Raw genomic sequence first — 72089 nt, 5'->3', positions numbered from 1 at the left:
CCACGTACTAGAAAGCGGGATTTTCTCAATTTGGGTGCTTTTTCATTTGATCACATGTTTTATAAAAAGCCTCCTGTTCTGAAAAAAAGATGGGAATCAAACGTTTAAAGAAAAAATGATATATTAACTAAAAACTGCTGGTATCTACAGTAGTAATCTGCCAGTAGCTGTAGATAGCATTCAGGAATGGGATTATCCTCACAAGAAGTGGAATGTAAAGTATGAAGCACTGCTTACAGATCTATCATCTGCACTTTATACAGCTGTACAGCCTCTGCAGGGTCCATTTATGGGAAAAAGATGTTTGAAAATGGCATTGAATGTTGTGAAAAATCAGTCCCTATGAAACCCACTACCCTGAGGTATTTATGCCCAAAAATGCACATGAAGCAATTTTCTCATTTCGTTGAAAATTTCGGTAATGCAACCACATTTATTCAACCGAGTCTGTTTTCCTTCCATTTATTTATAAAAACAAAAAGCTCATACTGTCCACCAGAGACAAACCACACCCTTCACATGGGAGGCACTGTCCTCAATTCAGCAATCTCCCTCATGTAAGCAGTTTTATATGGCAGATTGATCAGTGGATCCTATCACTAAGCTATTGTTCTTTATGGTAAGATATCTTTAAAGAATTCCTTATATCACTTGATTAGGGATTTTATTAAAGCCCCTGCTGTTAAAGAAGTGAATGACACACCTTTAGCAATATCCACAAAAGCCATTAAGTGCTTTATTAAGAATACTCTGAGTTCACACAAAATGTACCATGTTGTTCCAACAACATCAACAACTTGCATTTATATAGCGCCTTTAACGTAGTAAAACAGGCTTTGAGACACATCACAAACATAGCAGTTGGACTCAGTTATAGAAAGCACCAACCTAAAGGAACAACAGCATGCATATTTAATATGCCACATTCATTTTTCTGGATAGGCTGACCAAGTATTTTGTACTAATCTGAGGTTACCATCATTAGGACAATAAGTGTGGCATTAGTTACTCCCTACCCATGTTGGTTAAAATATTTTAATTATTGCTCACAATTTTATTTCATGCAACTTGTCCTGTTATCTCAGCACACTGGAGGTCAGCATTTCATTTTAACATGGATGACAACACACAACAAAGTAGTTTTGCCACATTTATGTAACTTGCAGAGCTTTCCAAAGTAATTCCATACATGTGATGGCAAGTCTCCACCTCCACCTTTCTCCTCCTTTAAGACGTTGTCACTTGTCCTAATATCTCCTTATGTGGTTCAGTGTCAAATTTTGTTTGATAATCGTTCCTGTGAAGCACCTTGGGCCGTTTTATATAGAGTCTACAGCACAGAAACAGGCCATTCGGCCGAGCTAATCTATGCTGGAGTTTATGCTCCACACAAGCCTGTTTTACTACGTTAAAGGCGCTATATAAATGCAAGTTGTTGATGTTGTTGGAACAACATGGTACATTTTATGTGAACTCAGAGTATTCTTAATAAAGCACTTATTGGCTTTTGTGGATATTGCTAAAGGTGTGTCATTCACTTCTTTAACAGCAGGGGCTTTAATAAAATCCCTAATCAAGTGATATAAGGAACTCTTTAAAGATATCTTACCATAAAGAACAATAGCTTAGTGATAGGATCCACTGATCAATCTGCCATATAAAACTGCTTACATGAGGAAGATTGCTGAATTGAGGACAGTGCCTCCCATGTGAAGGGTGTGGTTTGTCTCACTACCCCAATCCCTACACTGAAAGGAAAATGTCTCTTCATGAATGTTCACACCAATTCACTGCCTCAGACCAGCTGATTTTAATTTTATATATAATTGTATTATTAATGTAATAGGATATTATTTAAGTCAACAAACAATCTAGCAAGCTGGAAAACTTTTTTTTAGCAAAACCATCAGAAAAAGAATAGTAAGAGGTTTTTAATTATTTTTCATTCAGCTCTAAATATTTGTAAATAAGGAACATTTTTACAAGGACCAAATTGAAAAATGAAGTGTATAGTCACTTGCAAAGACTGCCCATTTTTATCTTGTACAATTGGTCTATGTAGTCTTATTTGGTGATTTTATCAATATGTTAAATGTGTTTTCCTGAGTAAATTCTACAGCCTAGATGAAACCTGTGAATTACTGATGAGGCCAGTTATAAACCATTGAGAATGGGTGATTGTACTGTTAAAATTGTTTAATAATTTAGTTGAAATGTTTCATTAGTCTTAACCTTAATAAGAGTACTGCCGGTCTGATGGTTAATTGCGGTTAGCTCACCAGCTTAATAGATAGTAGCAGTAGAGGGCAACTGTTACCATGTTTTAACTATTGATGTCTCCACATCTTAACTATTGATGTGTGATATTCGTCTATTATTAAATTAGATTGAAGGACTTCCTTTTCAATTTGTAGGTACCTTGCTTTGCTCATATTTGTCTCCATGCTGTTATTACTCATCGAAGCCTGTAGTGCCATTGGAGGTATGTGACCTGATGTTGGGTTGGGATAGTCTTCTTGCTTGTGTCCTGCCGAAAATGTGGGGACCAATTTATTTTTTCTGGTATTCGATTGGTGATTGCAGTGCTGCAACAAAGATCAACATATTATGGGAGGACTGTGATATTTTAAGAACTGGACATAAAGCTGGTTGGCATTAATACCATAGAAAAAAACAAAATACATTGTTTGATCGTTGATTCTTACTGTCCTGTTCATACAGTGCTATCAAGCGGCACTTACTCACCAATAACCTGCTCACCGATGCTCAGTTTGGGTTCCGCCAGGACCACTCGGCTCCAGACCTCATTACAGCCTTGGTCCAAACATGGACAAAAGAGCTGAATTCCAGAGGTGAGGTGAGACTGACTGCCCTTGACATCAAGGCAGCATTTGACCGAGTGTGGCACCAAGGAGCCCAAGTAAAATTGAAGTCAATGGGAATCAGGGGGAAAACTCTCCAGTGGCTGGAGTCATACCTAGCACAAAGGAAGGTAGTAGTGGTTGTTGGAGGCCAATCATCTCAGCCCCAGGGCATTGCTGCAGGAGTTCCTCAGGGCAGTGTCCAAGGCCCAACCACCTTCAGCTGCTTCATCAATGACCATCTCTCCATCATAAGGTCAGAAATGGGGATGTTCGCTGATGATTGCACAGTGTTCAGTTCCATTCGCAACCCCTCAAATAATAAAGCAGTCCGAGCCCGCATGCAGCAAGACCTGGACAACATCCAGGCTTCGGCTGATAAGGCAAGTAACATTTGCGCCAGATAAGTGCCAGGCAATGACCATCTCCAACAAGAGAGAGTCTAACCACCTTCCCTTGACATTCAACGGCATTACATCGCCGAATCCCCCACCATCAACATCCTGGGGATCACCATTGACCAGAGACTTATATTATTGCTCTCTTTGCAAGAAGGCCACAATGTTCTTGGTCTATCATAAGAACGATATGCTGCAACTCAAAATACTCCTTTTGTCATTTGTTTTATAGGGTGCCACTGTTACTAATAATTATGCTTCTTCTAACTATATAGAATCTTAGCTTACAGTCAGCCCTATAACAAGCATTATATATTTCATAAGACTTAGTTTCCAAGTCAAATTATGTCAGCTGCAGCACACGATTAGGATTACATCACAAGCACATTGCTGCTAAACTTTAGGTGGTTAGAAACAGGAAGACAATAGTGTAAAGGGAGCTTAATGAGGGTATAGGGTAATAATGGTGTATGGTGTACTTAATGTCCAAGTAAGTTAAAGCCGTTCTGTTAATGTTCCAAGCGCACAACCTAACCGACTGTGCTGCTTATCCCGCTGAAATGCAGAATGTACTAACTTGTGACTGCTTGTCCGAGAGGTGAGCGCAGTGTAAAAGGAGAGTCCGAGAGCGGGAGGAGAGTCCAAGAGGTGAGCGCAGTGTAAAAAGAGAGACCGAGAGCAGGAGGAGAGTCCGAGAGGTGAGCGCGGTGTAAAAGGAGAGTCCAAGAGCGAGAGGAGAGTCTGAGAGCGGGAGGAGAGTCCGAGAGGTGAGCGCAGTGTAAAGGAGAGTCCGAGAGCGGGAGGAGAGTCCGAGAGCAGGAGGAGAGTCCGAGAGCGGGAGGAGAGTCCGAGAGGCGAGCGCAGTGTAAAAGGAGAGTCCGAGAGCGGGAGGAGAGTCCGAGAGGCGAGCGCAGTGTAAAAGGAGAGTCCAAGAGCGAGAGGAGAGTCTGAGAGCGGGAGGAGAGTCCGAGAGGTGAGCGCAGTGTAAAAGGAGAGTCCGAGAGCGGGAGGGGAGTCCGAGAGCGGGAGGGGAGTCCGAGAGCGGGAGGAGAGTCCGAGAGCGGGAGGAGAGTCCGAGAGGCGAGCGCAGTGTAAAAGGAGAGTCCGAGAGCAGGAGGAGAGTCCGAGAGGTGAGCACAGTGTAAAAGGAGAGTCCGAGAGCGGGAGGAGAGTCCGAGAGCGGGAGGAGAGCCCGAATGTGAGAGGAGAGTCCGAGAGGTGAGCGCAGTGTAAAAGGAGAGTCCGAGAGCGGGAGGAGAGTCCGAGAGGTGAGCGCGGTGTAAAAGGAGAGTCCCAAAAGCGGGAGGAAAGCCCCAGAGGTGAGTGAAGTGCAAAAGGAGAGTCCGAGAGCGGGAGGAGAGTCCGAGAGGTGAGCACGGTGTAAAAGGAGAGTCCGAGAGCGGGAGGAGAGTCCGAGAGGTGAGCGCAGTGTAAAAGGAGAGTCCGAGAGCGGGAGGAGAGTCTGAGAGCGGGAGGAGAGTCCGAGAGGTGAGCGCAGTGTAAAAGGAGAGTCTGAGAGCGGGAGGAGAGTCTGAGAGCGGGAGGAGAGTCCAAGAGGTGAGCGTAGTGTAAAAGGAAAGTCCAAGAGGTGAGCGCTGTGTAAAAGGAGAGTCCAGAGAGCGGGAAGGGAGTCCGAGAGGTGAACGCAGTGTAAATCTAAGGCAAGTCATGGCAGCAGAGCTCACACCCGTGATATGCTCTTCTGCACAATGTGGGAAGTCATGGACACTACAGGTATCCCTGGCGACCATGTGTGCAGGAAGTGTGTCCAGCTGCAGCTACTGGCTAACCGCATTTCGGAGCTGGAGCTGTGGGTGGATTCACCGTGGAGCATCCGCGATGCTGAGATTATCGTGGATGGCACATTGAGTGAGGTGGTCACACCGCAGGTAAAGATTACGCAGGCAGAAAGGAAATGGGTGACCGCCAAGCAGAGTAAAAGGACTAGGCAGGTAGAGCAGGAGACCCCTGGGGTCATCACCCTCTCAAACAGATATACCGCTTTGGATACTGTTGGGGGAAGATGGCTCATCAGGGGAAAGCAGTGAGAGCCAAGTTCATGGCACCACAGGTGGCTCTGTTGCACAGGAGTGGAGGAATAAGAGTGGCAGGGCTATATTGATAGGGGATTAAATTGTAAGGGGAACAGATAGACGTTTCTACGGCCACAAACAGGATGGTATGTTGCCTCCCTGGTGCTCGGGTCAAGGATGTCACGGAGCGGCTGCAGGGCATTCTGGAAGGGGAGGGTGAACAGCCAGTAGTTGTGGTCCATATCGGTACCAACGACATAGGTAAAAAAAGGGATGAGGTCCTGCAAGGTGACTTTAAGGAGTTAGGAGATAAATTAAAAAGCAGGACCTCAAAGGTAGTGATCTCAGGATTACTACCAGTGGCATGTGCTAGTGAGTACAGGAACAGAAGAATATACCAGATGAATGCGTGGCTGCAGGGATGGTGTAGGAGGGAGGGATTTAGATTCCTGGGACATTGGGACTGATTCTGGGGAAGGTGGGTCCTGTACAAGCGGGACGGGTTACACCCGAGTGGGACCGGGACTGATGTCCTCGCGGGGGTGTTTGCTCATGCTGTTGGGGAAGGTTTAAACTAGAAAGGCAGGGGGATGGGAACCTGAGCAGGGAGACAGAGGAGGGGGAAACAAGGATAGAAAAAAAAAAGGGAAGAAGCAATAGTGGAAGGCAGAGAAAACAAGGGCGAGAAACAAATAGGGCCATAGTGCAAAATAAAACTAAGATGACTAGCAATCTTAAAAAGACAAGTCTAAGACATTGTGTCTTAATGCGCGGAGCATTCGCAATAAGCTAGATGAATTAACAGCACAGATAGATATTAATGGTTATGATATAGTTGCGATTACGGAGACATGGCTGCAGGGTGACCACGGATGGGAATTGAACATCCAGGGGTATTCAATATTTAGGAAGGACAGGCAAAAAGGGAAAGGAGGTGGGGTAGCATTGTTAGTAAAGGAGGAAATCAATGCTTTAGTGAGGAAGGATATTGGCTCGGAAAATCACAATGTGGAATCTGGAGCTAAGAAACACCAAGGGGCAGAAAACGTTGGTGGGGGTTGTCTATAGGCCCCCAAACAGTAGTGGAGATGTAGGGGAGGGCATTAAACAGGAGATTAGAGATGCATGCCGGAAGGGTACAACTATAATCATGGGTGACTTTAATCTATGTATAGATTGGTCAAACCAAATTAGCAATAATACTGTGGGGAGGAATTCCTGGAGTGTGTACGTGATGCTGCATTAGTTTTCTAGACCAATACGTTGAGGAACCAACTAGAGAACAGGCGATCCTAGACTGGGTATTGTGCAATGAGAAGGGATTAATTAACAATCTTGTTGTGTGGGGTCCCTTTGGGAAGAGCGACCATAACATGATAGAATTCCTCATTAAGATGGAGAGTGAAGTCGTTGAATTCGAAACTAGGGTCCTGAATCTAAATAAAGGAAATTACGAAAGTATGAGGTGCGAGTTAGCTATGATAGATTGGGGAACTTTACTAAAAGGGATGATGGTGGATAGGCAACGGCTAATATTTAAAGAAAGTGTGCAGGAATTACAACAATTATTCATTCCTGCCTGGCGCAAAAATAAAACAGGAAAGGTGGCTCAACTGTGGCTGACAAAAGAAATTAGGGATAGTATTAGATCCAAAGAGAAGACATTTAAAATTGCCAGAAAAAGCAGCAAGCCTGAGGATTGGGAACAGTTTAGAATTCAGCAAAGGAGGACAAAGAGATTGATTAAGAGGGGAAAAATAGAGTATGAGAGTAAACTAGCAGGGAACATAAAAACTGACTGTAAAAGCTTCTATAAATATGTCAAGAGAAAAAGATTAGTGAAGACAAATGTAGGTCCCTTACAGTCAGAAATGGGGGAAATTATAATGGGGAACAAAGAAATGGCAGAACAATTAAACACATACTTTGGTTCTGTCTTCACAAAGGAGGACACAAATAACCTGCCAGAAATGTTAGGGAACCAAGGATCTAGTGAGAAGGAGGAACTGAAGGAAACCAGTATTAGTAAAAAAATAGTGCTAGGGAAATTAAAGGGGCTAAAGGCTGACAAATCCCCAGGGCCTGATAATCTACATCCCAGAGTACTAAAGGAAGTGGCCCTGGAAATAGTGGATGCATTGGTGGTCAACTTCCAAAATTCTATCGACTCTGGAACAGCTCCTACAGATTGGAGGGTGGCAAATGTAACCTCACTATTTAAAAAAGAAGGGAGAGAAAAAACAGGGAATTACAGACCAGTTAGCCTAACATCAGTAGTGGGGGAAATGCTAGAGTCTATTATAAAGGATGTGATAACAGAACACTTGGAGGGCATTAACGGGATTGGACAAAGTCAGCATGGGTTTATGCTTAACAAATCTACTGGAGTTTTTTGAGGATGTAACGAGTAGAATAGATAGGGGAGAACCAGTGGATGTGGCGTATTTGGATTTTCAGAAGGCTTTTGATAAGGTCCCACACAAGAGGTTAGTGTGCAAAATTAAAGCACATGGGATTGGGGGGAATATACTGGCATGGATTGAGAATTGGTTGACAGACAGGAAACAGAGAGTAGGAATAAACGGGTCTTTTTCCGGGTGGCAGGCAGTGACTAGTGGGGTACCGCAGAGATCAGTGCTTGGGCCCCAGCTATTCACAATATATATCAATGATTTGGATGAGGGAACTAAATGTAACATTTCCAAGTTTGCAGACGACACAAAGCTGGGGTGGAATGTGAGCTGTGAGGAGGATGCAAAGAGGCTCCAATATGATTTAGACAAGTTGGGTGAGTGGGCAAGAACATGGCAGATGCAGTATAACGTGGATAAATGTGAGGTTATCCACTTTGGTTGTAAAAACAGAAAGGCAGATTATTATCTGAATGGTGATAGATTGGGAAAAGGGGAGGTGCAACGAGACCTGGGTGTCCTTATACACCAGTCGCTGAAAGCGAGCATTCTGGTGCAGCAAGCAGTTAGGAAGGCGAATGGTATGTTGGCCTTCATTGCAAGAGAATTTGAGTACAGGAGCAGGGATGTCTCACTGCAGTTAGAGGGGCCTTGGTGAGACCACATTTGGAGTATTGTGTGCAGTTTTGGTCTCCTTATCTGAGGAAGAATATCCTTGCCATGGATGGAGTGCAACGAAGGTTTACCAGACTGATTCCTGGGATGGCAGGACTGACATATGAGGAGAGATTGGGTCAACTAGGCCTATATTCACTTGTAAATATGACCTTCGGGTAAGCGTACTCCAAGGCGGCCTTCGAGACACACGACAACGCAAAATCGTCGAGCAGAAATTGATAGCTAAGTTCCGCACCCATGAGGACGGCCTCAACCGGGATCTTGGGTTCATGTCACGCTACACGTTACCCCACCAGCGAACAAATATTATCTGTTTTTAATATAACGGGTCAGTTGCTGTCTTTTCTATGTTTCTACCTCTCTATCTCTGTTTTTTTTTGTTTGTTGTTTTTTTTGGTGATTTGTATATTCTGAGACCTGGCAGGTAACACCTGTCTGTCTGCACACTGATTGCCTTGGCAACAGGCAGTTGAAAAAACTGTCTGTTATCACCAAGCATTGTTCTGTGAATTATAAATGCGACTTCATTTCGAGGATTTCATTTCCACATCGTTCACCTGAGGAAGGAGGTAGCCTCCGAAAGCTTGTGAATTTAAAATAAAATTGCTGGACTATAACTTGGTGTTGTAAAATTGTTTACAATTGTCAACCCCAGTCCATCACCGGCATCTCCACATCATATATTCACTTGAGTTTAGAAGACTGAGAGGTGATCTCATTGAAACATATAAAATTCTAACAGGACTAGACAGGTAGGATGTTCCCGATGGCTGGGGAGTCCAGAACCAGGGGTCACAGTCTCAGGATACGGGTTATGCCATTTAGAACTGAGATGAGGAGAAATTTCTTCACTCAGAGGGTGGTGAACCTGTGGAATTCTCTACCACAGAAGGCAATGGAGGCCAAGTCATTCAATGTATTCAAGAAGGAGATAGATATATTTCTTAATGCTAAAGAGATCAAGGGATATGGGGAAAAAGCAGGAACAGGGTACTGAGTTAGACGATCGGCCATGATCATTTTGAATGGCGGAGCAGGCCCAAAGGGCTGAATGGCCTACTCTTGCTTCTATTTTCTATGTTTCTATGCTTGCTGGACCTTGTTGCCACATTGTGAAACGAGATTGCCTTGTGATGGAACAATGGGCCTAAGACAGTGATAGGAGCGGAGGAATGGCGAGACAGCTATATGATTAACTATATGATTGATGTTAAACAAGCTGGCCATCTGGGGTTCTGTGAAGAACGACCTCATTTCTGGGGGTCTTGTGAACAACAACTCCTATCACACTGCAATAAATCAATCAGGGTGTTTACTAAGACAAAAGCGGTATACATGACTAAGGATGTATATAGGAGGGACACTGTGCAGTAACAAGTGGTAGAGCGACCAGACAGCGAAGTATGAAGACTGTATAGACTATACACTTTTATCCAGAGGAGGAATGGAGTAATATCATTTTGCTTCTGTGTAAATTACTGCTTAAGTACTGAAATGTATTAGAACTCGCTTGTGTTTAAAATAAAGAACCATTTCACCAGTTTTGGTGTCACTTCTGAATTCTTATAATCGGTACTTATAGTCTGAGTTTAACTGTGCACTGACATGTATGGGTACATGGAGCTGTACCCAAACCATGCTTGCTGTGTTACCTCAAGGATTGTACTTTGGATAAAGCATAGATTATTAATGGGATGCTTAGTTCATAAAATATGCTGGTCAAGTACAGGATTGAACAACAACAACTTGCATTTATATTGCACCTTTAACGTAGTAAAACATCCCAAGACACTTCACAGGAGTGTTATCAGACAAAATTTGACACCAAGCCACATAAGGAGGTATTAGGACAGGTGACCAACAGCTTGGTCAAAGAGGTAGGTTTTAAGGAGAGTGTTAAAGGAGGAGAGAGGTAGAGAGGCAGAGAGGTTTAGGGAAGGAATTCCAGAGCTTAGAGCCTAGGCAGCTGAAGGCACGGCCGCCAATGGTGGAGCGATTAAAATCGGGGATGCGCAAGAGGCAAGAATTGGAGGAGCGTAGAGATCTCGGAGGGTTGTCGGGTTTGAGGAGGTTACAGAGATAGGGAGGGGCGAGTCCATGGAGGGATTTGAAAACAAGGATGAGAATTTTAAAATCGAGGCGTTCCTGGACTGGGAGCCAATGTAGGTCAGCGAGCACAGGGGTGATGGGAGAACGGGACTTGGTGCCAGTTAGGATATGGGTAGCAGAGTTTTGGAGTTTTGAGCATGTACAATATATTGTTTTTACAAAAATATATTGCATATGTTTAGAAATGTGTGGTCAATAAAAGATGGAATTAAACTACTTATCTCATGTATGTGAAGTATAGAATTCATATACTGCTATCATGGATTACATCTTCAGCTAGCTCTTTACCAGCATTGAAGAATTTAATTCACAGGTCATATTAGCCCCAATTCGGTCTTTCAACAGGAAATTGGAGAGCTAGAATTCAGTTTTAACTCCATGCCTTAATCTAAAAAAAAAATGTTTTTCGGACACAGTATAGAATGGAAGCAGTGGTAAAAAGCCTACAAACTCCAGTTTTAGTGAATTGGCATTTTCTTGTCTTTATTTTTTGAGTCCAGATGTAGCTTTGTAACTCAACACATTCTACTGTGGTTTGTATGGCAGAAAGACTTCTACCTTGCTGAGATTGAACACCAACTCTCTTGTAACTCCTCCTATCTTTCCCTGGACCACAACTCCACTATTGAACATCAAGCCATAATTTCCCAGACTGACCTCAACTCCACTGGAGATCTTCCCTCCACTGCCTCCAACCTAATTGTTCTCCAACCCTACTTCTATGTCCTCCCCAAGTTACACTAATAGGACTGGACTATATCATTTCTGTTTGTTCCTATCACACTAACTAATTTCTCTAATTTTAACTCTTATTTTCCCCCCTTGTCCAATACCTAACCACCTAGATCCGTATCTCTTCCCCCTCTGCCACTTGAATGAATTCTGGTTTTCTGGTCCCATGTCCTTTTCACTGTGGATGTACAGTACTTCTTTACCTACATCCTCATCAGACAGCCGGTGGACCTTCCGCTTCTTCCTTGTACAGCAGTTGAAACAGTCCCCATCCACCACCACCCTCCTCTGTCTGGCTGAACTTGTTCTCATATTGAACAACTTCTTCAACTCCACTCACTTCCTCCATATGAAAGGTGTCACTATGGGAATCCACATGGGTCCCAGCTATGCCTCTCTTTTGTAGGATAAGTTGAACACTCTTTGTTCCAGTCCTATTCAGGCCCCCTCCCTGGAGTCTTGCAGGTGCACATGAACATAGGAACAGGAGTAGGCCATTTGAGCCCGTTCCGCCATTCAATGAGATCAAATGTGACCTAACTCCATATACCCACCTTAGCCCCATATCCCTTAATACCTTTGGTTAACAAAAATCTATCAATCTCAGATTTAAAATTAACAATTGAGCTAGCATCAACTGCCGTTTGCGGAAGAGACTTCCAAACTTCTACCACCCTTTGCGTGTAGAAGTGTTTCCTAACTTCACTCCTGAAAGTCCTGGCTCTAATTTTCAGGCTATGTCCCCTAGTCCTAGAATCCCCAACCAGCAGAAATAGTTTCTCTCTATCTAACCTATCAGTTCCCCTTAAAATCTTGAAAACTTCAATCAAATCACCCCTTAATCTTCTAAATTCTAAGGAATGTAACCCTAGTTTGTGTAATCTCTCCTTGTAATTTAACACTTGGAATCTAGTTATCATTCTAGTAAATCTATGCTGCAATCCCTCCAAGGCCATTATATCCTTCCTAAGGTGCGGTGCCCAGATCTGAACACAATACTCAGGTGTGGTCTAACCGGGGCTTTGTACAGCTGAAGCATAACTTCTACCCCCTTGTATTCTAGTCCTCTAGATATAAAGGCCAGCATTCCATTAGCCGTTTTGATTATTTTCTGTACCTGTCCATGACATTTTAATGATCTATGTACATGGAGCCCTAAGTCTCTTTGGACCTCCACTGTTGCGAACTTTTCACCATTTAGAAAGTACTCTTCCTAAAGACTTAAAAGACTTTTTAGGTCCAAAGTGGATGACCTCACACTTGCCTACATTGAAATGCATTTGCTAGAGTTTTGCCCATTCACTTAATCTATTAATATCTCTCTGTAGTTTTATGCTTCCATCGACACTGCTTACAATGCTGCCCATCTTTGTGTCATCGGCAAACTTGGATATGTGGCTCTCTATCCCGTCATCTAGGTCGTTAATAAATACCGTGAATAGTTAAGACCCCAACACAGATCCCTGTGGGACACCACTAGTCACATCCTACCAATTTGAGTGCCTTCCCTACTCTCTGTCTCCTGCCGCTCAGCCAATTTCCTAACCAGGTCAATAATTTGCCTTCAATTCCATGAGCTTCAGCTTTAGCTAACAGTCTGTTGTGAGGGACTTTATCGAATGCCTTCTGGATGTCCATATAAACAACATCCATCGACATTCCCCTGTCCACTACTTTAGTTACCGCTTCAAAAAATTCTATCAGGTACGTCAAGCATGACCTACCCTTTACAAATCGATGCTGGCTCTTTCTGATCAGCTGAAAATTTTCAAGGGGTTCAGTCACTCTATCCTTAATTATAGCGCAGCATTTTAGCACCCGCTATCGGGTGCGTTCCTGGCGGGGGGGCCCACGAAAATCGGGAAATCCCGGAGCGGGACCGGAGCCCGCCTCGAACCCGCGCACTTCCGGGTTCCCCGCTGACGCGCCGGCGTGTGCGCGCAGCCCCCGCTGGTGGGAATCCCGCAGGCAATTAAAGCCAGCGGGATGCCACTTGGAGGTATTTATTTGGCTTGTGCAGGTCATTAACTGACCTGATTAAGGGATTATGTGAGGAGGGGTGGGATTTTAGAGCAAACTGGGACTGTTTTCCACACTGGGGGAAACACTCCCAGTTCAAATGGACCTGTTGCAGCCATCAGCCTGTGGCAGCTGCAAAGGTCCATTTGACAGGTGTGGGGGGAGACCCTCACTCATTGCAGGAGGCCACTCTGTCACTTGGGACAAAGTTTGGCCTCCACCACCCTCCTCCTGACAATCAAAGTCACCAACTTGCACACTTACCCCGGTGTCCAGACACATGTACCTACCTTGCGGACCCCCTCAGATGTACATCTTCTGGATGGGGGCCGCCGTAGCTGCAGTCATGTCCTCCTCGGAGGGCGAACAGCATCACCAGCCTCACCAGCCTCGCCATCCACCTCTGACACGTGGAGCTCCACAACAGAGTGCTGTGACACATCCACCTGCACAGCAGGAGGGAGGGCTACCGCAGAGAGAGATGCGTCGCAGAGGGCACTACCCTCGCCACAGGGTCCACAGACCGAGGCTCAGCTTCCTGGACCTCTCTGAACAGCAGTGCACACGGAGGCTCAGAGTCACTCGACATGTAGTCGTGGACATCTGCAGCCTCCTTCATGCCAAGCTACTCCTGGCTGGCCCGAGCACCATCTTCTTACCTGTCCCTGTCAAAGTCACCACTGCCCTCAACAACCTCTCCTCCGCATCCTTCCAGGGTGCAACCGGGGACATCACCAACGTCTCTCAGCCGTCTGCACAAAAGAGCCCTGCAAATACACCTACACCCACTCTGCAGCGACACAATGGGTGGCATCAGTTGTGGGTCTTCATAGTGATCCTCAGGAAAGGGCATTGTTGCACAGACCAGGCAAGATTCGCGAAGGCATGGCAGTAGTGGTGCCAATATAATATGTGATGTGAGTTGGTCAGAAATGCAATATAAGTAACAACCATGACGAACCCTCAAACACCCTTGTGCATCCCCTTCATGCTCACGACACGTTTGCCTTACGCTGCCTAATGCACATATCTGATGCATGCCCTGTGGCTACAGCACAGGTAGTGGCAGGTTGAGTGAGGCTGGCCGTGAAAGAGATGCATGAGAAGGTGAGTACGAGATAGAGCCATGAGATTGTATGAGGATTGGGTTGAGTGGTAGTGGCGGGATGAGTACTGGCGAGGTGAGTAGGTGCAGGTACGATGAGGATGAGGTTTGAGTGGGTATGAGGGGTGATGTAATAGAGTAGTGTTGGCAGTGCAGAAGGAGGTGTGGGGTGGGGGCGGTGATGTGGCGGACGGAGTGTAGGGGAAAGAGTAAGTGTACTCACTTTGGCTGACATACTGAGGTCATTGGAGCGCCTCCTGCACTGTATGCAGGTGGGCGATATGTTGGTAGTGCTGGTGACCTCCTCTGCAACCTCGAGCCAGGCCTTCCTGGTGGCAGAGGCAGGCCTCTTCCTCCCGCCCGCTGGGGGGGATGATCTCTGTCCTACCCCTCCTCCTCACCCCATGTATTGATACCTGGAGTGAGGCAACATTAAACTGGGAGCAGCCTTCCCCCGGGCTGCTCCATGCTCTAATTTTTTTCTGTTTGTTGCAGCATCTGTCAGTGGAGGACTGCCCCTTTAAATAGAGCTCCTCCAGCGGACAGATCTTACTGCGCATGCGCAGCCCGCGCAACGCGCAGATCAGCAGTGGGGAACCCGGAGAAGCAGGTAAGTGGATCCAATTATGCTACGATCGCACAGGGAGCTGACTGATTTTGCCGGGCGCATTACCCACGCGCCCGATAGCCCCCCTGCCGAGAACCCGCAGCCCCGGTAACATCGGGCCCATAGACTCTAGTAATTTCCCGACAACAGGTGTTAGGCTAACTGGTCTATAATTCCCTGGTTTCCCTCTCACCTTTATTAAATAGCAAAGTGGCATGTGCAATTTTCCAATCTAAAGGAACGGTTCCTGAATCGAAAATTATATAGTTAGGGCTGCTGCAATGTTCTCACCTACTTCCTTTAAAATCCTGGGATGGAAACCATCTGGTTCTGGGGATTTGTCACTCTTTAGTGCCATTATTTTCATCATTTTGCATTTTTGTCTGCTTTTTCTTTTAGTTTTATGTTGTCCCTTACTTCTTTTGTCGTCCATGGCTGTTTTTTTTTGGCAAGCAGAGCCCTTGCCACTTAGGGGTATAAACTGGTTCTGTATCATGTTAAATTCCAAATGATTTGGACTTGTGCATGGGGAGCACAATCTTGGAATTTTCTGCTCACTCCCTCTTCGTCACTTACCTGAGGGCCACTGCTAGCATCGCAGCAGCCCGATCTTCAGCGACACTTCACCAGCTGAGCTGCCTCTCCCTTTCAAATACAACGTTGAATGAATTCGATGATATTATGATCACTATTAGATTAATGTTCATGCACCATTCGGCTGTTAACTAAATCTGGTTCATTACTCATTATTAAATCTAATATGGCCTGCCCCCTTGTTAGTTCTAGGGCATATTGTTGCAGAAAGCTGTCCTGAACACTCAAGAAATTCACTAACTTTCTGACGTGAGCTCGTCTGCTTATCCCAAACAATTTAAAGTTAAAATCCCCCATTAAAACCACTCTGCCTTTGCTACATTCTTGTCTCATCTCTGCATTTATACATTCTGCCTCTTCACAGCTGCCACCAGGGGGCTTGTATTAATGCATTGAATGGCACCCTATTGTTTGAATCTCAGCCCATGCTATTCAGACCTGAGACACTCCCAATCAGCGGGTTGCTAATCCAGGGGCGGCGTTAGGGCCTTGCAACCCATGCAATTGCACAGGACCCCGAGCTAGTCAGGCACCCTGAGCGGATCCAGTCAAAGGACACCTACGCCCCATGGAACAAGCATAGCACCAAGCATGATCAAGAGGGTTATTTAATTTTTCTGCTGGTTTGTTATATTAAATGGGTAGCTCGTCTTTATATTGTTAAAGAAAAACTATTTTCCTCTGGTAAAGGAAAGAATATCACAGGCACTTTTTCCCAGTGGCAGAAGTTAATGGAAGTCTATCCCTAGCGGGAGCCCCTGTCTTCGGATCCTGGCCGAACTTCACATGCTGATTCCAGGAACAGACTTTTACTTTAGAGCTGCTGATACTGTAATGCTAGTGAATGTTGCGGTCTGTCCCTGGGATCTGATAGAACAAAAGGGCAAGAAGAGAGTGGAATCAAGTCAGTGAAAGAGGTCAGAACAGAGAGAAAATGAATAGGCATACAATCTCCTCACACTTTGAGGCCAGGGTACAAAACTTTCTCGCCCTGAGGTCAAGGTACAGTTCCTTTTCCTCAAGTAAAGGGATTGAGTTTCAGAGTTAAAGAGAGTGTGATTGAGTGAGAGAGTTTAAGAGAATGAGAGAGTGAGTGAGTAAGTATAAGAAAATTAATGAGTGTAAGACTGAGTAAGTGTGAGACCGATTGAGAGTGAGACTGTTTGAGTGAATTAGTGTGAGAAAGTAAGTAAATATGAGAGTGAAAGGGGTGAGATTGAGTGAGCGAGATGGAGTGAGTAAGAACACGAATGAGTGAGAGTGAGTGAGGGAACGTGTGATTGCGTGAGAGAGTGAGAGATTGAGACAGTGAATTTGAGAGAGTGAGTGTATATGAGAGTAAAGGGGCAAATGTTAGATGGTGAGTTACTGGGTGAGAGTGAATAAATATGAGAGTGACTGAGTGAATGAGAGAGCTTAAGTGAGTGAGTTTCAATCAGTGAAAGTGTGTGTCAGTGAGTGAGCGTGGAAGAATGAGGGCGAGTTAGTGAGTGAGTGTAAATAAGAGTCGTAATCCTGCTACGGGCTCCAAACTCAGTGCTTGCCTTCTCACCTGCCCCACTCACCCTCCTCCAGGTATGGCTTAGGTGGGAAAAAGAGAAACCAAAATTCAGTTCTTTTTTCTTTATTCATTCATGGGATGTGGGCGTCGCTGGCAAGGCCAGCATTTATTACCTATTCCTAACTGCCCTTGAGAAGGTGGTGGTGAGCTGCCTTCTTGAACCGCTGCAGTATGTCTGGTGACGGTACTCCCACAGCGCAGTTTAGGTAGGGAGTTCCAGGATTTTGACCCAGCAACGATGAAGGAACGGCGATATATTTCCAAGTCGGGATGGTGTGTGACTTGGAGGGGAACGTGCAGGTGGCGTTGTTTCCATGTACCTGCTGCTTTTGTCCTTCTAGGTGGTAGGGGTCATGGGTTTGGGAGGTGCTGTCGAAGAAGCCTTGGCGAGTTGCTGCAGTGCATCCTGTAGATGGTACACACTGCAGCCACAGTGCGCCGGTGGTGAAGGGAGTGAATGTTTAAGGTGGTGGATGGAGTGCCAATCAAGTGGGCTGCTTTGTCCTGGATGGTGTCAAGGTTCTTGAGTATTGTTGGAGCTGCACTCATCCAGGCAAGTGGAGAGTATTCCATCACACTCCTGACTTGTGCCTTGTAGATGGTGGAACGGCTTTGGGGAGTCAGGAGGTGAGTCACTCACCGCAGAATACCTAGCCTCTGACCTGCTCTTGTAGCCATAGTATTTATATGGCTGGTCCAGTTTAGTTTCTGGTTAATGTTGACCCTCAGGATGTTGATGGTGGGGGATTCGGTGATGGTAATGCAATTGAATGTCAAGGGGAGGTGGTTAGCCTCTCTCTTGATGGAGATGGTCATTGCCTGGCACTTGTCTGGTGCGAATGTTACTTGCCACTTATCAGCCCAAGCCCGGGTGTTGTCCAGGTCTTGCTGCTTGTGGGCATAGACTCCTTCATTATCTGAGGAGTTGCGAGTGGAACTGAACACTGTGCAGTCATCAGCGAACATCCCCAATTCTGACCTTATGATGGAGGGAAGGTCATTGATGAAGCAGCTGAGGATGGTTGGGCCTAGGACACTGCCCTGAGGAACTCCTGCAGCGGTGTAAAGGGGCTGAGATGATTGGCCTCCAACAACCACTACCATCTTCCTTTGTGTTAGGTATGACTCCAGCCACCTGGGAGTTTTCCCCCTGATTCCCATTGACTTTATTTTTGCTAGGGCTCCTTGGTGCCACACTCGGTCAAATGCTGCCTTGATGTCAAGGGCAGTCACTCTCACCTCACCTCTTACGAACTGCAAGTACCAGTCGACTACTCAGCTATCATACAAGAATTCACTGCAGCTAAAGCACGATAAATTAGTTTAAGTTGTCATATGGCTCATGTACTAAAATAGCATCGCTGTTTCAAGACCTTTATAATCGTTCATTGTCACTTGCCCTTGTATTATTTATCACTTATCATTTTGACAGCTATTTTTATATTATCTATTGCAAACATGCCTCTTCACAATTGTACGTGTGTAGATTATACACCAGATTAAGTTGATAGTATTTAGTATTATTGTCTGGTAAAACAAAGAGGCTCCAAACCAAACCTATGCATGGGGCCCTGCAAAGCACATGCCGCCCTTGGTTGGCTAATATTGGTTGAAATGTCACACATAAGCCCAAGGGGCATAAAACAGGGATAATTAAAGAGTGAGCCACAGGCTTATTTTTGTGAGAGTGGGGAGGGTGGGGTGGGGGGGGGGTGAAGCTAAGGAAATGATTTTAAATTAAAAACTAGTAAGTATAATGTGGAGTAGGACACAAGGTCTACATACCATTCAAGAATGTCTGTTGAGTGTCGAGCACTTTATTGATGTCCTGAACCCAAGCTTGCCAGATTTCAGTGTTTGGCGCCTGTAAGATGAACCGCTCAGAGGTTCCACGGGATATCAGAGCAAACTTGCAAAGTTCATTGTCAATGTTATCCTCAATGTGTAGGTTATTCATCTGAAAAGGATCAGACAAAAGAACTGCTGAAAAGGTGTACGAGTTCAAAGTTTTTTTTCACTTTAGCAGCAGATTATAGCAGGCTTCCTCAATGAAACATTTAAACCTTGTAGGAGCACTGCATATATCCTTATGAGTAAAGGCACTGCTCGGTGTAACACACACCAGGCCACAGATTGAATCTCCAATCTGTGCTGAGTGAGCTGATCTCAACTTGGGCAGCATTTGGAATGCTACAATTGGCCACTGTACCCCAAGCCTAGAGAACAGCTAAATCATGTGTTTCTGGATAGGATTGTGCATGGTTGTGATCTATACTACAATTGTCTAGTCTGCTGATACCCATTATCTGGACTTGGACATGAAGATGGCTGCTTGGGCTGAGTATCAGAAGGTTGCCTGTTCTTGTAGAATTGTATCCTAGCCAAATTAGCACCTTCAGGAGAAGAGGGGAGGAAAATTACTAAAAAATAACCCTTTCTAATTCTGTTCACATTTGAAGTAGTAATGCAACAGCCCATGCACAACCTGCTTAACCCAAATTAAATTGCTGCTGTTCTGATAAACCAAATCATTAAGCTGAAACTGCCCTACAATAGGACAATGTCTCCCTCAAGTGCAAATTTAATATCACTGTAATGCAATCGAAGTTTTACATTTTGGTTATGTGACAAGCTGATTAAGAAGCATTCATCCAAGAGAATGTTTTTATGTTAAATGAGTGGCTGGTTATAAAACTGTAGGCTCCTTACTCCAAATTGGTAATAATATGTTTTGTGTAGACAACACTGAAGCTTTTTATGATGAACGTATTCTTTTAGTTACATGACAGGGCTGAATATCTCCTCCTGTTAATGGAGTGGAAATACTGCCTACCCACGTGAATCTGCTACAGTTTCCTCCTGCGGCCCTCATTTGCTATGCAGGCAGGTTTTGAGTGGAAATGCCGCTTGTAAGAATATGGTTATTGTTGAAGGATTAACAACCTTTTTGTTGCAACAGTAATGGGAAAAATCAGCTAACACTGCTCTTAATAGGTTTACTGCTATTGGGAGGGAGGGAAATTCAGTTCTGGTGCAGCCTTTAAAAGGCTGCAGGCAGTTAAAGGGCAGCATCACTTTTCTGCAAGAATGTCTGAAGCAGCAGCAGCCTTGGGTGTGTCACCAGCATGATGGGCTCCTAGATTCGGACACACCCATGGAGGTCCTCTTCGCAGAAGTGAGGGCCAGAAGAGATAGACTGTTGGACACTGATGGTAAGATGCACTATAAGATCTTGGTTCAGGCTGTATGAAGGGAGGTTGACAGAGGCAATCAGTGCAACGTCCACCACCACAAGAAGTGGCACATAGTGCCAGAAGAGATTCAATGACCTCACAGTGACAGCTAAGGTAAGTCTAGACACTGGTGCCATTAAACATCTTCTACCTCTCATACTGCCCTCACTCATTTCCTTACCTATCTCGCTCTCAACACCTGGGCTTTGGGGAAGCTCATTAATGCAATGGGCAATATCTCAAAATACTCATGCACTATCTTAACTAACAACCATTCTGTCAACTCACATAACCTGTCACAAGGCTGCCTGCTGGTCTTCAAGGATACGTCATTTAAAGGGACAGTGCACCTTCACCTCTCATCATCATGGCATGCTTGCATTCATATGGAGCAAAAGACCTTGTTACTCACATGCCTTTAACATTCTTTTCTCTCCTTACAAAGGAATAGCTTGCCCATAACCATCATATGAGACATGCAACCAAGGGAGGAGCGCTATCCCTCAAAACTCTGAGTCGGCAGGAAAAGGAATTTTAAACAGGCAGTCAGAGCTGAGAGGCTATGGGAGATGGCAAGGCTGTAGCAGGTGGTTAGTAAAGGCTGGCCAAGGCTTATCATATATAGTCACAGTTTCACATACTTTCTCTAAGTATTGCGATGCTTTGCACTCAGCAACTATTTCTTCAAGGACAATTATTGCTGTGTGCACAGTTAAACCAATTCTTCTATGTTTCACATTGCAGGGATTGCCTGACAGGAAGAAGCCAGCTGTTCAGATGACCACCTCCAGATCCACAACTTCATCACCCACACTGTCAAGGCATCCTATTTGTACTAGCACCAGCTTAGAGACACCCACTCAGGAGGAAGTAGTTGATGAGTCAGAAAGGCAGCCATTCACTGAAACACTGAGCACGAGTGATAATAAGCACCTGGGAGTGGAAGAGAGGGAGTGCGCCAAGCCTCCATGGAGGGCGGAGAAACAACTCCAGTGGTTTAGCGGGTTGTACATCACTTGAGCCACACCAGGAAAGTCCCAGCTTTAGTACCTGTCTGTGTTGAATTGATCTTTGTGCCCTAAGACTAAGCCAACAAAGGGACCTAAAAAACATCAGACATGGTAACTGCATTTGATTGCTATCTAGTGACCCCTGCTAGAAAGTACATGTCATAGATGGCAGAACAATACTCTGATGTGATGCTTCCCATTATTGAACAGGTCGCCAAACAATCATTGTCCAGGTTTACACATTAAGAGTGGCCATTTGGGTTAGATAAGAGAAAGCTGTCAGTACCCATGGACTAAGCAATGTTTGAAATTACATAACTTTTTGATCACCATATTCAAAAGGAAAATCTATCTGTTATATTATTCTGATCTCTCAGCTCTGTGGGCTTATTGTGAAGAATTGAGTGTCACCATAATGCAGTCTTCAGTACTCCTTTGGATATTTACCTTAATGCTCTTCTTGAACTGATACCTTGGTGTTGAGGAACCCTTGTTCAATAGTTCACTAAAGATTAAAATCTGTTCAAAGAAGAAGACTCGTCGTTCCTTACTTCGGGACAGAACTCCAGAATCCTGCTCTATCACGTGGAATGTATCCTGTTGTAACAGTTTCCCCTGTGTTGTGAGTTTGCCCTGGAAGTAACAAATATTTCAGAGTTGATTTACTTCTGTTGGAGATCATTTAATCATTTCACATTCAAAAAATAAAATATTTCTGCTCCCAGTTCTAAAATAGATTAATCTTTTTCCTTTCCTCTTTGGGATTCCACTCCTTAACCTTCATTCATTGATAGGGGTGCAGCAGGCAAGTCATCTGATCTCAGATCTCCACCAGTGCTTCTCTGTAAAAAGAGACGTGAAAGCAGCCCAGTTGATAGTTCATTTTATGGGGTGAGGGAAGAGAAATGGTGGTTGGTTCATATCTGGTGAATAGGCTTGCTGGGATTGGGAATTCACTGTACAGGGAACTGTTTGCACAAACCTATATGATTCCAAGAGGATTGGAATGTCCTATCAGAAACAATGGTAGAAGCAGAATCCATAACATCTTTTAAAAGGGATGTAGTTAAATTATAATGCAGGGAGAAGGAAAGGGGAAAAAGCCTCACCGTAAAACCCTCAAGCCTTCCCAAATTCATCATATCATTGCAGCGTTTCGGCACAAGGTACATCACATCAACAGCTTTCTGTCAACAAAACAGAAAACAAACTTAATGGATTTCTGGTGATGTCAGTTTTTGCAGGTAGAAGTATTTGTAGCATAATAGTTTTGGAATTCATACAATAGATTTACTTTCAATTCTACATGTTTGTGTCTATTCGTTTATTTATATTTTTGCCCATAACTTGCAAAATGAAAATATTAAGATGTTATTCAACAATATTTGAAATATAAACAATGAAGTTGAACACATATATTACCACTAAACCAAAATCTAATATGACAGTGCCATGGAATAGAAGTTATTTTACCTTGTACTTTAAGCATCCCCAATGCCAGTTTATCAATTTAACTATTGTTTTAATTTGAACTGCATTCAATGATGCACATAAAATATTGATGCTTTCAATTAATATTAGTTTCAGAATGTAATGTTGTGTGGCAGCCAAACTTCCAACAACTTCCACTAGTAGAGTGTCCTTAATATAGTGAAATGTCCACAAGTGCTTCACAAGGAGGAGTGGACATGCAGGAGTTGAGAAAGGAGTTAGAGGAGGTGGCTGAAGATAGGTTATGAGAAAGATTTGAAGATGGAGAGAGATGTAGCAAGGTTTTAGGAACAAAATTGGCTAGTACAGTGATCTGAGAGCTGAAGCTCTGCCATTGACGGTAAAGCGAATGCAGCCTTGTTAGCATTGCCTACATCCCAAGAACAAAAGAACATTTCTCTCTCTGGATTAGCTATCTCAATTTTACTAAGTCTCAATTAAATAAGAAGCAACTTGAGGAAAACACTTTTGCACACTTCACCAATGTTTTGGATTACATTCCTAACATCCATCTAGGGGGAGCATACAGTAGGCCAGTAGAAGCTTGGAAAGTGTAAGTTAGGAAATTGTAGAGGTAGAGGCCATGAAGACATTTATAAACAAGGACTAAAATTTTGAAATCAACGTGCTGGGGAAAGTGACCCTCTCCTGAGGTTGTGGAGGACAGAGTTATAGACTCGCAGGATTTAAATGATAGGCTTCTGTCAGCAGATTTCTGGATGAGTTGCAGTTTATGTTGGGTGTTGAACAGGAGACCAGTAAGGAGAGTTGGAGAAGTTGGACCTGGAAGTGACTAATGCATGGGTCAAAGTTTCAGAATTGGTGGTCTTCATGATGGACTATATGTGGGATTTGAAGCTCAGCTCAGGAGTAACACAATTTTCACAGGTAAGCTTTATTTATAATTTTGTTCATTGTATCTATTTGTTTTCATTTATTTTTAATTTTATGTAAGCGGTCCATGGCCCAGAAATTCGGACATGCCCATTTTTGGGCGTGCAGATGGCACAGGGTAGAATCCCTGCACCTGAATGGTTAGACCGAAGGCGCCCCTAATTTTGGGCCTCTGGCCTCATTTCCACAATACAGGTGAGCTGCTGCGCAGAGCTCAACTGGAGAAGTGTCGCTGAAGATCGGGCTGCTGCGATGCTAGCAGTGGCCCTCAGGTAAGTGACGAAGAGAGAGTGAGCAGAAAATTCCAAGATTGTGCTCCCCATGCCCAAATCCAAATCATTTGGAATTTAACGTGATACAGAACCAGTTTATACCCCTAAGAGGCAAGAGCTCTACTTGCCAAAAAAAACAGCCATGGACGACAAAAGAAGGAAGGGACAACATAAAACTAAAAGAAAAAGCAGACAAAACTGCAAAAAATAGCGTAGATCCTGGCAACTGGGAGAGATACAAAGAACAGCCAGGGGGACAAAACAGATAGTAAGAGCTACAAAAAAGGGAGTATGAAAAGAAACTTGCAAGGGATATCAAAATCAACACAAAAAAATTTACAATTATATTAGGAAAAAGAGGGTGGTGAAGAGCAATGTGGGCCCCTTAAAAACTGATAATGGTGATATTGTAAATGAAAATAAGGAAATGGCGCGTATGTTAAATAATTACTTTACGTCAGTATTTACAGTAGAGGAAACTAATTTTGAATCAGGGACGGGGACTCATCATAATTAACATAAGCAAATTAACAGTAATGAAGAAAATAATGGCACTAAAAAGTAATAAATCCTCAGGACCAGATGGTTTCCTTCCTAGGGTTTTAAAGGAAGTAGGTAAGAACATTGCCAATACCTTAACTATAATCTTCCAAAGTTCTCTCGATTCAGGAACCGTTCCTTTAGATTGGAAAATTGCATGTGCAATTAAGAAAGGTGAGAGAGGGAAACCAGGGAATTATAGACCAGTTAGCCTAAGTGTTGTCGGGAAATTACTAGAAATTAAGGATAAAGTGACGGAACACTTTGAAAATTTTCAGCTGCTCAGAGAGAGCCAGCATGGATTTGTAAAGGGTAGGTCATGCCTGACGAACCTGATTGAATTTTTTGAAGAGATGACCAAAGTAGTGGACAGGGGAATATCTATGGATGTTATTTATATGGACTTCCAGAAGGCATTTGGTAAAATCCCTCATAAGAGACTGTTAGCTAAAGTTGAAGCTCATGGAATTGAGGGCAAATTATTGATCTGGTTAAGAAATTGGCTGGGCGACAGGAGACAGAGAGTAGGGATAATGGACAGGTACTCAAATTGGCAGGATGTGACTAGTGGTGTCCCACAGGGATCTGTATTGGGGCCTTAACTATTCACTGTATTTATTAACTACTTATTTGATGGGATAGAGAGCCACCTATCCAAGTTTGCCGATGACACAAAGATAGGCAGCATTGTAAGCAGTGTCGATGGAAGCATAAAATTACAGAGTGATATTAATAGATTAAGTGAATGGGCAAAACTCTGGCAAATGGATTTCAGTGTAGGCAAGTGTGAGGTCATCTACTTTGGACCTAAAAAGGATAGATCAGAGTACTTTCTAAATAGTGAAAAGCTCGCAACAGTGGAGTTCCAAAGAGACTTAGGGCTCCATGTACATAGATCATTAAAATGTCATGGACAGGTACAGAAAATAATCAAAAAGGCTAATGGAATGCTGGCCTTTATATCTAGAGGACTAGAATACAAGAGGGTAGAAGCTATGCTACAGCTATACTAAGCCCTGGTTAGACCACACCTGGAGTACTGTGTTCAGTTCTGGGCACTGCACCTTAGGAAGGACATATTGCCGTTGGAGGGAATGCAGCGTAGATTTCCTAGAATGATTCCTGGATTCCAAGGATTAAATTACGAGGTGAGATTACACAAACTAGGGTTGTATTCCCTGGAATTTAGAAGACTTTGGGGTGATTTGATCGAAGTTTTCAAGATATTAAGGGGAACTGATAGGGTAGATGGAGAGAAACTATTTCTGATGGTTGGGGAGTCTAGGACTAGGGGACATAGACTAAAAATTAGAGCCAGGACTTTCAGGAGTGAAGTTAGGAAACACTTCGACACTCAAAGGGTGGTAGAAGTTTGGAACTCTCTTCTGCAAAGGGCAGTTGATGCAAGCTCAATTGTTAATTTTAAATCTAAGATTGATAGATTTTTGTTATCCAAAGGTTTTAAGGGATATGGGGCTAAGGCAGGTACATGGAGTTAGGTCACAGATCAGTCATGATCTCATTGAATGTCGGAACAGGCTCGAGGGTCCAAATGGCCTACTCCTGTTCCTATGTTCCTATGTATATATACTGAGAACAAAAGTGGACATAGTACTTCCCACTCAGGTAAAATACATTCAACCCTTCTCCAATCTAAGCATAATCCATTCACCCTAACTCTTTGTTTCCTGTCCGTCATCCAATTTTATATCCATGCTGCTACATTTGCTCATATCATGCCCCTGAATTTTTCCAATGAGGCTCTTGTGAGACACTTTATTGAACGCTTTCTGAAAATCCTCGTATAGTAACACCGGAAATTTTCTCAGGTGTTCTCACATGCAGAAGTTTGTCCTAGCTACGATAACTTCAACAGGAGATCGGTGGAAAACCCAGGATAAACCATGCAAATTGGGTTTCCGCGATCTTCCACCGAAGTTATGCCAGCCGATCTGGAGCAAATTCCCAGCACCTATTTCATATCCTTATCTATCCAATTGATCACTTCTTCAAAAGAAATCTATTAACTTTGTGAAACACTATTACTTTCAACAAACCTATATTGGCTGAATAACCCATGCATTTCGAAATGCTCACTAATTTTATCTCCAATTATGGATTCTAAGGGCCCGATATTACCATGGCGGCGTGTTCGCGGTGGGGGGTCGATTGAGCGTGTGGGTAACGCGCCCGGTGAAATCAGTCTGCTCCGCGCGCAATCACAGGCTGATTGGATCCACTGACCTGTTGTTCCGGGTTCCCCGCTGCTGAGCTGCGCGGCGGGTGGACTACGCATGCGCAGTAAGGTCTGTCAGCTGGAGGAGCTCTATTTAAAGGGGCAGTCCTCCACTGACTGATGCTGCAACAAATAGGAAAAAATTACAGCATGGAGCAGCCCAGGGGGAAGGCTGCTCCCAGGTTTAATGATGCCTCACTCCAGCTCTTATTGGATGGGCTGAGGAGGAGGAGGAGGACAGAGATCATCCCTCCGGCGGGCGGGAGGAAGCGGCCTGCCTCTGCCACCAAGAAGGCCTGGCTCAAGGTGGCAGAGGAGATCACCTGCACCACCAACATATCGCCCACCTGCATACAGTGCAGGAGGTGCTGCAATGACCTAAGTAGGTCAGCCAAAGTGAGTACACTTACTCATTCCCCTACACTCCGTCTGCCACATCACCGCCCCCACCCCACATCTCCTTCTGCACAGCCAACACTACTCTGTCGCATCACTCCTCACACCCACTCAAACCTCATCCTCATCTTACCTGCACTTACTCACCTCGCCAGTACTCATCCCGCCACTACCACTCAACCCAATCCTCATACAATCTCATGGCTCTATCTCATACTCACCCTCTCATGCATCTCTTTCACTGTCAGCCGCATTCAACCTGCCACTACCTGTGCTGCAGCCACAGGGCATGCATCAGAAATGTGCATTAGGCAGCGTAAGGCATACGTGTCGTGAGCATGAAGGGGATGCACAAGGGTGTTTGAGGGTTTGTCATGGTTTTTACTTATATTTAATTTCTGATCAACTCACATTACATATTATATTGGCACCATTACTGTCACGTCTTTGCAAATCTTGTCTGGTTTGTGCAATAATGCCCTTTCCTGAGGATCACAATGAAGACCCACAACTGATAGGAACATAGGAACAGGACTAGGCCATTCAGCCCCTCGTGCCTGCTCCGCCATTTGATAAGATCATGGCTGATCTGTGATCTAACTCCATATACCCGCCTTTGGGCCATATTCCTTAATACCTTTGGTTGCCAAAAAGCTATCTATCTCAGATTTAAATTTAGCAATTGAGCTAGTATCAATTGCCATTTGCAGAAGAGAGTTCCAAACTTCTACCACCCTTTGTGTGCAGAAATGTTTTCTAATCTCGCTCCTGAAAGGTCTGGCTCTAATTTTTAGACTGTGCCCCCTACTCCTAGAATCCCCAGCCAGCGGAAATAGTTTCTCTCTATCCACCCTATCTGTTCCCCTTAATATCTTATAAACTTCGATCAGATCACCCCTTAACCTTCGAAACTCCAGAGAATACAACCCCAATTTGTGTAATCTCTCCTCGTAACTTAACCCTTGAAGTCCGGGTATCATTCCAGTAAACCTACGCTGCACTCCCTCCAAGGCCAATATGTCCTTCCAAAGGTGCGGTGCCCAGAACTGCTCACAGTACTCCAGGTGCGGTCTAACCAGGGTTTTGTATAGCTGCAGCATAACTTCTGCCCCCTTGTACTCTAGTCCTCTAGATATAAAGGCCAGCATTAGTATTGGTGAGACCGCACCTGGAATACTGCGTACAGTTTTGGTCTCCATACTTAAGAAAAGACATACTTGCTCTCGAGGCAGTACAAAGAAGGTTCACTCGGTTAATCCCGGGGATGAGGGGGTGGACATATGAGGAGAGGTTGAGTAGATTGGGACTCTACTTATTGGAGTTCAGAAGAATGAGAGGCGATCTTATTGAAACATATAAGATTGTGAAGGGGCTTGATCGGGTGGATGCAGTAAGGATGTTCCCAAGGATGGGTGAAACTAGAACTAGGGGGCATAATCTTAGAATAAGGGTTGCTCTTTCAAAACTGAGATGAGGAGAAACTTCTTCACTCAGAGGGTAGTAGGTCTGTGGAATTTGCTGCCCCAGGAAGCTGTGGAAGCTACATCATTAAATAAATTTAAAACAGAAATCGACAGTTTCCTAGAAGTAAAGGGAATTAGGGGTTATGGGGAGCGGGCAGGAAATTGGACATGAATTTCGATTTGAGGTTAGGATCAGATCAGCCATGATCTTATTGAATGGCGGAGCAGGCTCGAGGGGCCGATTGGCCTACTCCTGCTCCTATTTCTTATGTTCTTATGTTCATTCCATTTGCCTTCTTGATTATTTTCTGAACCTGTTCATGACACTTCAATGATCTATGTACCTGTGAGAATCCCTACGTGGTCCGTTTTTGGTAAAATATTAAAATGCCTACGTGGCAAAGAAGCAGAATGCAAAATGGTTAGAAAGGGTTAATTAGTTAGTAACTGAGATTGGTGCAGGTGGCCTGGCCTCCTGCTGGGCCATATGTGTGCGTAGTCAGCAGGTTTGCATTGTCTCATCAATGTAGAGTCTTTGATGTGATTCAAGGACTGGTCTGAATGTCTCCATGTTTATGGCAGATCAATATAGGTAACGAGCTTAGCCAAAGTTGAAAGAACATTCCAGGTTGGAAGGTGAGGAAGTATCCCCTTTGATGTCTAACAGCAGCATGATCAGCACATGGACGATCTATGATTGGCCGGCAATAATGTAACCTCGCATGGCAACCTATGCCCGGCTTATGATTGGTGTTGACCCTCGTTAAGTATGTTCCAACCCCTATTGATCTGTATAAAAACGTGTGGATTTCTGTATGTTTCTTGTTCTTGCTCTGCCAGCATAGAGGGGCTCTATCAGGAGTCCAAATCAATGCTGCAGACTAAGAACCCTGCTATTAAAGTTGTGATGAACTTTAAAATGTATTCGACTTCAGTTTTTACTGAACCAGACTGAGGGGAAAGAATCTGGATCGTCACCTGAACCCCTAAGTCCCTTTGGACATCCACTGTTTTTAACTTTTTACCATTTAGAAAGTACCCTGTTCTATCCTTTTTTGATCCAAAGTGGATGACCTCACATTTGTCTACATTGAATTCCATTTGCCACAGTTTTGCCCATTCACCTAATCTATCAATATCGCTTTGTAATTTTATCTTTTCATCTATACTGCTTACAATGCCACCAAACTTTGTGTCATCGGCAAACTTAGATATGAGACTTTCTATGCCTTCATCGAAGTCGTTAATAAATATTGTGAATAATTGAGGCCCCCAAGACAGATCCCTGCGAGACACCACTAGTCACATCCTGCCAATGTGAGTACCTACCCATTATCCCTACTCTCTGTCGCCTTTCACTCAGCCAACTTCCTAACCAAGTCCGTACTTTTCCCTCGATTCCATGGGCTTCTATCTTCGCTAACAGTCTCTTATGCAGGACCATATCAAATGCCTTCTGGAAGTCCATATAAATAACATCCATTGACATTCCCCTGTCCACTACTTTAGTCACCTCTTCAAAAAATTCAATCAGGTTTGTCAGGCACGACCTATCTTTCACAAATCCATGCTGGCTCTCTCTGATTAACTGAAAATTCTCGAGGTGTTCAGTCACCCTATCCTTAATTATAGACGCCAGCATTTTCCCCACAACAGATGTTAGGCTAACTGGTCTATAATTCCCCGGTTTCCCTCTCTCTCCTTTCTTAAAAAGCGGAGTGACATGTGCCATTTTCCAATCTAGAGGGACAGTTCCTGAATCTGGAGAACTTTGAAAGATTATAGTTAGGGCATCCGCAATGTGCTCACCTACTTCCTTTAAAACCCTGGGATGGAAACCATCTGGTCCTGGGGATTTGTCACTCTTTAGTGCTATTATTTTCTTCATTACTGTTGCTTTACTTATGTTAATTTTATTGAGTCCCTGTCCCCGATTCAATATAAGTTTTCTTGGGATTTCCGGCATGCTATCCTCTTTTTCGACTGTAAATACTGACACAAAGTAATTGTTCAACATGTCCGCCATTTCCCCATTGTCAATGACAAAATCCCCACTTTCAGTTTTTAAGAGGCCAACACTGCTCCTGACCACCCTCTTTTTCCTAATACAACTATAAAAGTTCTTCGTTTTGGTTTTGATATCCCTTGCGAGTTTCTTTTCATACTCTCTTTTTGTAGCTCTTACTATCTGTTTTGTGACCCTTTGTTGATCTTTGTATCTTTCCCATTCGCCAGGATCTGTGCCATTTTTTGCCTTTTTGTATGCCCTTTCCTTATGTCTTATACTGTCACTTACCTCTTTAGTTGTCCATGGCTGTTTTTTTTGGCAAGTAGAGTTCTTGCCCCTCAGGGGTATAAACCGATTCTGTATCACGTTAAATGTTTCTTTAAACATTTCCCACTGATCATCAGTCGTTTTACCCATTAACAGATTTGCCTAGTTTACTGTGGACAGTCTCTGTCTCATCCCATTGAAGTCGGCCTTGCCCAAGTCTAGAATCTTAGCAGCTGATTCACTTTTTACCCTTTCAAACACTACATTGAACTCGATCATGTTATGATCACAATTGGATAGATGTTCACGCACAGTTAAGCCTTTTACTAAATCTGGTTCATTACTCATTACTAAATCTAGTATGGCTTGCCCCCTTGTTGCCTCTAGGACATACTGCTGTAGAAAACTATCCCGGACACACTCAAGAAATTCACTACCTTTCTGACAGTTGCTAGTCTGCTTTTCCCAATCTATGTGAAGGTCAATGTCCCCCATTAAGACCACTATGCCTTTCTTTCACGCTTGTCTAATCTCTGCATTTAAACAATCTAGCACTTCAGAGCTGCTGCCAGGGCTCATATATACAACTCCCACTATAGTCTTAGATCCTTTCCTATTTCTCAATTCAACCCATAAGGTCTCTGTTGGCTGCTTACCTCTCGTTATATCCCCCTTTATCATTGAAGTGATTTCATCTCTAATCATTAAGGCTACTCCTCCCCCTCTTCCATTTTCCCTATCTCTCCTGTAGACCTTATAACCCGGTATATTTAGTTCCCAATCCTGACCATCCTGCAGCCATGTCTCAGTAATAGCTATCATGTCATACCCTCCAATTTGAATTTGAACCTGTAGTTCATTTAATTTATTCCTTATACTCCGTGCATTTGTATATAGAACTCTTAGTTGGGCCACACACCCTAGCCTGACCTTCAGCTTTGATACTGGGTTAATCGCCTTACGCCTTCTAGTTTTTACTTTATCTGTCGTGCCGAAAGTACACTTTCTTTCCGCTGCTCTACGCTTTTCCCTTTCACTTGTTCTTGAACAACTGTTTGTACTATTTGTATTGTAAATTTCCTCTGGGTCTTCCCCTCTCTTGCTGCTCTCAACTTTACTCCCTTCTGACTCCCCGCTCAGGTTCCCATCCCCCTGCCACTCTAGTTTAAACCTTCCCCAACAACAGTAGCAAACACTCCCGCGAGGACATTGGTCCCGGTCCTGCTCGGGTGTAACCCATCTCGCTTGTACAGGTCCCACCTTCCCCAGAACCGGTCCCAATGTCCCAGGAATCTAAATCTCTCCCTCCTACACCATCCCTGCAGCCACGCATTCATCCGGTCTATTCTCCTGTTCACTAGCACACGGCACCGGTAGTAATTCTGAGATCACTACCTTTGAAGTCCTGCTTTTTAATTTATCTCCGAACTCCTTAAATTCACCTTGCAGGACCTCATCCCTTTTTTTTACCTCTGTCGTTGGTACCAATATGGACCAAGACTACTGGCTGTTCACCCTCCCCCTCCAGAATACCCTGCAGCCGCTCCGTGACATCCTTGACCCTAGCACCAGGGAGGCAACATACCATCCTGGAGTCACGTTTGCAGCCGCAGAAACGCCTATCTGTTCCCCTTACAATTGAATCCCCTATCACTATAGCCCTGCCACTCTTCTTCCTCCCATCCTGTGCAGCAGAGCCACCCGTGATGTCACCCATTGTGTCACTGCAGAGTGGGTGTAGGTGTATTTGCAGGGCTCTTTTGTGCAGATGACTGAGAGACGTCGGCGATGTCCCCGGTGGCACCCTGGAAGGATGCGGAGGAGAAGTTGTTGAGGGCAGTGGTGACTTTGACAGCGACAGGTAAGAAGATGGTGCTCAGGCCAGCCGGGAGCAGCTCGGCATGAAGGAGGCTACAGATGTCCACGACTACATGTCGAGTGACTCTGAGCCTCCGTGTGCACTGCTGCTTAGAGAGGTCCAGGAAGCTGAGCATCGTTCCGTGGACCCTGTGGCGAGGGTAGTGCCCTCTGCGACACATCTCTCTCTGCGGTTGCTCTGCCTCCTGCTGTGCAAGTAGATGTGTCACAGCACTGTGTTGTGGAGCTCCACGTGTCAGAGGCGGACGGCGAGGCTGGTGATGCTGTTCGCCCTCCGAGGAGGTCATGACTGCAGCTACGGCTGAAGATGTACATCTGAGGGGGTCCGCAAGGTAGGTACATGTGTCTGGACACCGGGGTAAGTGTGCAAGTTGGTGAATTTGATTGTCAGGAGGAGGGTGGTGGAGGCCAAACTTTGTCCCAAGTGACAGAGTGGCCTCCTGCAATGAGTGAGGGCCTTCCCCCCCCTCCCCCTCCCCCCCCCCTCCCCCACCTGCCCCACCTGTCACACCTGTCAAATGGACCTTTGCAGCTGCCACAGGCTGATGGCTTCAACATGTTCATTTGAACTGGGAGTGTTTCCCCCAGTATGGGAAACAGTCCCAGGCAGTTGCAAAATCCCATCCCTGCTAAAATGTTATGTTAATCAGGTCTCTAAACGACCTGAAATATCTAAATAAATACCTTAAGTGGCACCCCGCCGGCTTTAATTGCCGGGGGGAGTCCCACATGCGGGGGCTGCGCGCGCATGTCAGCACATCAGTGGGGAACCCGGAAATGGGGCGAGTTGGAGCCGGGCTCCCGACCTGCCCCGGGAATCCCCGATTTTCGTAGCCCCCCCACCACCAACGCACCCGATTGCGGGTGCGAAAATCGAGCCCTAAGATTTTGCCCACATCTGGCATTAGATTGAGTGGATTAGTTACCCCGTTAATCCTTCCTTCCCTTCTTAAACAAAGGTGTTACATTGGCAACTCTCTATTTTCTCTGGTGGCGGAATTCAGAACAAGAGGCCACAATCTTAAAATTAGAATTAGGCCATTTAGGAGTGAAATCAAGAAGCACTTCCTCATGCAAAGAAAAATCTTGAAATCTGGAACTCACTCCCCCAAATAGCTGTTGAGGCTAGGTCAATTGAAAATTTCAAAGCTGAGATTGATCGATTTTTGTTAGGCAAGAGTATTAAGAGGTATGGAAACAAGACAGTTAAATGCTGTTAAGATCCAGATCAGCCATGATCTAATTGAATGGAGGAACAGGCTCGAGGGGCTAGACGGCCTACTCTGTTCCTATGTTCCATGGCACAAATTAGATAGTTTAAGAAGGTTGAAAAATTATTGCCTCTGCTATCTGCTCTCTGACTTTTTTCAGCAGCCTAGAATGCCTGCCATCAGGGCCCAATGACTTATTCGCCTTGAGTTCTGCTAATTTTTAGAGAACTTAATGAATAAATTTTGCACTAACTCCATTCCATTAAAATGCTCCTTTCATTTAATTTATAAAATTTATGGAAAGACAATTGCAGTAAATGGATGCTATTTATTTACGTAATAAATTTATTTGTGGGTATACGTCAGTTCCTCCAACTTTCCATCAACAACATGACAGGAGATCCACTAGTACTGTATAAATATTTGTCAATCTAAGAAAAGAGGTTTTACCGCAATCTCTGAACAGTCAATCCCAGCTTGTTCACTGTATTTAAGGAAGTCCTGCAACAAGACAATGTTCTGTCATTAGTGATTATTTAGCACTCTGCATAAATAACGTTATTGCACAAAGATATTTTGGATCAGCTTAACAAATGAAGCACACATGCGAAGTTTGTCTTAATCAGTAAATATTTAATCTTCGCCTTGTGTAAGTGGTACGAGCATTCGCCTTGCAAATTATCATTCTACCCTTTCACTCTCTTTAGAAACAAATCGGAAAATGTTCATATCTTAACAGAAAAACATGATAGTTTCCTTTTAAAAAAAAACAAAAAATGCTTCCTAGTGATCAGTGTCCTGATCAAAATAAGGCACAAAACACAGAGCTTATTGTGCTACTCCCTTTAAAAAAAACTTAACTTCCCTGCATCCAAAATTTCTGCCAATAACATCCATTCAAGTGAGCAGAGTGCCCAGTGCACATGACTAATTTTTCATCATACAGTGCCAACAGAGAAAGCAGCTTTCATGCCAGGATACAGACATAATTACCGAGAAATGCATTGATGCCACGCCTCTTTTATAGGCATAAAACAGGCACCTAAGCGTCCAATAAGGTGGGCGGCATGCACATTCTGTGCCAGAAGCACCATATTGATAAAGGCTCCAGTATAGGCAACCAGGGTCCCTGCCTGAAATGGGCATTAGGCACTTTGCATATGCAATTAGGGGACCTAACGCCTGTTTCAGGAGCCCCTCCCGAAATTGGGCTGCCCTGAATGCAGCCGGGCTGGCTCTATTCACGATAACCATGTCTACATGTCGCCTAACCAGCGGTCCTTAAAAGGTACCACTTGAGGTCGCTACCAAAAAGGTACAGATGATCCATGATCTAACTGAATGGTGTAACATGCTCACGGTGCTGAATGGCCTACTCCTGTTCTTATGTTTCTATGTTATTTTGCAGGTCGTCAGTTGGAGAAGTCCTCACCCTGAGCAGCAGCTGGTACTTAGTTATCCTCTGTATAGGTTTGATGAGAAAGTCACTCAGGCTAAACTTCTCACCCAAATCCAGTTTTATCTCCTGAAAAATAAGGCAAAAAATGTGATACTTATATTATATCTGTTGTGATTTTATTTCTGCTGCACTACCACCAGATTTTAAAAAGAACTGTCTGGTGGATATCCCGGGTAAGAGCCAATGTGGCATAATATTGAACTTTATAAACTAGGAATATTTTATAGAGTAATTTTCTGACATTGCACTCCAGGGGGAAGCCTTGTCCACCAAAAGAGCATATTGGAAATTCTGGAGTGGGCTATGCATGATTTTATGATCATTTAAATTAATTGTTAGAAAGTTGTGTGTGGTTTCTGCCCAAATTTCCAATATGTGCACCTGGTAGGCGAGAGTCCCCAAAAAGTATCCCTTAGGCTTCAGCTCTGGTCTATGCTGAGTTAGCTGATCTCAGCTTTGGTCAATGTAATTGGTCTTAGAGTCCCTGGGCTAGGGCGAGGAAAGCAGCAATCAAGATGCATACTCCTGATTGCAATACATTGAGCACTTCTGGAAGGTATACTTGTATGGCGATTGAGTCAGGCCAGGATTGGGCTTGTTGATGATGTTCTCTCCCAATGGGTGAATAGCTCACCAATATCACTTTGGTTCACACATGAAGAATAGATATTTGGGCTTGGGACTGGACGGCTGCTATGCACAGGGAACTATTACATAGCAACGGTCATTTCAGTAGTCCTGTTTATATGAGATAAGGATAGAAAACAGGAAAAAAAACTGCTGGCGTGATTTAATTGTTTGGAAACCAAGCTTCAGGGTGTCTCTTGAAAGTGTGAATATATTAAGAAATTATTTTGAAATTTACATTAGAATACCATTTTATACCTTTCAATTAAAAGTATTTTAAAAAGCTTTCCCCCCTCTACTTGAGGCCACTTCACAAGATGTCACCAAGTAGATTGTTCCAGCCAAAATAAGCAGAAAGAAAAAAATTAATTCGAAAGTAAACTAATCATCTGTGCTGTATAAACAGAAAAATCCAGTCACATTTCAGCCAATATAATTAACTGTGTGCTTCACAAGTTGATGATTAATTTGCTGTAAACCACTGGTCTCCAATTGGTTCTCATAATCTATATTACCATTGAAAAAAGACAACCAATTGCTCACCTCAAAGTAGGCATCATATTCAACCACAACATACTCAGATTTCGGCTTGTTTTGGCAATACACCACGTACATGCCTAAGCGTCTTTCCTGCAAAAACAAAATGCAGAGCTGTAGTAATGAGATAGCCAGTGTTATGGTTTCCTACACCACCATCCAAAGGCTTCATCCATTCCTATCCACCCCTAATGATATAGTGGATAAATATCCTGCCTAACGTGGTATTGAGTGGTACACACTATGATCTTCCCAGCTTCAATGCCTGGGAAAAGATTGGCAAGATACTAATAATGCAATAATCAAAATTACATTGCATACTAATTGAGTCGACTGTGAAAAGACAGCATCCGTAATTCTTATCATAGAATCATAGAGTGGTTGCAGCACGGAAGGAGGCCATTCAGCCCGTTGAGTCTGTGACGGCTTTCTGCAAGAGCAATTCAGCTAATCCCACTACTCTGCCCTTCCCCTGTAGCCCTGCACATTTTTTCCCTTCAAGTCCTTATCCAATACCCTTTTGAAAGCCACGATTGAATCTGCCTCCTCGGGCAGTGCATTCCAGATCATAACCACTCACAGTGTAAAAAAGATTTTCATCATGACGCCTTTCATTCTTTTGCCAATCACCTTAAATCTATGTCCTCTGGTTCTTGGCCCTTCCGCCAATGGGAACAGTTTCTCTCTATCTACTCTGTCTAGACCCTTCATGATTTTGAATACCTCCATCAAATCTCCTCTCAACCTTCTCTGTTCCAAGGAGAAAAACTCAGCTTCTCCAGCCTATCCACGTAACTGAAGTCCTTCATCCCTGGAACCATTCTAGTAAACCTCATCAACACCCTCTCTAAAGCCTTCACATCCCTCCTAAAGTGCAGAGCCCAAAAATGGACACAATGGGCTCGATGTTACCAGGGCTGCGGGTTTGCGGCGGGGGGGCTATCGGGCGCGTGGGTAACGCGCCCGGTGAAATTAGTCAGCACCCCGCGCGATCGTAGCCCAATTGGATCCACTTACCTTCTCGTCCAGGTTCCCCACCGCTGATCTGCACGTCGGGCGGGCTGCGCATGTGCAGTAAGATCTGTCAGCTGGAGGAGCTCTATTTAAAGGGGCAGTCCTCCACTGACAGATGCTGCAACAAATAGAAAAAATTACAGCATGGAGCAGCCCAGGGGGAAGGCTGCTCCCAGTTTAATGATGCCTCACCCCAAGTATCAATACATGGGGTGAGGAGGAGGGGGAGGACAGAGATCTTCCCCCCGGCGGGTGGGAGGAAGCGGCCTGCCTCTGCCACCAAGAAGGCCTGGCTTGAGGTGGCAGAGGAGGTCACCTGCACCACCAACATATCGCCCACCTGCATACAATGCAGGAGGCACTCCAATGACCTCAGTAGGTCAGCCAAAGTGAGTACTTACTCATTCCCCTACACTCCATCTGCCACATCACCGCCCCCACCCCATACCTCCTTCTGCACTGCCAACACTACTCTGTCACATCACCCCTCATACCCACTCAAACCTCATCCTCATCTTATCTGCACTTACTCACCTCGCCAGTACTCATCCTGCCACTACCACGCAATCCAATCCTCATACAATCTCATGGCTCTATCTCATACTCACCCTCTCATGCATCTCTTTCACAGTCAGCCTCACTCAACTTGCCACTACCTGTGCTGCAGCCACAGGGCATGCATCAGATATGTGCATTAGGCAGCGTAAGGCAAACGTGTCGTGAGCATGAAGGGGATGCACAAGGGTGTTTGAGGGTTTGTCATGGTTGTTACTTATATAGAATTTCTGACCAACTCACATTACATATTATATTGGCACCACTACTGCCATGTCTTTGCGAATCTTGTCTGGTTTGTGCAATAATGCCCTCTCCTGAGGATCACTATGAAGACCCACAACTCATGCCACCCATTGTGTCACTGCAGAATGGGTGTAGGTGTATTTGCAGAGCTCTTTTGTGCAGACGGCTGAGAGACATCGGCGATGTCCCCGGTTGCACCCTGGAAGGATGCGGAGGAGAAGTTGTTGAGGGCAGTGGTGATTTTGACAGCGACAGGTAAGAAGATGGTGCTCGGGCCAGCCAGGAGCAGCTTGGCATGAAGGAGGCTGCAGATGTCCACGACTACATGTTGAGTGACTCTGAGCCTCCGTGTGCACTGCTGCTCAGAGAGGTCCAGGAAGCTGAGCCTCGGTCTGTGGACCCTGTGGCGAGGGTAGTGCCCTCTGTGACGCATCTCTCTCTGCGGTAGCCCTCCCTCCTGCTGTGCAGGTGGATGTGTCACAGCACTGTGTTGTGGAGCTCCACGTGTCAGAGGTGGATGGCGTGGATGGCGAGGCTGGTGATGCTGTTCGCCCTCCGAGGAGGACATGACTGCAGCTACGGCGGCCCCCATCCAGAAGATGTACATCTGAGGGGGTCCGCAAGGTAGGTACATGTCTCTGGACACCGGGGTAAGTGTGCAAGTTGGTGACTTTGATTGTCAGGAGGAGGGTGGTGGAGGCCAAACTTTGTCCCAAGTGACAGAGTGGCCTCCTGCAATGAGTGAGGGTCTCCCCCCCACCCCCCCCCTTCCCCCCCCTCCCCCCCCCCCCCCCCCCCACCTGTCAAATGGACCTTTGCAGTTGCCACAGGCTGACAGCTGCAACAGGTCAATTTGAACTGGGAGTGTTTCCCCCAGTATGGGAAACAGTCCCAGTTTGCTCTAAAATCCCACCCCTCCTCACATAATCCCTTAATCAGGTCAGTTAATGACCTGAACAAGCAAAGTAAATAGCTTCAAGTGGAACCCCGCTGGCTTTAATTGCCTGAGGGATTCCCACCAGCGGGGGCTGCGCGCGCACGCCGGCGCGTCAGTGGGGAACCCGGAAGTGGGTGGGTTGGAATGGGGCTCCCGACCCACTCCAGGATTCTCCGATTTTCGGAGCCACCCCGCCAGGAACGCACCCGATAGCGGGTGCTAAAACGATGCCCAATACTCCAGTTGTGGCCAAACCAGTGTTTCATAAAGTTTCATCATGACTTCCTTGCTTTTCTACTCCATTCCTCTATTTATAAAGCCCAGGATCCCATATGCTTTTTTAACCGCTTTCTCAACCTGCCCTGCCACCTTCAATGATTTGTATACATATACGCCCCGATCTCTCTGTTCCTAAACCCTTTAGAATTGTACCCTTTAGGTACCCACCAGCCTGTCTATGTCCTCTTGAAGTCTATCACTATCCTCTTCACTGTTCACTACACTTCCAAGTTTTGTGTCATCTGCAAATTTTGAAATTGTGCCCCGTACACCCAAGTCCAAGTCATTAATTTATAGCAAAAAAACAGTGGCCCTAGTACCGACCCCTGGGGAACACTACTGTATACCTCCCTCCAGTCTGAAAAACAACCATTCACTACTACTCTCTGTTTCCTGTCACTTAGCCAATTTTGTATCCACGCTGCCACTGCCCCTTTTATTCCATGGGCTTCAACTTTGCTGACAAGCCTATTATGTCGCACTTTATCAAATGCATTTTGGAAGTCCATATACACAACATCAATCACATTGCCCTTATCGACCCACTCTGTTACCTCATCAAAAAACTCAAACAAGTTCGTTAATCACAATTTGCATTTAACAAATCCGTGCTGGCTTTCCTTAATTAATCCCCACCTGTCCAACTGACTGTTAATTTTGTCCCCGATTATTGTTTCTAAAAGTTTCCCCATCATTAAGTTTTAACTGAGTTGCCTGTAGTTGCTGGGTTTATCCTTACACCCTTTTTTGAACAAGGGTGTAACACTTGCAATTCTCCAGTCCTCTGGCACCACCCCGTAATTTCCATCCTTACTTCCCTCAGCAACCTAGGATGCATCCCATCTGGACTGGGTGATTTATCTACTTTAAGTGCAGCTAGCCTTTCTAGTACCTCCTCTTCTTCAATTTTTAGTCCATCCAGTATCTCAACTGCCTTTTGTTACTGTGACTTTGGCAGCATCTTCTTCCTTGGTAATGACAGATGCAAAGTACTCATTCAGTACCTTAACCATGCCCTCTGCCTCCATGCATAGATCTCCTTTTTGGTCCCTAATCGGCCCCACCCCTCCTCTTACTACCCGTTTACTGTTTATATGCCTATAGAAGACTTTTGGATTCCCTTTTATGTTAGCCGCCAGTCTATTCTCATACTCTCTCTTTGTCCCTCTTATTTCCTTTCTCACTTCCCCTCTGAACTTTCTATATTCAGCCCCTTTATTACAGGCCCTCTGAGAAAGTTCTTAGAACAATCTAATGGTAAGTACATAAGATTATTTCTTACAGGCTTCCTATTGCTTGCCACATGTTTAGAAACTAAGCAAATAGAAGATTGAAGAACTTCATTTACCATAGAACCAGAGAGGATTACAGCACAGAAGCAGGCCATTTAGCCCAACATGTCTGTGTTGGCTCTTTGTTAGAACAATCCAAAACTAATCCCACTACCCTGCTTTCTTTTCATAGCCCTGTATTTTCCTCTGCTTCAAATATTTATCCAGTTTTCCTTTAAATTATGCAATGGTCTCTGCCTCAACCACTCCCTGTGTCAAAGCATTCCATTCATAAATAATTTTTTCCAAACATTTGTTCTCACTCTGTTAGTGACATTTTTAAATTCATGACTCCTCATCACTGACTCTCCAACCAGAGGAAATATTATTTTCCTATTCATTACATCAAAACCCTTCATAATTTTAAATACCTCTACTTAATCTCTTCGTAACCTTCTCTGCTCAAGTGGAAATAATTCCAATACCTCAAAGCATTCTTTATTGTTTCAAATCCCTGACATCATCCTGGTGACTCTACACTATACACTCCCTATGGCTTTAATGTCCTACCTATAATGGGTGCCCAAAACTGCAGACAGGTGCTCTAATTGTGGCCTAACCAATGTTAACAGGGTTTCTGCTGCATTTCTGGCAAAGGTAAAGCGGCGGAGAACACAGCTGAGGAAATTCCTGGCCACTGTATTTACAGAAACCTTAGGGGCTATGAAATTCCTGGGTTCTCACTCCACCACTAGAACTGTGGCGGGGTAGGACTTCCAGTCTAACGCTGACTATGTCAGCAATCCCAGGCTCAGCATATTGTTGGTCAGTGAACAGCACAAGTCCAGCCAGCATTTGGCCAGTTGTGCTGCGGGGGTTCAAAAAGCTCATGGGGAATGTGAAGAGCTGGAACCTACTGGGCGATTTATGTCTTTCAGTAGCTTAAAGGATTCAGTGACAGCTAAAAAAAAGTCACAGAGGAAATTACAGCAACAGCTAGCAGCTCGTTTCTCTGAGGCTGATTTGTGCACAACAAGCTCCCACAAACAGCAATGAGATAAATTACCAGATCATCTGTTTTTTAGGTGTTGATTGAGGGATAAATGTTGGCCAGGCCACAGGGAGAACTCCCCTGCTCTTCTTCGAAATAGTGCTGTGGGATCTTTTACGTCTACCTGAGAGGGCAGATGGGGCCTCGGATTAACATCTCATCCAAAAGACTGCACCTCCAACAGTGCAGCACTCCCTCAGTACTGCACTGAAGTGTTAATTTGGATTATATGCTGAAGTCTCTGGAGTGGCATTTGAACCCACAACCTTCTGACTCAGAGGCGAGAGTGCTACTACTGAATTGCAGCTGACAAGGACAGGAAAGGTAAGAGATAAGCTGGCGTGAGAACATAAGAAATAGGAGCAGGAGTAGGCCACATGGCCCTGTGAGCCTGCTCCGCCATTCAATCAGATCATGACTGATCTTTGACCTCAACTCCACTTTCCTGCCAGATCCCCATATCCCCTGATTCCCCTAGGGTTCAGAAATCTATCTATCTCAGCCTTGAATATATTCAACGACTCAGCATCCAGAGCCCTCTGGGGTAGAGAATTCCAAAGATTCACAACCCTCCAAGTGGAGAAATTCCTCTTCATCTCAGTCTTAAATGGCCGACCCCTTATCTTGCGACTATGAGTTCTTTATCAGTCCCTCTTTGTTACTGTATCACTCATTGACCTCACAGTGTTCAGTCACTGCTCTACAGGGCTACAAAATGCACCATTGGTTCATGGTTCCACCCATCTCATCTGAGTATACACCTTCTGAGTATGTCAACCCACTGTCCAGCCCCTCAAATACCTTCACAAATAAACAAAAGTAGGCACACATGGCTACCCTTTGAAAACTTACTTCTCCATGTCTTTGCTTCCTTCCAGCTGCTGTCATTCCCTTTTGTTTGAATGCCACCTATGTGCATTTCACACTCTCTGAATTCCTCTTGCAGGAGAATTCTCTCCATAGTGCAAAGAAGAGGCAGGCAAGAGAGGAAATCCCCCTGACATTCGTGTACTGACTCCACATGATGTAGAAGTGCTGTCATTGTTGCAGAGGCACTTGGTCTACACTGTGGGCAATGGAGAAGTGGGAGATCCTCCACCGCACATCTCCACACCGTCCCCACACCCCCCAACCCCACCACCCCGAGTTGGTGGCAATAATCTGTTGCTTTTCTCAGCTCTATGGTGGGAGCACAGCCAATCTCCAGGCTTCTTGTAAATATGTAACTTCCTACTTTGCCCAGAACCCGATCTGAATCTAAACTCTTATCCTGTTTTTTCCTTCTAAATGCCAGGCAGCAGGAAGCAGCAGAGAGGAGGAGGCAGAAGTAGTACGAAGTCCCTCAGCCGCTGGACATGTCACCACATTCTTAACTCACATCATCATTTGTCCTGTTGATCTAGAGATCCATCTGGGGCAAAAGACACAGTTCACATTGGTACTTAGCACCGGGTGCTGCACAAAGCATAAGGCAACCAGAGGAGGCAGCAGAGGCTCCTCTGGTTGCCTCTGCTGCCAGAGGAGCAGAGGCAACCAGAGGAGCCTCTGCTCCTCTGGCAGGAGGAGTTGGGTCTTGACTCAAAAGCCTGCTGACTCAGATCTCAGGGGTCCTACCATGAAAAGAAAGATGCTGGCCAAACATTGCACAAATGTAAAAGCAATGTGCAGCCTCTCCCAGAATGTGCAGCAGATGGTTGGGGTTAAGGTAGAATTTAATACCATTCACTGTGGCACCATCAGAGAAGGCTTCTCAGCTATACAGGGTACCGTGGCAGAATGGCAGTTCCAGAAACATCTGCATCCATCTTCTCCTACTATGGCACCAGTCAGTGCTTCCAACATGGTGGAATGGTAGAAGTAGCTCCGGTGATGCTGCTCTCCCTCAGGTTAGCAGCACATGCCAACCTTCTGCCCAGTCTCTCAGATGCCTTCACAAATAACTAAAAGTGGGCAGGACCACACTGCCCTGGAGTCCCCATCAGAGATGCAGTCTGCCAAAGGTCCAGTCCAAGACTCTGTGATGTTGAGAAAAGGGCCACCTAGGTCCCAAGAGGCTCGTACTAGGGTAGTGCAGCTGTTCACGTCTCACAATCTTGACCCTCAGATAGTACCTAAAAGGCGCGCTAGGGTAGGCCAGAGGATAAGAAACGTGGCCATGAGGAGGAATCACAATGTTGATTAAAAAGTAGAATTTGTGTTCACAAAGTTGCAAATATATAACTTGTAACACTGTTGGATTGCTGTTTGTGAATGAGTTCCTTTTTCTGAAGCTTGTAACATGGGGACTCTTGTGGCTTGTGTGTAGGATTATACAGTGAAGTAGAAAGCATGATACTGGGAATTGGGCCACAGAGGCAACAACAGGGTTGCAGAGGGGCAGGGGTTGATGAATGCCGTGAAAAGAGATCTGGTGGAGGATGGAGTTACAGTATTGAGAAGGTATCCTGAATTAGTTTGTTTCTGATGTCTCTGCCGCCAGTTGCAATTTGTTCAGCAACAATCTGTTCCAGAACTTTAAACCAATGGATTACTTTTTCTCGAACTGGGGGCGATTTTCAACTCTGTTGCAAATTGGGTGGGTGGTGGGTGGAGTATACATGACACCCCTCCAATTGCACCAGCGTAAGGTCCGAGCCATTTTCATGGTCAGGCCTTGTTGACATAATATCAGCCAAGCAGCTGCGCTCAACGAGCACTGACAGACAGCTCACTGATCTGGGTCAGTGGAAAAATCCAGCAGCTCCTCTGCAGAGCCGAGCCAGAAGTGATTATTCTTCAGATGTGACAGTGAGTGTCTGCAGGCTATTCAAACTCACCTGACGTCCACATACATAAGTTTTCCAACAAGGATCACTGGATAGTGATTAGAAGTTTTGTGGGAATCCTGGCTAATTTCCCCCTCCTTAACTGGGATGTTGAGACAAATTGTAGCACATTTACTGCTATTTTGGCACATTCTTGCAGGTGACAGAAGGAAAAGTGTAAAGTTATGAAAGCTGCTCCAATTCAGCACTAAATCGGCCAATATGCAATCATTATTCAAAGCTCTGGTGAGCACTATAAAAACTTACATGTTTGATGAAGAGCTCTGACAAATACTCTGGTTCCTGAAGGCATTTTTCCAGTTCTCCTGAGAAATAACTACAAAGAAATATGAACAGTAATCATTCTACAACTTTGTCTCAGTGGGTGCATATTTCTTCACTATCACTTTGAATACTGAGTAGCACAGCGTAATCAATTTTGCTAACTATTTATTCTATGGGGTATTTACTGCAGGGCTACACTATTTAGAAAACAATCCATCAAGCTAATAGGTTAGTCTAGCAAATTCAATTGCTGGCCAACTCATGTGAATAATTAGTAAGTGTTTTGGTGCGACATCAGCTCTAATACTTTACAATCAAAATATTAGCATGTCAACATTCATAGAATCATAGAATCTTACAGCACACAAGGAGGCCATTTGGCCTGTCAGGCCTGTGCCGGCTCTTTGAAAGAGCTGATGCGTCACCTTCAAAATGTCTTGTTAGACATCTTGGGTCTGAAATTCCCCTATAATTCAGTAAAGCTATTGTTAACAGGGTGGTTGAGGTGGAATTTGGGGGGAAGCCCCCAGTTATAGAATCATAGAATCTTACAGCATAGAAGAAGGCTGTTCGGCCCATCGTGCCTGCGCCTGCTCTTTGAAAGAGCAGTCCAATTTAGTCCCAGGCACTCTAGTTGCTACCTCCTTCCTCAGGTGAACGATGTGGAAATGAGGAAGGAGGAAGGAGGTAGCCTCCGAAAGCTTGTGAATTTAAAATAAAATTGCTGGACTATAACTTGGTGTTGTAAAATTGTTTACAATTCCTGAATTAACTCAGTACTTGCACTCTCACCTCTACATCAAAGGTTTTGAATTTGGATCCCACCCTGTATTTGAGCTCATAATCTAGGCTGACACTTCAGTGCAATACTAGCTTTCAGATGAAACATTAAACTGAGGCCTCATCTGCTCGATCAGGTGGACATAAAAGATCCCATGGAACTTTTTCCAAGAAGAGCAGGGCAGTTCTCCTGGTAACCTGGCCAACCTTTACCCCTCAACCAACACAACTAAAAACAGATTATCTGGTCATTATCTCATTGCTGTGTGCAAATTGGCTGCCACATTTCCCGACATTACAACAGTGACTACACTTCAAAAGTACTTTACTGGTTGTGAAGCACTTTGAGACTTCCTGAGGTCATGAAAGGCACTATATAAATGCAAGTTCTTTCCTAATCCAATCTACAGACAAGGTTAACCACAGCAACAGTATTGACAATAGCTATGAAAGTTATCACAGCATTAATTTTTTTTATGTGGCTGGATTTTTCTAATCCACCATTAGTGACATTTATTACATCAATCAGTCTTCAGTGCACTGATGCATAAAACACATAATAGATGCCTCATTTGCCACTTTTAACAAATTTCCCAATTGAAAGAAGGCAACAGCACAAGCAGGCACAGCACTTCCAAAAGTGTAGGACCACATTAATGACACATATGTGGCCATCAAGATCCCCAGTAACAACTCAGTGTCATATTAGAATAGGAAAAGCTTTCATTCCTTTAACGTGCAGGTAGTGTTAGACCACAGGAACAAAATTATGCAAGTTATTGCATGATCCCCTGGTAGAACCACAATGCCTTCATTTTGCGTCAGTTCTGCTGCTATTATTCACATGAACAGATAGGTTGGATGACTCAATGTGATATTGGTGCATTTGACTGAATAGTGACTGAAAAAATTCTACCTTAGATTGTAGGAAGCTGAATGTAGTCAGCCTAGTGGATTTACAGAAGAGGTGGAACATTGAGATTGAAGTCACTGTGAATCTAATTATACAATATCATTATACAATATTCACTTATTTAAAGAAGTCCTGCAGGGGTTTGGGGTGGGGGAGTTACACAATGCTTAAGGATAAATGGACACATGGTATGGTACTGAGCCATAAAGCCTAGGTTTTAACCCTGGTCTGTGCTGAGGACAAAATTAGCTTTAACATCTTTCACAAAAAGGGGAATATTGAAGCCAATTCTAGCAGCAGCACAGGGCTGGAAAATATTGAAGTTTAGAAATTGAGTTTGGATAGGATTGGGCTGAGTTGTAACGTCTTCTACCCTTGAAAATTCTTCTGAAACTCACTGTCCAGGCTAGCACAAGAATATACATTTGGGAAAACCATCAGAGGGCAGCTGGTGCCCATGGAACCATGTCACAGCTTAAGTCATTGTCTTCTTAAAGAAAGGTGGCATTTTTTGAAGGGGAGTTTGAAAGCCCTGCAGGATGTGAACTTGTTCTTGCTTTTGCATACTTCCTAAATCAAACCCCCAGTGATCGATACTATGCCAGAACAGTACAATTTGTACAAATTAGCATTTTGTTTTTGATGAATTTCATTTTAGAAAATGTATTGACAGTTTGTTTTAGTATTTTTTAAATGCATTATTTATCAAATTGGCTGAAAACTACTAGTTAGAGAGAGATCCCTCATTTTTCAGATTCAAATCCATAGAACAACAGTGCCATTACAAGAAAATGTAATGTTTACCAAGTCATCCATTTAGACCTGTATATTTGAAATGGAGATTGCTTTCATTCATAAACTCAGGGCCCGATTTTACCATGGGTGCAGGTTCTCAGCGGGTGGTCAGTCGGGCTCGTGAAAAACGCGCCGTCCGAATTGAGTGCGTTGCGCGCGCGATCGTGGCATAATTGAGGCAATTAGCCGGCAGGTACGGGTTCCCCGCTTCTCAGCTGCGTGCCGGCGGCCTGCGCATGCGCATTGACGTCTGAGCGATGGTGGAGCTCTATTTAAAGGGGCAGTCCACCAAAGCCCCTCCAGCCACAACCTAGAGTCCATGCAGGATGGAGGAGCGCAGGGGTAAGGCTGCTCCCTGATTCACGGACCACGCCCTCCAGGTGCTGCTGGACGGGGTCCGTATGAGTAGGGAGACGCTGTTCCCCACCGATGGAAGGAGGTGCCCTGGCAGCGCCACCAAGAGGGCATGGGAGGAGGTGGCGTCGGAGGTCACAAGCAGGGGCAACACCACCCGGACTTGGATTTAGTGCCGGAAGAGATTCAATGACCTCACCAGGTCCGGGAAAGTGAGTACACTAACGCACTCTGCATCACTCCGTCTTCCACATCACCTCAAACACCTCACAACCCCATCTCCACTGACAGCACAGCGCTCCCGCACCAATCCTCACAGCCACCCAACTATCATCTTCACAGTGCCTGCACGTACCCAACGTCCCTGTCCCCACTCGACCACTACCACACACCCCAATGCCCATACAATGGGATGGCCATGTGGCACACGCATCCTCCCATCCATCTGCCACACGCTCAACCCACTCACACCAATGCTTGAAGCGTCCCACATTGCAATCATCACTCAATAATGTTTTTGTGTTTTGCCCTCACAGGAGAAGAGGTGCAAGAACGCACGCGAAAGGGCACGCACCGGAGGGGGCCCGCCACACGAAGTGGCTCTGACAGACGCCGAGGTCGAGGCGTTGGAGAACAGCCATACGCTACATTGCCTGTCCGTGGCGGATGACGAGGCTGGTTCTGGCGAAACGGCCGGTAAGGGAAAGCTGGCACTCAGCACTCATGAGCGCGAATGATCTTAGCATCACATGGCATATGCCGCACCGCCACATTTGGTCACATGCCTGATATTGCCCTCTGTTGTCTTGCAGGGCCGTCTGCGATCGACGTTTCCGTTGAGGGTGATTCCTCAGAGGACATGCCCGTCTCTGAGGGTGCATCGTCACACATGAGCCTTGCATCCACCAGCGCAGATACACACACCTCGGTGGGTCCCCCCCTCAGTTAGTTGGGCTTGCACATGGTGAGTCACTGCGCACACGTGAGCATGAGCAGACCCTGGTGGCAGGGTCAGCCGCGGAGGGTCCGCGTCGGTGGGAGCACTCTTCTCCAGGCTTTGCTCAGCCGGACCCAGATGCTGAACCCAGGGGGCCACCAGTCAAAAGGAGAGTCGTCGAGGGGCACCAGCACATTGCCGAGGTACTGGGAGAGGTGCCACGCGCACTCTCCACAATCGCACGGAGGATGGAGGAGTCCAACTCCTGCATGAGGGGAATGGTGGCACAGGTGCAGGAGGGTATCGCCGAGATAGTGTCGCAGGGACGTGAAGGCATCTCTGAGATAGTGTCACGGGTAGGTGTGGGAACGTCTGCGGTGGAGGACAGGCTAGCCTCCCTCGAGCATCACGCACAGCTCACCAATGAGTCCATCCAGGCCCTCACAACGGCTGTTCGGATTCAGGGTGAGCAACATTCTGCCGCCATCAACAGGTTGACAGATACATTGGAGGTGGCCTTGCAAGGTCTCACCCACGTCATCCAAACTGCCGTCCAGCAGGGTGGAAGGGGCGATGTGGGCCTTGGCCATGAGATGGAAGATGGTGAACGGGGAAATGGAAGTGTGGACGCTACTCAAGGCGCCCCCACGTCTCACCCGTTGCCCCCCTCTCAACCAGTGCCCGCAATAGTCCATCCTCTCCAGGTGGCCGAGTCTGCCCCTGCACAGGTGCAGGAGGAGCAGTCTGTGGAGGTGCCCTCACGGGCACCGAAACCCAGGGGGCGTCGGCCCAAAGCATCTACCAGGTCAGGGCACGAACAGGAGCAACCTGCCACCACCTCTGCTGGAGCCACAGGGGTAGCACCACGTAGGGGCACCAGGAAACGAAAACCCAAAGTTCCGTGAGCACACAGGGATTGCACCAGGGTGTTTGTCTATTTGTTATCTTTTTATTTCCAGTCTTTGAATGGCAACACAAAATAAACTCACATTTTCTCACCAATGCTGCCACCTCTTGTCCATAATTCTGCGGCTTGTGCAATATGTCCCTCCCGTGCGCCTCATCATGACGACGACCACCCCGTCCCACCCATTGGGCATAATACAGTGGGTGCAGATGTACAGGCACCACTCTTCTGTGGAGGAAGTCTGTATGGACTCTCGTCTGTGCACGTTATGACATGTGAACGCAACACACAGTGTGATGTTAGGAGAACCGTTGGCATATGAGTGCCTCCCTGGCCTGACGAGCATGCTCGTACTCCTCCTCTTCCTCCTCCTCCTCCTCATTGTCATCCTCAATGTGGGTGGCGGGTGTGCATGGGGCCTCCTCCAGCGGCACCCCTCTCTGTAGTGCCATGTTATGCAGGGCACAGCAGACAACTATAATTCGTCCCACTCGGAGTGGCGTGTATTGGAGCGCTCCCCCGGAACGATCAAGGCACCTGAAGCGCATCTTGAGCAGCCCTATAGCCGATTTAAAGAGCAGCGACCCGAGGCCCGAGACCTGAGCGGCGGCGGACTTGGGCGGAACCAGAGGCGAGAGACCGGAGAGCGGGGATATAAAGAGCAGCGACCCGAGGCCCGAGACCTGAGTGGCGGCAGACCTGGGCGGAACCAGAGGCGAGAGACCGGAGAGTGGGGATATAAGGAGCAGCGACCCGAGGCCTGAGACTTGAGTGGCGGCGGACCTGGGCGGAACCAGAGGCGAGAGACTGGAGAGCGGGGATATAAAGAGCAGCGACCCGAGACCTGAGCGGCGGCGGACCTAGGCAGAACCAGAGGCGAGAGACCGGAGAGCGGGGATATAAAGAGCAGCGACCCGAGACCTGAGCGGCGGCGGACCTGGGCAGAACCAGAGGCGAGAGACCGGAGAGCGGGGATATAAAGAGCAGCGACCCGAGGCCCGAGACCTGAGCGGCGGCGGACCTGGGCGGAACCAGGGGTGAGAGACCGGAGAGCGGGGATATAAAGAGCAGCAACCCGAGGCCCGAGACCTGAGCGGCGGCGGACCTGGGCGGAACCAGAGGCGAGAGACCGGAGAGCGGGGATATAAAGAGCAGCGAGGAGGACATAAAAAACCTGCAGGGGGATATAGACAGGCTGGGTGAGTGGGCGGAGATTTGGCAGATGCAATATAATATTGGAAAATGTGAGGTTATGCACTTTGGCAGGAAAAATCAGAGAGCAAGTTATTTTCTTAATGGCGAGAGACTGGAAAGTACTGCAGTACAAAGGGATCTGGGGGTCCTAGTGCAAGAAAATCAAAAAGTTGGTATGCAGGTGCAGCAGGTGATCAAGAAAGCCAACGGAATGTTGGCTTTTATTGCTAGGGGGATAGAATATAAAAACAGGGAGGTATGGCTGCAGTTATATAAGGTATTGGTGAGACCGCACCTGGAATACTGCATACAGTTTTGGTCTCCATACTTAAGAAAAGACATACTTGCTCTCGAGGCAGTACAAAGAAGGTTCACTCAGTTAATCCCGGGGATGAGGGGGCGGACATATGAGGAGAGGTTGAGTAGATTGGGACTCTACTCATTGGAGTTCAGAAGAATGAGAGGCGATCTTATTGAAACATATAAGATTGTGAAGGGGCTTGATCGGGTGGATGCAGTAAGGATGTTCCCAAAGATGGGTGAAACTAGAACGAGGGGGCATAATCTTAGAATAAGGGGCTGCTCTTTCAAAACTGAGATGAGGAGAAACTTCTTCACTCAGAGGGTGGTAGGTCTGTGGAATTTGCTGCCCCAGGAAGCTGTGGAAGCTACATCATTAAATAAATTTAAAACAGAAATAGACAGTTTTCTAGAAGTAAAGGGAATTAGGGGTTATGGGGAGCGGGCAGGAAATTGGACATGAAGCTGAGTTCGGATCGGTCAATGCCCTGTGGGTGGCGGAGAGGGCCCAGGGGCTGTGTGGCCGGGTCCTGCTCCTACTTCTTGTGTTCTTTAGATTTGTGGTTGGGATCAGATCAGCCATGATCTTATTGAATGGCGGAGCAGGCTCGAGGGGCCGATTGGCCTACTCCTGCTCCAATTTCTTATGTTCTTATGTTCTTATGACCCGAGGCTTGCTCTGAGACCAGCGGCAGAGTTCGAGGTGACGTCACCAGTCAGAAAGTGACGCGGCACAGGGGAGGCAGCTGATTGGTGAGTAGGTTCAGGTGAGTATCATAGAAGTTACAACATGGAAACAGGCCCTTCGGCCCAACATGTCCATGTCGCCCAGTTTATACCACTAAGCTAGTCCCAATTGCCTGCACTTGGCCCATATCCCTCTATACCCATCTTACCCATGTAACTGTCCAAATGCTTTTTAAAAGACAAAATTGTACCCGCCTCTACTACTGCCTCTGGCAGCTTGTTCCAGACACTCACCACCCTTTTACTGTGAGTAAAGTAATAAGAAAGGGAAGGTCTGCAGGTTTTATAGCAGGTAGTGTTTTGTTTTTTAGTGAACCCAAGTCCCTAGTATAGTTAACATTTTCTAATTTCAACGTAATTTAAAAGGGGTAACTAAGCGAAGGCAAGTCATGGCAGCAGACCTCGCACCCATGATATGCCCCTCCTGCAAGATGTGGGAAGTCATGGACACTACCAGTGTCCCTGCCGACCATGTGTGCAGGAAGTGTGTCCACCTGCAGCTACTGACCGATCGTATCTCGGAGCTGGAACTGCGGGTGGACTCACTGTGGAGCATCCGCGATGCAGAGAAACTCGTGGATAGCACGTTTAGCGAGTTGGTCACACCGCAGGTAAAGGGAGTACAGGCAGGAAGTGAATGGGTGACCACCAGGCAGAGTAAGAGGTGCAGGCAGGTAGTGCAGGGGTCCCCTGTGGCCATCCCCCTCTCAAACAGGTATACCGTTTTGGATACTGTTGGGGGTGATGGCTCACCAGGGGAAGGTGGCAGCGGCCAGGTTCATGGCACCGTGGCTGGCTCTGCTGCACAGGAGGGCAGGAAAAAGAGTGGCAGAGCTATAGTGATAGGGGACTCGATTGTAAGGGGAATAGACAGGCGTTTCTGCGGACGCAACCGAGACTCCAGGATGTCTCGGAGCGGCTGAAGAACATTCTGGAAGGGGAGGGTGAACAGCCAGTTGTCGTGGTGCATATAGGTACCAACGATATAGGTAAAAAACAGGATGAGGTCCTACAAGCTGAATTTAGGGAGTTAGGAGTTAAACTAAAAAGTAGGACCTCAAAGGTAGTAATCTCAGGATTGCTACCAGTGCCACGGGCTAGTCAGAGTAGGAATGACAGGATAGCTAGGATGAATACGTGGCTTGAGAGATGGTGCAAGAGGGAGGGATTCAAATTCCTGGGACATTGGAACCGGTTCTGGGGGAGGTGGGACCAGTACAAATTGGACGGTCTGCATCTGGGCAGGACTGGAACCAATGTCCTAGGGGGAGTGTTTGCTAGTGCTGTTGGGGAGGGTTTAAACTAAAGTGGCAGGGGGATGGGAACCAATGCAGGTGAGAATCCCTACGTGGTCAGTTTTCGGTAAAATATTAAAATGCCTACGTGGCAAAGAAGCAGAATGCAAAATGGTTAGAAAGGGTTAATTAGTTAGTAACTGAGATTGGTACAGGTGGCCTGGCCTCCTGCTGGGCCATATGTTTGCGTAGTCAGCAGGATTGCATTGATGTAGAGTCTTTGATGTGATTCAAGGACTGGTCTGAATGTCTCCATGTTTATGGCAGATCAATATAGGTAACGAGCTTAGCCAAAGTTGAAAGACATTCCAGGTTAGGAGATAAGGAACAGAAGGAACAGGGAAGAACATTCCAGGTTGGAAGGTGAGGAAGTATCTCCTTTGATGTCTAACAGCAGCATGATCAGCACATGGACGATTTATGTTTGGCCGGCAATAATGTAACCTCGCATGGCAACCTATGCCCGGCTTATGATTGGTGTTGACCCTCGTTAAGTATGTTCCAACCCCTATTGATTTGTATAAAAACGTGTGGATTTCTGTATGTTTCTTGTTCTTGCTCTGCCAGCATAGAGGGGCTCTATCAGGAGTCCAAATCAATGCTGCAGACTAAGAACCCTGCTAATAAAGTTGTATTGAACTTGAAAATGTGTTCGACTTCAGTTTTTACTGAACCAGACTGAGGGGAAAGAATCCGGATCGTCACAGGAAGTCAGTGGGAAGTAAAGTGGTGACAGAAACAAAAGGCAGTAAGGGAGAGTGTACAAAACATGACCGGACAGATGGTCTGAGAAAGCAGGGCAAAGACCAAGGGAAGTCTAGATTAAACTGCATTTATTTCAATGCAAGAAGTCTGATGGGCAAGGCAGATGAACTCAGGGCATGGATGGGCACATGGGACTGGGATGTTATAGCTATTACTGAAACATGGCTAAGGGAGGGGCAGGACTGGCAGCTCAATGTTCCAGGGTACAGATGCTATAGGAAAGATAGAGCAGGAGGTAAGAGAGGAGGAGGAGTTGCGTTCTTGATTAGGGAGAACATCACGGCAGTAGTGAGAGAGGATATATCCGAGGGTTCGCCCACTGAGTCTATATGGGCAGAACTGAAAAATAAGAAGGGAGAGATCACTTTGATAGGATTGTACTACAGACCCCCAAATAGTCAACGGGAAATTGAGGAGCAAATATGTAAGGAGATTACAGACAGCTGCAAGAAAATAGGGTGGTAATAGTAGGGGACTTTAACTTTCCCAACATTGACTGGGACAGCCATAGCATTAGGGGCTTGGATGGAGAGAAATTTGTTGAGTGTATTCAGGAGGAATTTCTCATTCAGTATGTGGATGGCCCGACTAGAGAGGGGGCAAAACTTGACCTCCTCTTGGGAAATAAGGAAGGGCAGGTGACAGAAGTGTTAGTGAGGGATCACTTTGGGATCAGTGATCATAATTCCATTAGTTTTAGGATAGCTATGGAGAATGATAGGTCTGGCCCAGATGTTAAAATTCTAAATTGGGGAAAGGCCAATTTTGATGGTATTAGACAGGAACTTTCAGAAGTTGATTGGGAGAGTCTGTTGGCAGGCAAAGGGACGTCTGGTAAGTGGGAGGCCTTCAAAAGTGTGTTAACCAGGGTTCAGGGTAAGCACATTCCTTATAAAGTGAAGGGCAAGGCTGGTAGAAGTAGGGAATCTTGCATGACTCGGGAGATTGAGGCCCTAGTCAGAAAGAAGAAGGAGGCATATGACATGCATAGGCACTTGGGATCAAGTGGATCCCTTGAAGAGTATAGAGATTGCCGGAGTGGAGTTAAGAGAGAAATCAGGAGGGCAAAAAGGGGATATGAGATTGCTTTGGCAGATAAGGCAAAGGAGAATCCAAAGAGCTTCTACAAATACGTAAATGGCAAAAGAGTAACTAGGGAGAGAGTAGGGCCACTTAAGGATCAACAAGGTCATCTATGTGCGGAACCACAAGAGATGGGCGAGATCCTAAATGACTATTTCGCATCGGTATTTACGGTTGAGAAAGACATGGATGTTAGGGAACTTGGGGAAATAAGTAGTGATGTCTTGAGGAGTGTACATATTACAGAGAGGGAGGTGCTGGAAGTCTTATCGTGCATCAAGGTCGATAAATCTCCGGGACCTGATGAAATGTATCCCAGGACGTTATGGGAGGTTAGGGAGGAAATTGCGGGTCCCCTAGCAGAGATATTTGAATCATCCACCGCTACAGGTGAGGTGCCTGAAGATTGGAGGGTAGCAAATGTTGTGCCTTTGTTTAAGAAGGGCGGCAGGGAAAAGCCTGGGAACTACAGACCGGTGAGCCTGACATCTGTAGTGGGTAAGTTGTTCGAGGGTATTCTGAGAGACAGGATCTACAGGCATATGGAGAGGCAGGGACTGATTAGGAACAGTCAGCATGGTTTTGTGAGAGGAAAATCATGTCTCACAAATTTGATTGAGTTTTTTGAAGGGGTAACCAAGAAGATAGATGAGGGCTGTGCAGTAGACGTGGCCTACATGGACTTTAGCAAAGCCTTTGACAAGGTACCGCATGGTAGGTTGTTACATAAGGTTAGATCTCACGGGATCCAAGGTGAGGTTGCCAATTGGATACAAAATTGGATTGACGGCAGAAGACAGAGGGTGGTTGTAGAGGGTTGTTTTTCAAACTGGAGGCCTGTGACCAGCGGTGTGCCTCAGGGATCGGTGCTGGGTCTGCTGTTATTTGTTATTTATATTAATGATTTGGATGAGAATTTAGGAGGCATGGTTAGTAAGTTTGCAGATGACACCAAGATTGGTGGCGTTGTGGGCAGTGAAGAAGGTTATCTAGGATTGCAACGGGATCTTGATAAATTGGGCCAGTGGGCCGATAAATGGCAGATGGAGTTTAATTTAGATAAATGTGAGGTGATGCATTTTGGTAGATCAAATCGGGCCAGGACCTACTCCGTTAATGGTAGGGCGTTGGGGAGAGTTATAGAACAAAGAGATCTAGGAGTACAGGTTCATAGCTCCTTGAAAGTGAAGTCACAGGTGGATAGGGTCGTGAAGAAGGCATTCAGCATGCTTGGTTTCATTGGTCAGAACATTGAATACAGGAGTTGGGATGTCTTGTTGAAGTTGTACAAGACATTAGTAAGGCCACACTTGGAATACTGTGTACAGTTCTGGTCACCCTATTATAGAAAGGATATTATTAAACTAGAAAGAGTGCAGAAAAGATTTACTAGGATGCTACCGGGACTTGATGGTTTGACTTATAGGGAGAGGTTGGATAGGCTGAGACTTTATTCCCTGGAGAGTAGGAGGTTTCGGTGGGATCTTATAGAAGTCTGTAAAATAATGAGGGGCATAGATAAGGTAGATAGTCAAAATCTTTTCCCAAAGTTAGGGGAGTCTATAACAAGGGGGCATAGATTTAAGGTGAGAGGGGAAAGATACAAAAGGGTCCAGAGGGGCAATTTTTTCACTCAAAGGGTGGTGAGTGTCTGGAACGAGCTGCCAGAGGCAGTAGTAGAGGCGGGTACAATTTTGTCTTTTAAAAAGCATTTGGACAGTTACATGGGTAAGATGGGTATAGAGGGATATGGGCCAAGTGCAGGCAATTGGGACTAGCTTAGTGTTATAAACTGGGCGACATGGACATGTTGGGCCGAAGGGCCTGTTTCCATGTTGTAAACTTCTATGATTCTATGTGGAGGTGCCCGTATTGCTATGTGGGTGCAATCGATTACACCCTGCACCCATGGGAAGCCAGCCACATCATGGAATCCAACCGCCCTCTCCGTCTGGCTGCGCTCATCCATGGCGAAGTTGATGTCGGTCGAGGCCCTGCGGAACAACCCATCGGTGACCTGCTTATGCACTTGTGTGCAGACGACTGAGAGACCCCGGTGATGTCCCCCGTGGCACCCTGGAAGGATCCGGTGGCGAAGAAGTTGAGGGCAGTGGCGACTTTGACGGCGACGGGTAAGAAGATGCTGCTTTGTCCATCCGGGAGCAGCTCATCATTGAGGAGGCTGCAGATGTCGGCGACGACCTGGCGAGTGACTCTGAGCCTACGTATGCACTGCTGCTCAGAGAGGTCCATGAAGCTGAGTCTCGGTCTGTAGACCCTGTGCGGAGGGTAGTGCCTCCTGCGACGCATCTCTCTCTGCGGTTGCCCTCCATCCTGCTGTGCAGGTGGATGTGCCACAGCACCGTGTTGTGGGGATGCACATCTCTGAGGCGGACGGCGTGGACTGCGAGGCTGCTGAGGCTGGTCATGCTGTTCGTCCTCCGAGGATGTCAACGCAGCACCCATCTGGCAGGTTTAGGTCTGCGGGGTTGTGCATGGTAGAAAAGTGTGTCCTCGCACAGGGGTTGCAGTTCCACGCCGGTGAATTTTCTTGCTTGGAGGAGGGTGGTGGAGGGCAGGCGTTGCCCAATGTTACGGAGTGTCCTCCTGCGTTGGTGAAGGCTCTCCCCCCCACCTGTGGAATGCACCTTGGCAGCTGCCACGGGCTGCTGGCTGCAACACGTCCGTTGGGAGTGAGAGTGTTTCCCCCAGTATGGGAAACAGTCTCATTTCACCGTAAAATCCCACACTTGTTAAAAAAACAGCTCAATCAGGTCATTTAATGACCTGAAATAGCTACATAAATACTCTCAAGTGGAACCCCGCTGGCTTTAATTGCCTGCGGGATTCCCACCTGCGGGGTCTGCGCGCGCACGCCGGCGCGTCGGCGTGGAACCCGGAAGTGGGCGGGATCGAGGCGCGATCTGGTCCCGCACCTGGATTTCGGGATTTTCGGGGCACCCCCGCCAAGAACGCACCCGATAGCGGGTGCTAAAATCGGGCCCTCAGTATATAAAAAGGACTGAGATATTCCTCTACATTTGCATTTAAATTATAAATACAGAATAAATACTGCAGCTTACTTATGAATAAGAATGATCTTACATCCATAGAATGATTTTCATAAAAGGCTCATAGGAATGTGCAACAGTACCGTCATGTAACAATCTGTGTGCTTCACATTGCCATTGCTAATCAAGGTCCCTTTGCACTGTTTGATGACTGGCCAATTTTAGCACTGAGAACATATGATCTGAGGAAAATGATGAATGTAAAGTGTAAACATCAGCAAAAGAGTAGATAGGGCTGGGTGATAAATGAATGTGCTAATTGGTGAGTGTGGATGTAGGACAGAAAGAAAGAAAGAAAGAAAGAAGCCTCACAAACAGTAATTAAATAAATGACCATATCATCTGTCTTAGGTGTTGGTTGAGGGTTAAATGTTGGCCAGGATACCAGGAGAATTCCCCTGATCTTCTTTGAAAAAGTGCCATTGGATCTTTAACATCCAACTGTGAAGGTAGATGGGGCTCTGTGTAACATCTCATTGAAAAGATGGTACCTCTGACAGTGCAGCACTCCCTCAGGTTTACAAAGGGTGGATGGTTAAAGGATGTTGTAAATAGCTTTGGAAATAGGTCTTCCAAGTGCAGAACATATTAACAGTGAAAGTTGGAAGGTTAGGAAAGATTACACATTTAATCAATCAAAAGGAATATTTGTACAACGTGTCACAACTATCATTTAATAGCTTCAGTCTCTGAACCCAGAGAGTAAAATGACAGGATATAGATAAAGAATAATTTATGCACACAGGGTTAGTTAAGCCAGAATGAAGAAAACAACTGATGAAAGAAAATGACAACCTGGAAGGTAACTCACCACAGATGGCACCAGTGGTAACCACCCCCCCGCCCCCTCCCACCCCTCCCCCCGCCCACCCCTCCCCCCGCCCCCTCCCACCGCCCCTCCCCCCGCCCCTTCCCACCGCCCCTCCCAGAGGAAGGCACAACCACTTAAACTACGCAAAGGATGAGTTTGTATGTTTTATGCTCCGACCACAGCGGGTAGCTAAATACAGTGATGCATTGAATATAAACTGTAAATTTAACCTCACGATGTTGCTCTGTAACATTGGCCATTGAAGATATGTTGTCATCAAGAAATCTAGCTAAAATTGACATTGTGATAGACCTAAACTACCGTTCTGACTATGATGATTCATGCTCTGATTAATGGTAAACACCCAATTACTTTATGTAATCCTCAATGCTTACCCTTGTGATGGTATTAATTGTGTTCTCATAGATGTTGTTAAATAAAGTTAATGCATCTTTGTGTTTGACTTCATCTTTGATGACTGGCAAATAGAATTGAATTACACATAAATCAATGTTGCGCTGGGGCCATGTGATTTCTTTTGGCTTGTGTAATTATCAATATAATTAGGACTAGGTTATGTGGTTTAAAAACCTTCAACATAGTCAATTCCAATCTAATTTTCTAATGTGTACATGTTGGGGAATGAGGGGAAAAGATTTGTCTGATACTCTAACGAATATTGATTCCCAATGGTATTTCAGATACAATGGGCATGATTTTAAAAGGGCAGTGGGATGGCAGCGGAGGGGGTCAATACGCATGGCAAATGTGAATAATAAATACTTACCGTTCCCCACGCAATCGCAACTTAATTGGTGGCCATTAATCTTGTTTCCGGGTTTGCCGACTGAAAGCTGCGCAGTGGGTGAACTGCGCACCCTCATGACAGGCTGTCAGCTGGAGCATCTAGATTTAAAGGGCCTTTGCTCCAATGGATTTTGATGCAGCAAAGAGCAAGAAGGCCCAATAGAGCAGCTCAGGGGCAAGGCTGCTCCAAGATTCAGCGATGCCTCACTTCAGATGCTACTGGCCGGGGTGAGGTGGAGGAGGGAACTAGTTTACCTGGCGGACAGGAGGAAGTGCCCTGCCTCTGCCACCAAGAAGGCCTGGCTTGAGGTGGCAGAGGAGGTCACCAGCAGGAGCAACATATCCCACACTTGGGTCCAGTGCAGGAAGCAATTCAATGGCCTAACCAGGTCAGCAAAAGTGGGTACACTTACTGATTCTCCTTCATTCCGTGGTGCACATCACACTCCCCCCCCGCAACCAACTCATTCTGCACTGCCAAGACTACTCTATCACATCACTCCTCACACCCACTTAAGGCTCATCTCAACTTACCTTCACTTCCTGAGCACTTCCTCACCTCACCATTTGTGACCCCACCACAATCATTCAACCCAATCCTCATCCAATGTGATGTTTCTGTTTGATAGTCATCCTCTGATGGTTAGCCTCACCCAAAGCAATTCATTCATTGGCTGACCACTTCACCATCACTCACTCACTCACATGTCTGTACTTTCTCCCCTTTTAGGAGAAGACAGCGTAAAATGGAGGGGAGAGGGCGAGGACTGGAGGGGGGCCTCGACAAATACTGGTCCTCACCGAGGCGGAAAAGGAGGCCTTGGAGATCAGCCGCATCCTCAAGTTCCTGTCCATCGGGGATGCTGAGACTGGTACTCCAAAAACATCTGGTGACACAACTTTAACATTCATTACACACAACATGAATTGATGTTAACAATGCTAAGCATGTTGAACCCCTCAGTGTGCTCATCGCAACATGACATATCTGTGATGATGCTTAATATTGCCTTCTGTTCTCTTAAAGGCCATTCAACGATCACAGTGACGGGAGAGGGTGATTCCTCAGAGGAGTTCCCAGCCTCTGAGGGTGCACCGTTACATCTTAGTGAGCCATCCACCAGTACAGATACTCACAACTCGGTGGGTCTTAGTAGTCAGTTAGTTGGGTTGACATCTGGTGAGTCACCACACACAAATGAGCATGAGCAGACACTGGTGGCAGGAGCAGCTGTGGAGAGTCCACATCGGTGGGCGCACTCCTCTCCAGGCTCTGCTCAGCAGAACGCAGATGCTGAACCCCAGGGGCCATCCTTTAAAAGGAGAATGATTGAGGGACAGCAGCACATTTGCAAGGTTCTGGAACAGGTGCCACGCACACTTTCCACAATAGCGCAGAGGATGGAGGAGTCCAACTCTTGCATTAGTGGAATGGTGGCACAGGTACATGAGGGAATCTCTGAGATAGTGTCACAATGACATGAGGAACTGTCTGAGATAGTGTCGCAGGTAACTGCGGAAATGTCTGAGATAGTTTCGCAGCTAACTGCGGAAATGTCTGAGAAAGTGTCGCAGGTAAGTAAAGTCATCCATGGGGAAGTTGACGTAATGTGAGGCCCTGCAAAACAAAACATCTTATGCACCTGTGTGCAGATGACAGAGAGACCCCGGCAATGTCACAGGTGGCACCCTGGAATGATCCGGAGGCGAAGTAGTTGAGGGCAGTGGTCACTTTAACAGCGATGGGTAATGAGATGCCGCCAGGCCCAGCAGGGAGCAGCTCGGCATGAAAGAGGCTGCAGATGTCTGCGACCACCTGGCGACTCACTCTCAGCCTCTGTATGCACTGCTCCTCAGAGAGGTCCAGGAAGTTGAGCCTCGGTCTGTAGACCCTCTGACGAGGGTAGTGCCTCCTGCGACATCGGTCCCTCTTTGTTCCTCTCTGTGCTCTTCTGCAGGTGTCTGTGGCTCAGCACTGTGTTGTGCAGCTGCAAGTGGCGAAAGTGCAAGTCGTGCCTGGCGAGGATGGTGATGTTCCTCGTCCTCGGATGTACTGGTGAAAGCAGCCATCGAGCCCCCCCACCCCCGCCCCCATCCTGATGGTGTCAGTTTGAGAGGGTCCAAAAAGTTGGTAAATATGTGTAAACAGAACAAATCTGAGCGGAAACCAAGAATTTTCAGTCTAAACACAAAGATCTCCCAGCCAAAAGTTTGTCCGAGAGAACTGTGTGCCCTGCTGCAATAACTCACCTTTTATCCCCATCTGTCAAACAGGGATTTAAATGTCCAAATGGTTGCTGACTGACGACTGCCCAATGCTATGTTTCATACAGCATGGGAAACACGTTGAGGCAGCATTGAAATTGCTTGCCTTCATTGTAAATTACATTTATTCATTTTTAAACGATTCAACTAGATGATTTAATGCTTTAAATATCGACCTGCCAGCATTAATTGCTGGTGGGACTTCTGGGTTCGGGAACGGCGCGCGCACCCAGATGGCTCTGGGTCATACATGTTCTTCGGCATCTTGGAGCTGGGATTTCTGCCCACTCCTCGAAAAGCCGGTTTTCATTGCCCCCCCACCCCCAACGCACCTGGCCTTTTGTTTTAAAATCGAGCCCTATATTTCTTACATACTTATGGGATTTAAATTTTTTTTAAGGGTTGCGATAGGGTCGATACAGAGAAATTATTTCTTCTAGTAGGGTATTCCAGGACAAAAGAGTATTATCTTAAAATTAGAGTTAGACCATTTAGGAGTGAAACCAGGAGGCATTTTTCACTCAAAAGGTAGCGGAAATCTGGAACTCATTCCCCCAAAGGCTGTGGATGCTGGGTCAATTGAAATTTTCAAGACTGAGATTGATAGATTTTTGTTAGGTAAGGGTATCAAGGGATATGGAACAAAGGTAGGCAAATGTAGTTGAGGTATGGATCAGCCACGATCTAATTGAATGGTGGAACAAGCTTGAGGGGGTGAATGGCCTACTCCTGTTCCTATATATCTTATACAGATGTGCCCAACCTGGACGACATCCTGAGTGTCAATAAGTGACCATGCAGCTGGTTGTGTTATAATGATTTGATGTGTGAAGCCCTTGGAAGATGACAATGTGCCAAGGCTTTCAATTGTAAGTGCAGCTTTATGTATGCTCTGCCGAAGTATCCATGAGACACTATGAAAGAGCTGCAATGTTGTATGAGGGTTTAGCATGGGAGAGCAGCAAATGTTGAACAGTTGCCCAGCAACACTTTGCGGTATCCAACTTTAGGATATCGACCTGATACATGGTATTGTTCAACAGAGTTGCTGACCAGGTTCCTTAAAGTATATTGTCTTCTCCTGCATTTCTTCCCTGGTCCTGCACATGTATATAGCACTAAACCTGGCCATGTAAGTAAATAAGTAAATAAGCTGACCTTGTGAAAAGACATCAGGTCAGTTCTGTTATCTGGGCATTGTGTGTATGATGCATTGCAGTCCCACCGACCCACCAATGGAACTGCATAATTTCCCCCAAAATACTGAACAAGATGGGACTGATTTAGAGAGTAATTTGTTGCAGGCTATTGCAAGAGACAGATTTGGGACAGTGGTTAGAAAAGTCCAGCAGTCAGCAGTTAGGATGGGAGGCGAGGAAGTTATCCAGGTGAATACCTGGGACAATCAGGCGTACAGGTAGGCTAATTAATGAGTTATTTGAAGTCATTCAGGGTAGCAGGCATAATCATTAGAAGAGGAGAAAGAGACCTATTACTTATGCTAAATATTAAAGTCACCAAGAATGATAACTTCAGTGGGGGGAAATTTTATCTTTCTCCAACAAAAACCCAAGCTCAGCATCGCCTAAACACCACTTTCTAATTTACTTTGTCTTCTCTTTTTCAATATTGGTGCTGATAATGTATGATAAGCCTTGGCCCTTCATTCTGATTTCTTTTTTTTTAAATGCCTAATTTGGCAAGATATTGAAAGGTGACTGGTGGCTGTGGAACTATATGCTAGGAAAGTTTCAAGATCTTCAGGGAAAGGGGAGAAAATTGGCAGAGAAACATTCCTGAGAAAAAAACATAAGGAATTCCCTTCACAAGTTATTGATTTGTTCCTTCAGCAATAATTATCCAAGATGGCTGCCTACATACTTGTTATGCCAGTCGTAGATCTGGTGAACATTTCCAAAAACGATCTTATCTCTTCCTTTCATATCAGCAGGAACTCCTTTCTCTTCCATTTTCTTCATGTAACCCTAAAATATTAGAAATGTGCAGAAACTGGTATCACAACTAAAGTCTCTTGTAACGCATGGCATGCTAGTAAATTGTACATTACACTTCCTTACCAAATGCTTGAAGTCAAATGAATAAAGGCCCCGAAAATCCTCAAGCCTGCCCCACCAGCGTAAATGTAGCAGAGCAGGTGCCGCTGACCTCTGCTGCTGACCCCGCCAGAGTATCTGTGGTTAGGTGAGGCCACTTAATTTAAATGTTTTCAGTGGGCGCCTTTTAGGCACCAGCTGGAGGAGGCGAGTCAGAAATGCATGGGCGGATGGCTGCTTGGGGAGCTGCTGGCGGTCCCCCTCCAAACGTTCAGGCAATGCAGTTGACCGGCCCCTTTTATAAAAGGTTCAATCAAGCATATTGCACGCTAGCAATTCTGGGGGCTTCCAGACCCGGAGAACCTGGTGGGTCCCACTTTGTCACTAAAGTGACCTGGATAACAGATTCTTCCTGGCGTCCTGATCACTGGTCAGATGGGGGTGGGAGCCATGAGGATTCCATTTGGGGGAAAGCTTCTTCACTGGCTCTGACTCCTATTACATCATGGGCCATGTGTGAGGGAAATTCTTCAATTTATTTCCTGGAATTTACATCATTCAAATGCTGAATACAAGGGCTGACTGTTTTGGGGGACGTTGGGAGGGGGGATTGGGGGTAGGGGAAGTTTCTGTTCGTCAAGATCCCCTGTAAAAAATTTAGAAAACGTTTTGGCCTACTTGCAGGTACCAGCATCTGTCCCCACAGCAGAACTCCACTGCTACTTCAGTGGGATTACCTGACTGAGACCGACGAGTCTGCCTGCTGTATTTAACCGACCATGAGGCTGGAAGATTGGCTGGGGTCAGGGGTGGGGGTGCATCTGTGTTGTGAGTGGAGGTCTCACCCCGCCAGAGGTGCACTCTAATCAGAAAATCTAGGCTCCCAAATTAGCCAAATGGATGAGAGAGCCCTTTACAATGAATATTACTAAACTCGTTTCACTGGTATTCTAATTAGATCCAACTCATCTTACCTCTACCACAGCTCCTAAGTCTTTCACATAATCTTTCTCAGTTTGAACAAGTTCATTTAGGACATACCTGTAATAAGGTAAAAAGGTTATGCACTGATAGCTAAGAATTCTGTTCACACAGTACCTTTGTGTTGATGATATTCAATGTCAACTGTCTACAAAGCTCTGAAGATGAACTGCAGAGGATGGGTGTTCTAAGAAGCACAGCAATTTCTTAGTAAGATGATGCGTGATAAATACAGAAGAACTAGGGAAGTATCAGAAATTAACCCTTTCACTTCAGAAAATGATACTTTGGAGGAGATTGGAGTAAAAACAGAAAATGCTGGAAATACACTGCAGGCCTGTCAACATCTTAAAAATGAAGAAAGTTCAAGATTTTGGGGTGAGACCATTTGCTTGGTTTTCCGATTTCAAGCCAAATGGCTCCCTGTGCTGTAAACTCCTTTGGTTCTATGTTTCTATGAAATGAACTACCTGCCAAAAAATGGATTGGGAGGCAAACCTGGCACATTTCCAGTAAGGCTGGACTTTTCCTGATCTATCACATCCAGACAGTAACAGGTAGAAAATCTACCCTCCCATCTCTCTTATTGATCATTGAGCCATTAAATAAAGCGGAGTGAGATCATATCTGAAGAGTCCTGTGCTGAGTTTTCATAATGTTCTGCTACTAATTGAAATTATAGCCAATTAGATCTAGGCAAGACATATTAATAGTTTTTTAAACAAGATAGTAAATCTTAATCTACTGATAATATTTCATATTGCATTATACTTATAAGATTATAAAGAAAATCAGCCTACTTTCTGCCTTTAAGTGCTTTGGCCCGTTTCTCTTCATTACAATCTTCAGGTGATGTTGAAGAATTCATTGAATTGGAATTAAGAGGATTTTTCAAATTACTTAAGAAGCAATAGCCTGGTCCAGAGTCTAGAAGAGAATAAATGTTGACTTATGAAAAATTTGTAGTTTTTTAATAAAAAGTGAGCAAAAAGTGCTCTGTTGCCTCCAGAAATCAATTTCCATAGAAATGCTTGGAACTTTCAATCTAATGAATATTCTTGGAAAGTTATGATGTAGGTCAAGTACAAGTTGAACACCACACTACATATCGGGGGTAATGAGATACAGCCCCTTGTCCACTGTAAAATCATATTCAACTTGATTGTCATGATTAGGACTTATTGGCTATTTGACCTTGCAGGAATGTTTGATTTAAGCTTTTTTTTATATATATGAACTCATAATTTTTAAGGGTTAATCCTCAAAGGTCCAGCATCCTTTCTGCCATCTTGACAAAGGAACACAAATTGGTGCCATGAGACAAAAAAGGGATTAATAGATTAATGAATTCACCTGGAATTAATGAGCCAGCCATTGAAAAAAAGAAAAAAAGACGTGCATTTATATAGCGCCTTTCATGACCTCAGGATGTCCCAAAGCGCTTCATAGCCAATGAAGTACTTTTGAAGTATAGTCACTGTTGTAATGTAGGAAATGCGGCAGCCAATTTGCACACAGCAAGGTCCCACAAACAGCAATGTGATAATGACCAGGTGATCTGTGTTTTAGTGACGTTGGTTGAGGGATAAATATTGGCCAGGGCACTGGGGAGAACTCCCCTGCTCTTCTTTGAATAGTGCCATGGGATCTTTTACATCCAACTGCGAGGGCAGATGGGGCCTCGGTTTAAAGTTTCATCCAAAAGACGACACCTCCGACAGTACAGCACTCTCTCAGAACCACACTGAAATGTGAGCATAGCTTATGTGCTCAAATATCTGGAGTGGGACTTGAACCCATAACCTTCTGACTCAGAGGCGAGAGTGCTATCACTGAACCATGGCTGATACAAACTGGGACAATAGATAATTTGTTCTCTCATTTCAGATACTTCCAGTAAGCATTCACAAAGGAGATACTGGACGGAGATACTGTATTCTTGTTTACACAACATGAGGATGTTTGGTAGGCATGGATGATTAGGAGGTTGGTAGCTGGTCCAATTGGCGGCTCCATGGGCCAATCCCTGAACAGGAAGAGGGTCCGAGGTCAAACTGCCAACTTCCTATCGAGATAACCCACACAAGTATAACAACCCATATGTGATAGGTCAGTTGGGAAGTCTGTGAGAGGCATGCCTGGGCCAAGGCTGGAAATTAAGATAGAGCTGGTCAGATTTCAGCCATGACTGACTAGGAACAATAGGAGTATTCCTAATAAGAACATAAGAACATAAGAAATAGGAGCAGGAGTAGGCCAATCGGCCCCTCGAGCCTGCTCCGCCATTCAATAAGATCATGGCTGATCTGATCCTAACCTCAAATTTAAATTCATGTCCAATTTCCTGCCCGCTCCCCGTAACCCCTAATTCCCTTTACTTCTAGGAAACTGTCTATTTCTGTTTTAAATTTATTTAATGATGTAGCTTCCACAGCTTCCTGGGGCAGCAAATTCCACAGACCTACTACCCTCTGAGTGAAGAAGTTTCTCCTCATCTCAGTTTTGAAAGAGCAGCCCCTTATTCTAAGATTATGCCCCCTAGTTCTAGTTTCACCCATCCTTGGGAACATCCTTACTGCATCCACCCGATCAAGCCCCTTCACAATCTTATATGTTTCAATAAGATCGCCTCTCATTCTTCTAAATTCCAATGAGTAGAGTCCCAATCTACTCAACCTCTCCTCATATGTCCGCCCCCTCATCCCCGGGATTAACCGAGTGAACCTTCTTTGTACTGCCTCGAGAGCAAGTATGTCTTTTCTTAAGTATAGACACCAAAACTGTATGCAGAATTCCAGGTGCGGTCTCACCAATACCTTATATAACTGCAGCAATACTTCCCTGTTTTTATATTCTATCCCAATAGCAATAAAAGCCAACATTCCGTTGGCCTTCTTGATCACCTGCTGCACCTGCATACTAACTTTTTGATTTTCTTGCACCAGGACCCCCAGATCCCTTTGTACTGCAGTACTTTCCAGTTTCTCGCCATTAAGATAATAACTTGCTCTCTGATTTTTCCTGCCAAAGTGCATAACCTCACATTTTCCAATATTGTATTGCATCTGCCAAATCTCCGCCCACTCACCCAGCCTGTCTATATCCCCTTGTAGGTTTTTTATGTCCTCCTCATTCTCTACTTTCCCTCCCATCTTTGTATCATCTGCAAACTTTGATATGTTACACTCGATCCCCTCCTCCAAATCGTTAATATAGATTGTAAAGAGTTGGGGACCCAGCACCGACCCCTGCGGAAAACCACTGGCTACTGGTTGCCAGTCCGAGAATGAACCGTTTATCCCAACTCTCTGCTTCCTGTTAGATAACCAATCCTCCACCCATGCCAGAATATTACCCCAAATCCAGTGATTCTTTATCTTGAGCAATAATCTTTTATGTGGCACCTTGTCGAATGCCTTCTGGAAGTCTAAATACACTACGTCCACTGGTTCCCCTTTATCCACCCTGTACGTTATGTCCTCAAAGAACTCAAGCAAATTTGTCAGACATGACTTCCCCTTCGTAAAGCCATGCTGACTTTGTCCTATTAAATTATGTTTATCCAAATGTTCCACTACTGTCTCCTTAATAATGGACTCCAAAATTTTACCCACCACAGATGTTCAGTCCACTAACCGCGATAGTGTAGCGTACTTTGTTGTTTTGTATGTTATGAGAAGCATTATAAAATAAGTTAAAAAGGTTTGAAATTGCTACTTTGTTCAGTCATGTGTAATCTCTAAAATGAACCTGCTTCTTGACTTTACAATGACCTTGTCTCACCAGAGTGTTCATCAGATCCACCTTCGGGCCAGACAAGTGCCAGGCAATGACCATCTCCAACAAGAGAGAGTCTAACCACCTCCCCTTGACATTCAACGGCATTACCATCGCCGAATCCCCCACCATCAATATCCTGGGGGTCACCATTGACCAGAAACTTAACTGGACCAGCTACATAAATACTGTGGCGACAAGAGCAGGTCAGAGGCTGGTTATTCTGTGGCGAGTGACTCACCTCCTGACTCCCCAAAGTCTTTCCACCATCTACAAGGCACAAGTCAGGAGTGTGATGGAATTCTCTCCACTTGCCTGGATGAGTGCAGCTGCAACAACACTCAAGAAGCACAACACCATCCAGGACAAAGCAGCCCGCTTGATTGGCACCCCATCCACCACCCTAAACATTCACTCCCTCCACCACTGACGTACCGTGGCTGCAGTGTGTACCATCCACAGGATGCACAGCAGCAACTCGCCAAGGATTCTTCGACAGCACCTCCCAAACCCGCGACCTGTACCACCTAGAAGGACAAGGGCATCAGGCACATGGGAACAACACCACCTGCACGTTCCCCTCCAAGTCACACATCATCCTGACTTGGAAATATATCACCGTTCCTTCATCGTCGTTGGGTCAAAATGCTGGAACTCCCTACCTGACAGCACTGTGGGAGAATCTTCACCATATGGACTGCAGCGGTTCAAGAAGGCGGCTCACCACCACCTTCTCAAGAGCAATTAGGAATGGGCTTGCCAGCGACGCGCACATCCCATGAACGAATAAAAAAAGAGTCTGGAGTAAAAATACTTAATTTGAGGAGGGCCAATTTCAGTGAGTTGGGAATGGATTTGGCCCGGGTAAATTGGAATCAAAGATTGGCAGGCAAAACTGTAATCGAACAATGGGTGGACTTTAAGGAAGAGATGGTTCGGGTACAGTCTTGGGACATTCCTACAAGGGGGAATGATAGGGCAACCAAAGCCAGAGCTCCCTAGATAACAAAAGAGATGGAGAGTAAGATGCAGCAGAAATAGTGACGTATGACAGATGTCCGGTTGATAATGTAAGTGAGAACCCGGCTGAATATAGAAAGTACAGAGGAGAAGTGAAAAAGGGAATAAGAGGGGCAAAGAGAGAGTATGAGAATAGACTGGCGGCTGACATAAAAGTGAATCTAAAAGTCTTCTATAGGCATATAAATAGTAAATAGGTAGTAAGAGGAGGGGTGGGGCCGATTAGGGACCAAAAAGGAGATCTACGCATGGAGGCAGAGGGTATGACTGAGATACTAAATGAATACTTTGCATGTGTCTTTACCAAGGAAGAAGATGCTGCCAAAGTCACAGTAAAAGAGGTGGGTATTTGAAATACTGGATGGGCTAAAAATTGATAAAGAGGGGGTACTAGAAAGGTTGGCTGTACTTAAAGTAGATAAGTCACCCAGTCCTGGTGGGATGCATGCTAGGTTGCTGAGGGAAGTAAGGGTGGAAATTACAGAGGTGCTGGCCATAATCTTCCAATCCTCTTTTGATATTGGGGTGTGCCAGAGGACTGAGGAATTGCAATTGTTACACCATTGTTCAAAAAAGGGTGTAAGGATAAACCTAGCAATGACAGTTTAACCTCAGTGGTGGGGAAGCTTTTAGAAATGATAATCCGGGACAAAATTAATAGTCACTTAGACAAGTGTGGATTAATAAAGGAAAGTCAGCATGGATTAGTTAAAGACAAATCATGTTTAACTAAATTGACGGAGTTTTTTGATGAGGTAACAGAAAGGGTTGATGAGGGCAATGCGGTTGATATTGTGTATATGGACTTTCAAAAGCCATTTGATAAAGTGCTACATAATAGGCCTGTCAGCAAAATTGAAGCCCATGGAATAAAAGGGGCAGTGGCAGCATGGATACGAAATTGGCTAACTGACAGGAAACAGAGAGCAGTGGTGAACGGTTGTTTTTCGGACTGGAGGAAGGTGTACAGTGGTGTTCCCAGGGGTCGGTACTAGGACCACTGCTTTTTTTGATATATATTAAAGACTTGGACTTGGGGGTACAGGGCACAATTTCAAAATTTGCAGATGACACAAAACTTGGAAGTATAGTAAACAGTGAGGGAGATAGTAATAGATTTCAAGAGGACATTGACAGGCTGGTGGCATGGGCGGACACATGGCCGATGAAATTTAATGCAGAGAAGTGTGAAGTGATGCATTTTGGCAGGAAGAATGAGGAGAGGCAATATAAACTAAATGGTACAATTCTAAAATGGGTGCAGGGACAGAGAGACCTGGGGGTATATGTGCACAAATCTTGTAGGTGGCAGGACAGGTTGAGAAAGCGGTTAAAAAAGCATAAGGGATCCTGGGCTTTATAAAGAAAGGCAGAGTACAAAAGCAAGGCAGTTATGTTGAACCTTTATAAAACACTGGTTTGGCCACAACTGGAGTATTACGTCCAATCCTGGGCACCGCACTTTAGGAAGGATGTGAAGGCCTTAGAGAGGGTGCAGAAGAGATTTACTAGAATGGTTCCAGGGATGAAGGACTTCAGTTATGTGGACAAGTCTGGAGAAGCTGGGGTTGTTCTCCTTCGAGCAGAGAAGGTTAAGAGGAGATTTGATAGAAGTGTTCAAAATCATGAAGGGTTCAGATAAAGTAAATAAAGAGAAACTGTTCCCATTGGCGGAAGAGTCAAGAACCAGAGGACACAGATTTAAGGTGATTGACAAAAGCACCAAAGGCGAAGTGAGGAAAAAGGTTTTTTACACAGCAATCGTTATGATCTGAAATGCGCTGCCTGAAAGGGTGGTGGAAGCAGATTCACGTGGCTTTCAGAAAGGAAATGGATAAATAACTGAAGGGAAAATATTTGCAGGGCTACGGGGAAAGAGCAGGGGAATGAGACTAACTGGATTGCTCTTACAAGGAGCCGCAAGGGCTCGATGGGCTGAATGGCCTCCTTCTGTGCAGCAACCATTCTATGAAAACCCAGCCCCTTTGCAAAAGCTCTGTCTGCCATTCAAATTCAGTTTATTGTTTGATAACATCAGTACATAATATGGATAATCATATTCCAGGCAGTAAAATTTTTTCTTGGAATTTGAATAGAGTTTTTGCTTCAAGAGAAACAAATGAAAAATTCATTGTAATTCTGTAATAAACAGTATGCAAAG

At 45.4% G+C, this 72089-nt stretch overlaps 1 protein-coding gene and 1 long non-coding RNA gene across 2 annotated transcripts; both read right to left on the bottom strand.

The window, feature by feature from the left end:
- Positions 1-20166: 20166 nt before the first annotated feature.
- On the bottom strand, positions 20167-47577 carry LOC137324002 (rho guanine nucleotide exchange factor 25-like). Its single transcript, XM_067988172.1, has 8 exons — positions 47570-47577; positions 45055-45124; positions 36637-36723; positions 35440-35532; positions 34458-34508; positions 22461-22538; positions 21799-21984; positions 20167-20244 (listed from the first exon to the last, which is right to left on the bottom strand). Exons 1-8 carry the CDS (start codon positions 47575-47577, stop codon positions 20167-20169), a joined length of 651 nt encoding a protein of 216 aa, XP_067844273.1.
- Positions 47578-64021: 16444 nt separating this feature from the next.
- LOC137323685 (uncharacterized) lies at positions 64022-66046 on the bottom strand. Its single transcript, XR_010963427.1, has 3 exons — positions 65932-66046; positions 65125-65191; positions 64022-64081 (listed from the first exon to the last, which is right to left on the bottom strand). It is a non-coding gene; the product is annotated as an uncharacterized lncRNA (long non-coding RNA).
- Between the last annotated feature and the right edge of the window lie 6043 nt (positions 66047-72089).

Source organism: Heptranchias perlo, chromosome 7, assembly GCF_035084215.1.
Source record: "Heptranchias perlo isolate sHepPer1 chromosome 7, sHepPer1.hap1, whole genome shotgun sequence".
Lineage (NCBI taxonomy): Eukaryota > Metazoa > Chordata > Chondrichthyes > Hexanchiformes > Hexanchidae > Heptranchias > Heptranchias perlo.
This window is presented reverse-complemented; position numbering and strand designations above follow the sequence as displayed.

What these genes read in the sequence shown, in the direction of transcription:
- LOC137324002 (XM_067988172.1), bottom strand. An exon ending in AGTACCAGCTGCTGCTCAGG is followed by an intron (nt 34,509 to 35,439) that starts GTGAGGACTTCT and finishes GTCTTGTTGCAG; the next exon opens with GACTTCCTTAAATACAGTGA. An exon ending in GAAGGCTTGAGGGTTTTACG is followed by an intron (nt 21,985 to 22,460) that starts GTGAGGCTTTTT and finishes TGTTACTTCCAG; the next exon opens with GGCAAACTCACAACACAGGG.